At 43.1% G+C, this 65,231-nt stretch overlaps 3 protein-coding genes across 6 annotated transcripts in view; 2 read left to right on the forward strand and 1 right to left on the reverse strand.

Moving 5' to 3' along the window:
* Positions 1-18,061: 18,061 nt before the first annotated feature.
* LOC110492410 (transcription cofactor vestigial-like protein 4) lies at positions 18,062-31,336 on the reverse strand. Of its 4 annotated transcripts, none has more exons than XM_021566703.3 (6): positions 30,851-31,336; positions 30,355-30,507; positions 22,766-22,931; positions 21,063-21,288; positions 20,850-20,961; positions 18,062-20,720 (listed from the first exon to the last, which is right to left on the reverse strand). In XM_021566703.3, exons 2-6 carry the CDS (start codon positions 30,434-30,436, stop codon positions 20,515-20,517), a joined length of 792 nt encoding a protein of 263 aa, XP_021422378.1. In that variant the 5' UTR covers positions 30,437-30,507; positions 30,851-31,336; the 3' UTR covers positions 18,062-20,514. The 4 variants fall into 4 exon arrangements, with proteins under 4 accessions (XP_021422378.1, XP_021422376.1, XP_021422377.1 ...); XM_021566701.3 differs by having other exon boundaries at positions 22,766-22,949; positions 30,851-31,294; XM_021566702.3 differs by having other exon boundaries at positions 22,766-22,949; positions 30,847-31,294.
* A 2,242-nt stretch (positions 31,337-33,578) lies between these two features.
* On the forward strand, positions 33,579-52,392 carry LOC110492411 (synapsin-2). Its single transcript, XM_021566705.3, has 12 exons — positions 33,579-34,124; positions 34,227-34,581; positions 46,917-46,974; positions 47,175-47,266; positions 47,524-47,680; positions 47,783-47,872; positions 47,985-48,047; positions 48,129-48,271; positions 48,496-48,570; positions 48,900-49,002; positions 49,410-49,559; positions 49,881-52,392. The coding sequence occupies exons 2-12, from the start codon at positions 34,229-34,231 to the stop codon at positions 50,007-50,009; spliced, it is 1,413 nt and encodes a 470-aa protein (XP_021422380.2). The 5' UTR covers positions 33,579-34,124; positions 34,227-34,228; the 3' UTR covers positions 50,010-52,392.
* A 12,425-nt stretch (positions 52,393-64,817) lies between these two features.
* Positions 64,818-65,231, forward strand: part of LOC110492412 (peroxisome proliferator-activated receptor gamma) — a 17,321-nt gene continuing 16,907 nt past the window's right edge. The window contains exon 1 of the mRNA XM_021566706.3: positions 64,818-65,050. The gene's annotated coding sequence lies outside the window, so the exon portion shown is untranslated. The remainder of the gene's footprint in view (positions 65,051-65,231) is intronic.

Raw genomic sequence — 65,231 nt, forward strand, 5'->3', positions numbered from 1 at the left:
TTTATGTGTGCTGGCACTAAAACACACCCTCTGGTCACACTCGATCCGCGCTATAGCAGGGAATGTAAAGCCATAACACATGAGTTTTTCCAGCAGCAGATTAGCATTGATAATATCATCAGCTGTACTGAAGTCTAACAAAACAGCTCCAACTATCTTCTTATTATCAATTTATTTAAGACAATCATCAGGCATTTGTGTAACTGCCGGACATGTTGAGTGCCCTTCCCTATAAGCGTGCTGAAAGTCTGTTGATCATTTGTTTACTGTGAAGTAGCATTACATCTGGTCAAACACCATTTTTCCCAAAAGTTTACTCAGGGTTGGTAGCAGGCTGATTGGTCGGCTGTTTTAGACAGTAAAGAGGGCGTTGTGCCCTCAACCGGCCTTTGCCGGACGTCGGTGAAGACGCTTCTGCTACCCCCGGCCTGCTATCTTTATGTATGCCGTGTCTCCCGCTTGCTAGCGTAGTAACGACTACCTAACGGCTTCCCTGTTTCATGTTTTGTTGTTCAACGGACCCTATGATCACCTGGCTACATAGCTGATGCCTGCTGGACTGTTCATTAATCACAGTACTCCATTTTGTTTATTTTGTTTATCTGTCGGCCCCAGCCTCGAACTCAGGCACTGTGTGTAGTTAACTGACCCTCTCTGCACATTCATCGCTATTTTACCTGTTGATGTTGTCTTAGCTGATTAGCTGTTGTTGTCTTACCCCGTTGTTGTCTTAGCTAGCTCTCCCAATCCACATCTGTGATTGCGTTATGCCTCACTTTATGTCTCTCTCTAATGTCAATATGCCTTTTATACTGTTGTTTAGGGTAGTTATCATTGTTTTATTTTACTGCGGAGCCCCTAGTCCCACTCAACATGCCTCAGATACCTCTTTTGTCCCACCTCCCACACATGCTGTGACCTCACCTAGCATAACTAGTGCCTCCAGAGATGCAACCTCTCTCATCGTCACTCAATGCCTGGGCTTACCTCCACTGTACCCGCACCCTACCATACCCTTGTCTGTACATTATGCCCTGAATCTATTCTACCACGCCCAGAAATCTGCTCCTTTTATTCTCTGTCCCCAAGCACTAGACGACCAGTTTTGATAGCCTCTAGCCGTACCCTCATCCTACTCCTCCTCTGTTCCTCGGGTGATGTGGAGGTTAACCCAGGCCCTGTGTGTCCCCAGGCGCTCTCATTTGTTGACTTCTGTAACCGTAAAAGCCTTTGTTTCATGCATGTTAATATCAGAAGCCTCCTCCCTAAGTTTGTTTTACTCACTGCTTTAGCACACTCCGTCAACCCTGATGTCCTTGCTGTGTCTGAATCCTGGCTTAGGAAGGCCACCAAAAATTTGGGGATTTCCATCCCCAACTGCAACATTTTCCATCAAGATAGAACTGCCAAAGGAGGAGGAGTTGCAATCTACTGCAGAGATAGCCTGCAAAGTTCTGTCATAGTTTCCAGGTCTATGCCCAAACAGTTCGAGCTTCTAATTTGAAAAATTAATCTCTCCAGAAATAAGTCTCTCACTGTTGCCGCCTGTTATAGACCCCTCTCAGCTCCCAGCTGTGCCCTGAACACCATATGTGAATTGATTGCCCCCCATCTATCTTCAGAGTTCGTTCTGCTAAGTGACATAAACTGGGATATGCTTAACACCCCAGCCTTCCTACAATCTAAGCTAGATGCCTTTAATCTTACACAAATTATCAAGGAACCAACCAGGTACAACCCTAAATCCGTGAAATGGGCACCATCATAGATATTATCCTGACCAACTTGCCCTCCAAATACACCTCTGCTGTTTTCAATCAGGATCTCAGCCATCACTGCCTCATTGCCTGCATCCGTTATGGGTCAGCAGTCAAACAACCACCCCTCATCACTGTCAAACGTTCCCTAAAACACTTCTGCGAACAGGCCTTTCTAATCAACCTGGCCCGGGTATCCTGGAAGGATATTGACATCATCATGTCAGTAGAGGATGCCTGGTTGTTCTTTAAAAGTAATTTCCTCACCATCTTAAATAAGCATGCCCCTTTCATAAAATGTAGAACTAAGAACAGATATAGCCCTTGGTTCACTCCAGACCTGACTGCCCACCACCAGCACAAAAAAACATCCTGTGGCGTACTGCACTGGCATCGAATAGTCCCAGCAATATGCAACTTTTCAGGGAAATCAGGAACCAATACACCCAGTGAGTTAGGAAAGCTAAGGCTAGCTTTTTCAAACAGAAATTTGCATCCTGCAGCTCTGACTCTGGGACACTGTAAAGTCCATGGAGAATAAGAGCACCTCCTCCCAGCTGTCCACTGCACTGAGGCTAGGAAACACTGTCACCACCAATAAATGTGTCACGTATGTTCCTGCCACACCTCCTAGTGTACATCCGGTGTCTCCTTGACCTGAAGCTGTCTCTCTCTCTCTCTCTCTCTCTCTCTCTCTCTCTCTCTCTCTCTCTCTCTCTCTCTCTCTCTCTCTCTCTCTCTCTCTCTCTCTCTCTCTCTCTCTCTCTCTCTCTCTCTCTCTCTCTCTCTCTCTCTCTCTCTCTCTCTCTCTCTCTCTCTCTCTCTCTCTCTCTCTCTCTCTCTCTCTCTCTCTCTCTCTCTCTCTCTCTCTCTCTCTCTCTCTCTCTCTCTCTCTCTCTCTCTCTCTCTCTCTCTCTCTCTCTCTCTCTCTCTCTCTCTCTCTCTCTCTCTCTCTCTCTCTCTCTCTGATTGTGTGGTTGGATACAGGTGTACTGGAGTCAGAGCAGTTCCCCACCAGATGCAACCTGTTCCATAATCAAGACCTCTACAAATACTCAGTCCTGCCACTTCCACACTGCCAGATCGTAATCTCTGTTCAGTCAGTCATGCTTCTAGCTATTTATTATTATTTCAGATCCTGTATCCTGATGTGCCTATTTTCTTGCCTGACGCTGTTTCTCCTCTCACTGCAGTTTTGCCACTCTGAGTCTGGCTCCTGTCTCCTGTTCCACCTCTCACCACCCTGTTCTGGGTTCATCTCACCACCACTCCCTTGAATTCCCCCCCTGTTTACCCTGTCCCAACCCAGCTCACTCCAACCTCAGGCTACAACTCATCCGAGCTTCCCTGGATCTCTTCTTCATCTCTCCCTGTGTTACAATAAATATCTTCCTGTCCCCTGTTCTGCTCCGCCTAACAAAATCCACGATAATCGAGAATTTCAATAAGCATTTCTCTATGGCCAGCCATGCTTTCTTTGTGGCTACCCCGGCCAACAGCTCCGCACCCCACGCAGCTACTTGTCCAAGCCTCCCCAGCTTCTCCTTCACCCAAATCCAGATAGCAGATGTTCTGATAGAGCTGCAAAACTTGGACCCGTACAATTCAGCTGGGCTAGACAATCTGGACCCTCTCTTTCTAAAATGATCCCCCGTAATTGTTGCAACCCCTGTAACTAGTCTGTTTAACCTCTCTTTCATATCGTCCGAGATTCCTAAAGATTGGAAAGCTGCCGCGGTCATCCCCCTCTTCAAAGGGGGTGACACTCTAGACCCAAACTGTTACAGCCCTATATCCATCCTGCCCTGCTCTGCCTTTCCAAAGTCTTCGAAAGCCAACTTAACAGATCTGACCATTTTGAATCCCACTCCATCCCACAATCCTTACTCCATTTGCACACACTGTATATAGATGTTTCTATTGTTATTGACTGTAGTTTTGTTTATCCCATGTGTGACTCTGTGTTGTTGTTTTTTGTCGCACTGGTTTGCTTTATCTTGGCCAGGTCGCATTTGTAAATGAGAACTTGTTCTCAACTGGCCTACCTCGTTAAATAAAGCTGAAATAAAAATAATAATAAAGAAATATGTTTTTAAACACTCCAGCCAGCTGGTCTGCGCATGCTCTGAGGAAGTTTAAATGTTTTACTCACGTTGGCCACGGAGATGGAGAGCCCACAGGCTTTGGTAGCGGGCTGTTTCAGTGGCACTGTATTGTCCTCAAAGCGAGCAAAAAATATTTTACATTTATCTGTGAGCAAGACGTCGATGTCCGCGACGGGGTTGGTTTTCTTTTTGTAATCCGTAATTGACTGTAGGCCCTGCCACATACGTCTCATGTTTGAGCCATTGAATTGCGGCTCTACTTTCTCTCTATACTGATGCTTTGCTTGTTTGATTGCCTTGCGGAGGCAATAGCTGCACTGATTGTATTCGGTCATGTTTCCAGTCGCCTTGCCATGATTACAATCGGTGGTTCGTACTTTCAGTTTTGTGCGAATGCTGCCATCAATCCATAGTTTCTGGTTAGGAAAGGTTTTAATAGTCACAGTGGGTACGACATCTCCGACACACTTGCTAATAAACTTGCTTACCGAATCAGCGTACACATCAATGTTATTGTCTGAGGCGATCCAGAACATATCCCAGCAATCTTGAAGCGTGGAATCCAATTGGTCAGACCAGCGTTGTACAGACCTGAGCACAGGCGCTTCCTGTTTTAGTTTCTGTCTATATGCTGGGAGCAACAAAACGGAGTCATGGTCAGATTTGCCGAAGGCAGGGCTTTGTATGCATCGCAGAAGTTAGAGTATAACAATGGTCCAGAATGCTACCAACTATGTCGCACATTTGATTTGCTAATAGAGTTTAGGAACTCTTGTTCTCAGGTTGGCTTTGTTAAAATCCCCAGCTACAATAAATGTAGCCTCAGGATGTATGGTTTCCGGTTTACATAGAGTCCAGTGATGTTCTTTCAGGGCCGACGAGGTATCTGCTTGGGGGGGATATACATGGCTGTGACTATAGTGACTATAAATCGAGGAGAATTCTCTTCTCTAATGCGGTCGGCATTTGATTGTAAGGAATTCTAGGTCAGGTGAGCAAAGGACTTGAGTTCCTGTATGTTGTTGTGATTACACCAAAAGTCGTTAATCATAAGGCATACACCCCCGCCCTTCTTCTTACCAAAGAGATGTTTGTTTCTGTCGGCGCGATGCGTGGAGAAACCTGGTGGCTGTACTGACTCTGACAACATATTCCGAGTGAGCCATGTTTCCGTGAAACAGAATGTTACAATCTCTGATGTCTCTCTGGAAGTCAACTCGTGCCCTAATTTTGTTCACCTTGTTATCTAGAGATTGGACATTGGCGAGTAATATGGTCGGAAGCGGTGGATGGTGTGACCAGTAGGCCGCTCCGTCTGCCTCTCCTGCGGCGACCGCGTTGTTTTGGGTCGGCCTCTGGGATAAGATCACATGTCCAGGGTTGAGGTCCGAACAAAGGATCTGCTTTGGGAAAGTTGTATTCCTGGTCGTAATGTTGGTTAGTTGAGATCGCTTTTATATCCAAAAGTTCGTCCAAGCTGTATTTAATAACACTTGAGATTTTCTGGGTTATCAGTGTAAGAAACGAGTAACTGCATAGTTTTCTAAGGACCTGAAGCGAGGCAACCATCTCTGTCGGTGCCAAGTTTAAAAAAATATATATATAATCAATAAATAAAATATTTTTTGTTTTTAAGTCTCAGACACCGTTGCGGTCCGAGGGGGGAGCTAAGGAAGATCTGAACCCGAGGTAGGATCCCCCTTGGTTGGAAGGGTAGAGGACTACGGCATGGCAAAATTAGATTTTATAACACTCTTCCGTAATAGTGTAGTGCCCCAAAGTATACAAAAAGTATTGCAACATACAGACAGACGTTAATTGATTGTTTGTAACCAAGGATGGAGTTTCATAAAAATATATAAATATATATAAACTATAAAAAAAGTTACAAAAATATATAAAAGCCACTCCGACAGTATGTAGAGTCAGGTCCAAAAAAGACGGTATATTCTACTGAGCTGCAGTGCAATCAGAAAATATTCACACCCGTCACTTTCTCCACATTTTGTTGTGTTACAATCAGAATTTTAAATGGATTAAATAGAGGTGTTGTTGTCACTGGCCTACACACAGTACCCCATAATCTCAAAGTGGAATTGTGTTTGTATAAAAATAAAAATAAAAGCTGAAATCTCTTGAGTCAGTAAGTATTCAACCCCTTTGTTATGGCCGGCCTAAATAAGTTCAGAAGTAGCAATGTGCTTTTAAGAAATTGCATAATAAGTTGCATGGACTCATTCCATGTTCAATAAAAATGGTTAACATTATTTTTTTTATGACTACCCCAAGGTCCCTCAAGGTAAAGTCCCTCAATCGAGTAGTGAATTTCAAGTACAGATTCAACCACAAAGCAGTAATCGCCACCAAAGGTGCTTCTACAAAGTATTCACTCAGGGGTGAAATTACTTATGGAAATGACATATTTCTATATTTAATTTTCAATAAATATGAAATTTTTTCAAAAAACATGTTTTCACTTTGTCATTATGGGGTATTAATCCATTTTTAATTTAAGCTGTAACACAACAAAATGTGCAACAAGTCAAGGGGTATGAATACTTTCTGAATTGACTGTATATCATATACAAATAAAGGGGGAAATTATATTATTTTATACTAACACAATTGTTCAGACAAAGATTATATATTTTTTATTATTCTCAAAAAGATAGGGGAAAAATATTGGCACCCCTGTTTTCAATATCTCACCTTGCGAGGATAACTGAGCCTTTGACTAAACTGTTTTATGAAATTGGAGAAGACATTGGGAGGGTTCTTAGACCATTCCTTCCAGATCCTTGATATCCTTTGTCTGTGCTTATGGACAGGCCCAATTCAAACTACAGTCCAGAAACTAAAATGTCCATTGTAAAATATTGCTTTTGAGGTCAATTAACCATTTCTCTGTGCATTTTGATGTGTGCTTGGGGACAAGTTTCAGTCTCCTGGCAGAGACTACAAGGTTTTTGGCTAACATGTCCTGTTTTTGGGGGTAAAGTTCATGATGCCGTTAACCTTAACAAAGGCCTCAGTACAAGTGGAAGATAAATAGCCCCATAACCATATTTTACAGTAGGTATTGGGTTATTTTCTTCTTATGCATCCTTATATAGATACCAAACCCACCACTGATGTACGTGGCTAAAGAGCTCTATTTTCATGTCATTTGAACATAGCACGGTTCTAATCCAGGTGCCAATGTCGTTTAGCAAACTCAGGCATTTACATTTGAAGGATGACATGAAAATAGAGCTCTTTAGCCACGCACACCAGTGTTAGGTTAGGTCCAAACTAAGGATACATAAGCAGAAAATAACAGTGTTGGCAGGATATTAAGGATCTGGAAAGATTCTGTATGGGGAATGGTCTCCCAATGTCTTTTCCAATCTCATAAAACATTCCGTGCCATTATCCTCACAAGGTGAGGTATTGAAAGGTATTGAAAACAGAGGTGGCAATAATTTTGACCCCTATCTTTTTGAGAAAAAACATATTATTTGTTAAACAAAATAATACAATTTTCATTTTTTTTGGAGCATACAATAGCTAACTCAGTATTTGTATTATTTATTTTATACAGTCTTTTTTGCTCATCTGTACAAATAATTTTGGACCTAAGTGTACATCTCCCTGTGCGGTGGAAGCAGGGCCGTCAAGTTCCTGTGGGCTGTCAAACACATCCCCTCTGCGGGCGTAATGCGGAGTGTGACGCGTCAGACCCTATCACTCTGCCTTGCCACTGACCAGCCACTTATGTATGCTGTGTGCACCACTGGATGCCAAAACAGACACTGTGAGGTGGGATAACAGCTCCAGCTCTGAAACCCTGCCCTCCCCCATTTCCCCACAACCGGTTTGATGCTGCTGCACATCCCACGGACCACAATACACCACTTTGAGTGCCGGGTCCTGAAAAAACGTTTCCTGGTTCACCTGTAGGTACACTGAGGAACAGCTCCCCTTGCTGAGGCCCAAAGACAACCCTGCTTTACTCCATTCAACTGGACCATTACCGCGCCATTAGAGGAGAGACTCTACCTCCACATGGGGGTTTTAGGAGAGATTAGAACTGCTACGATACCACTGTTCTGTGGAGGGGATCAAATACCTTTCCTCTCCTTATCGCATATGCAAGGTTCACTGTGAGGATACTGGAGCACACCAATTTTAAGCTGAATGCATAATGTGCAGTATGTCATTAAAAAAACGACTACCCAAAGGTTAATGGTTGACTGTATATGCAGCTTATTTGTTATATTTTTTTATTTAACCTTTATTTAACTAGGCAAGTAAGTTAAAAACTTCTTAGGGTTGCAATCCCGTTAACGGGATTGATATGACAACAGCCAGTGAAAGTGCAGAGCGCCAAATTCAAACAACAGAAATCTCATACTTAAAATTCCTCACACATACATGTATCTTATTTCATTTTAAAGGTAATCTTGTTGTTAATCCCACCAAAGTGTCCGATTTCAAATAGGCTTTACAGCGAAATCACCACAAACAATTATGTTAGGTCAGTGCCAAGCCACAGAAAAACACAGCCATTTTTCCAGCCAAAGAGAGGAGTCACAAAAAGCACAAATAGAGATAAAATAAATCACTAACCTTTGATGATCTTCATCAGATGACACTCATAGGACTTCATGTTACACAATACATATATTTTTTGTTCGATAAAGTGCATATTTGTATAAAAGAAATCTCAGTATACCTTGGCACGTTATGTTCACTAGTTCCAAAAACATCCGGTGATATTGCAGAGAGCCACATCATTTTACAGAAATATTCATTATAAATGTCGATGAAAATACAATTGTTAGACATGGAAATATAGATACACTTCTCCTTAATGCAACCGCTGTGTCAGATTTCAAAAAAGCTTTACGGAAAAAGCTAACCATGCAATAATCTGAGTACAGCTTTCAGACAACAAAGCAGTCAAAAATATATTTGCCTATTGGGTAGTCAACATTAATCATAAATAGCATTATAAATATTTACTTACCTTTGAGGATCTTCATCAGAATGCACTCCCAGGAATCTCAGTTCCACATTTAATGTTTGATTTGTTTGATAATGTCCATCATTTTTGTCCAAAGAGCTACTTTTGTTAGCACGTTTGTTAAACAAATCCAAAGTCATGAAGCGCGTTCCCTAGTTGCAGATGAAATGTCAAAAAGTTCCGTTACTGTCCGTAGAAACATGTCAAACTATGTATGGAATCAATCTTTAGGATGTTTTTAACATAAAACTTCAATAATATTCCAACCGGAGAATTCCTTTATCTTCAGAAAAGCAAAGGAACGCAGCTACCCCTCATGTAAAATGCGCGTGACCAGCGTGACTGCTGGCAGACCTCTGACTCATTCCTCTCTCATTCGGTCCCACTTCAGAGTAGAATCCTCAAACAAGTTTCTAAAGATGGTTCACATCTAGTGGAAGCCTTAGGATGTGCAACATAACCAATATCCCACTGTGCATTCAATAGGGGCTGGGTCGACCAACCTCAGATTTCCCACTTCCTGTTTGGATTTCTTCTCTGGTTATTGCCTGCCATATGAGTTCTGTTATACTCACAGACATCATTCAAACAGTTTTAGAAACTTCAGAGTGTTTTCTATCCAATACTAATAATAATATGCATATATTACCTCTGGGTACCTTTCATCCAAGCTACTCAATACTGCCCCTGCAGCCATGAGAAGTTTTAAGGACAAATTCTTATTTGCTATGACGGCCTAACAAAAGGTAAAAGGCCTCCTGCGGGGATGGGCGCTGGGACATAAAAAAAAGAAAAGAGAGAGATACCACAACACTACATAAAGAGAGACCTAAGACAACAATATAGCAAGGCAGCAACACATGACAACACAGCATGGTAGCAACACAATAAAATAACAACATGGTAGCAACACAACATGGCAACAGCACAAAACAAAGTACAAACATTATTGGGCACAGACAACAGCACAAATGGCATGAAGGTAGAGACAACAATACATCACGCAAAGCAGCCACAACTGTTTGAGTCTTTCAATGAGGAGATAGAGATAAAGCTGTCCAGTTCGAGTGTTTTTTTGCAGCTCGTTCCAGTCGCTAGCTGCAGCGAACTGAGAAGAGGAGCAACCCAGGGATGTGTGTGCTTTGGGGACCTTTAACAGAATGAGATGGGTATACAGAGATTCCCAGTTTACAGAGAAGTATAGAGTGCAGTGATGTGTCCTATAAGGATCATTGGTGGCAAATCTGATGGCTGAATTGTAAAGAACATCTAGCAGCTCGAGAGCACCCTTACCTGCCGATCTATAAATTATGTCTCCGTAATCTAGCATGGGTAGGATGGTCATCTGATACAGGGTTAGTTTGGCAGCTGTGGTGAAAGAGGAGTGATTACGATAGAGGAAACCAAGTCTAGATTTAACCTTAGCCTGCAGCTTTGATATGTGCTGAGAGAAGCACAGTGTACCATCTAGCCAAGTACTTGTATGAGGTGACTACCTCAATCTCAAACCCTCAGAGGTAGTAATCACACCTGTGGGGAGAGGGGCATTAATTTTACCAAACCACATTACCTTTATTTTGGAGGTGTTTAGAACAAGGTTAATTGGTTTAACTGAATGTAACGGTCCTGTAGTGCACTGTATGTTTCCTGTATAAGTATTCCGCTCCATTCCAGAGGACCTGCTCCCTGGAGTGGAATTGTTATTTTTTGATTCTATGTCCTCTGGCGTCCTCCATGCCCCTTGGTCCCAAATATGTGCTGCCTACATTTGCCATTGGGGGTAATATTCACTTGCACATAATCATTATTTCAATCCTCATGAGCCTGCGGACAGGCACAGCCTCCCTGACAGCGTTTGATGCTGTTTCTCTCTCTCTTCTCTCTTCTATCTCTCCTCGCTGTCTTCTCTCTCTTCTCTCTTTCTCCTCGCTCTCTCTCTTCTCTCTCTTCTCTCTCTCTTCTCTCTCTTCTCTCTTCTCTCTTCTCTCTCTTCTCGCTTCTCTCTCTTCTCTCTTCTCTCTTCTCTCTCTTCTCTCTCTCTCTTCTATCTCTCTTCTCTCTCTCTTCTCGCTCTCTTTGATATCTCTTTTCTCTGTCTTCTATCTCTCCTCTATTTTTCTATTTCTCTCTTTCTCATCTCTTTTTCTTTCTCCCTCTCTTTTCTGTTTTTCCCCATCCTTTTCTCTCCTCTCGCTCTATTTTTCTTTATTTCTCTCTCCTTCATTCCCTCTCTTTTTCTCCCCTCCCCTCCCCTCTCTTCTGTTCTCTTGATGATAACAACCTGTAGAAATAGCCAGGGGGGGGAGGGGGGGGGGGGGGGGGGGGAAATAGAGCAGCAGCAAAAAAGGCTTTTGTTGTGCATCAAAACTAAACTGAATGTCTCTCTTGGCTCATACACAATGTCCCCTTTTGGAGAAAATGTCAGACCTGTTTATTTAGGTAGGTAAGAGTGTTTGCACGTTGAGTCACACAAGGTAACTCCTCTACAATCTCCAGAGACCATCCCTTCATTTGAACATGCAGTATAAGTACATGTAAATCAATGGGAGAAAAAGACCACATGAGGAGGTTTAAGATCTCAGCCTCCTAGGCCTCTTTATTACATCTCATCCTGTCCATCACGTCTCAACCTGGCTGGCTGTTTGCTATAGTCAACCTCTGATCGTTTCCCTTTTGTTCTGTTTGGTTTGCAACATGAAGGGGAATGATAGAGCATTTACTGGAGCAGCGTACTGTATTGTCTCAGGATTCTAGAGTCTGATAAAACAATGTAGCCCTGGAAGAGGAGAGGAAAGGAAGAAATGGGGAAGAGAGCGATGTTCTGTGGCAGATTGTTCTCTTTGATCTGGAGTGCAGTGAAAGGAGGTCATTATGTAACCGTCTTCAGCACACACATGGCTGAGTGTGTGACTGCCAAACAGAGAGAGAGAGAGAGTGAGAGAGAAAGAGAAATAGAGAGAGAAATAGTGAGAGAGATGGAAAGACCGAGAGACCGACAGTGAGGCAGAGGAAGATGGAAGACATGAGAGGAGCAACATTTCTGCTCATATTGGCGTTGGGTCACTTTCCTTATTAAGGTTGTTTAGTGGAGCAGCTGTAACATGGCCCCTAATGAGCCTGATAATGAGACATCAGAATGCCCCTTAGTGATGGTTCAACGTTAAGTTCCGCTGTCTCGATACAGCATCCCTTTCTGAGGCAGTCTTTACCAAATAATAAAAAATTGTAGAATTACAGGGGAGTGCTGATCTTGTAAGATATTAAAAAATATATGGTTTCTGGCTAATGACAAAAACATACTGACTGATCATGATGATTTGTTCATCTTAATTGGGGACAATTTATTATCTTGGAGAGAGGGGGGCAAACGGTAAAGGCCAAATCATGCTATTGTATAGCAGATGGGTTTCGTAATCAATTATTCAATAATAATGAATCATTCTAAATCAGAAAATTGTGTGTCACTTTTATCCTTTGGAAATGGCCTTTCCCAAACACCATATTGTCCATAAACCTCTATCAATATAGGCTGCTAATTGTCTTGTCTAATGTACACCACAAAGGAGGACAGAGATGTACAGTACACAAGTGCTGAACTGAACCAAGCTGACACAGTAAGACTTTACATTAAGCTTCTTCTCTCGGGTTGGAAATTACAAAGGTATTAATAGATCCTGACAAATCAATGTTACACTCTCACCATACAGAGAGGATAACAAAGGGAAGCTGTCTTCACCGATGGAGGAACGAAATGAGGGAGGGAAGGAACAATTGGCAGAGTGTGGTGGTGGTGTATGGTGGTGTATGGTGGTGCACGGTGGTGGTATATGGTTGGGGTGGTGTATGGTGGTGTACGGTGGTGGTATATGGTTGGGGTGGTGTATGGTGGTGTACAGTGGGGGTGGTGGTGTATGGAGGTGTACGGTGGTGGTGTATGCTGTATGGTGGTGTACGGTGGGGGTGGTGGTGTATGGTGGTGTACGGTGGTGGTGTATGCTGTATGGTGGTGTACGGTGGGGGTGGTGGTGTATGGAGGTGTACGGTGGTGGTGTATGCTGTATGGTGGTGTACGGTGGGGGTAGTGGTGTATGGTGGTGTACGGTGGTGGTGTATGCTGTATGGTGGTGTACGGTGGGGGTGGTGGTGTATGGTGGTGTACGGTGGTGGTGTACGTGGTGGTGTATGGTGGTGTCCGGTGGTGTATGGTGGTGTATGGTGAGGGTGGTGGTGTATGGTGGTGTATGGTGAGGGTGGTGGTGTATGGTGGTGTACGTTGGTGGTGTATGGTGGTGTACAGTGGTGTATGGTGGGGGTGTGGGTGTACGGTTGGGTATGGTGGTGGTGTATGGTGGTGGTGTATGGTGGTGGTGTACAGTGGTGGTGTATGGTGGTTTATGGTGGTGGTGTATGATGGGGGTGGTGTATGGTGGTGTATGGTGGGGTGGTGGTGTACGGTGGTGTACGGTGATGTACAGTGGTATACGGTGGTGGTGTATGGTGGTGTACGGTGGTGGTGTACGGTGGGGGTGGTGGTGTACGGTGGGGGTGGTGGTGTACGGTGGTGTATGGTAGTGTATGGTGAGGGTGGTGGTGTATAGTGGTGTACGGTTGGGGTGGTGGTGAATGGTGGTGTACAGTGGTGGTGTATGGTGGTTTATGGTGGTGGTGTATGATGGGGGTGGTGTATGGTGGTGTATGGTGGGGTGGTGGTGTACGGTGGTGTACGGTGGTATACGGTGGTGGTGTATGGTGGTGTACGGTGGTGATGTACGGTGGGGGTGGTGGTGTACGGTGGGGGTGGTGGTGTACGGTGGTGTATGGTAGTGTATGGTGAGGGTGGTGGTGTATAGTGGTGTACGGTTGGGGTGGTGGTGAATGGTGGTGTACAGTGGTGGTGTATGGTGGTGTATAGTGGTGGTGTATGGTGGTGTCCGGTGGTGGTGTATGTGGTGGTGTATGGTGGTGTCCGGTGGTGTATGGTGGTGTATGGTGAGGGTGGTGGTGTATGGTGGTGTACGGTGGTGGTGGTGAATGGTGGTGTACGGTTGGGGTGACGGTGGGGGTGTGGGTGTACGGTTGGGTATGGTGGTGTATGGTGAGGGTGGTGGTGTATGGTTGGGGTGACGGTGTACGGTGGTGTACGGTGGGGGTGTATGGTGGTGTACAGTGGTGTACGGTGGTGGTGTACGGTGGTGGTGTATGGTGGTGTACAGTGGTGTATGGTGGGGGTGTGGGTGTACGGTTGGGTATGGTGGTGGTGTATGGAGGGGGTGTACAGTGGTGGTGTATGGTGGTGGTGTAAGGAGGTGTACAGTGGTGTATGGTGGGGGTGTACGGTGGGGGTGTATGGTGGTGTACAGTGGTGTACGGTGGTGGTGTACGGTGGTGGTGTATGGTGGTGTACAGTGGTGTATGGTGGGGGTGTGGGTGTACGGTTGGGTATGGTGGTGGTGTATGGTGGTGGTGTATGGTGGTGGTGTACAGTGGTGGTGTATGGTGGTTTATGGTGGTGGTGTATGATGGGGGTGGTGTATGGTGGTGTATGGTGGGGTGGTGGTGTACGGTGGTGTACGGTGATGTACAGTGGTATACGGTGGTGGTGTATGGTGGTGTACGGTGGTGGTGTACGGTGGGGGTGGTGGTGTACGGTGGGGGTGGTGGTGTACGGTGGTGTATGGTAGTGTATGGTGAGGGTGGTGGTGTATAGTGGTGTACGGTTGGGGTGGTGGTGAATGGTGGTGTACAGTGGTGGTGTATGGTAATGGTGTAAGGTGGTGTACAGTGGTATACAGTGGTGGTGGTTGTTGGTGGTGTACGATTGTGGTGGTGTATGGTGGTGTACATTGGTGGTTTATGGTGATTTACAGTGGGGTGGTGGTGTACGGTGATGTACAGATGTGGTGGTGTGTGGTGGTGTACAGTGGTGTGCGGTGGTGTATGGTGTGTACAGTGGTGGTGTACAGTGGTGTTGTATGGTTGTGGTGTATGGTTGTGTACTGTGGTGTGAGGTGGTGTGCGGCCCACCGACACTGAGACAGCCTGACAGGTTCTGTTTCTGCTCATTGGAGGACTGTTATCCGGAGTGACCGTGTTGTCTTCCTTTCCCTCCACCGAGGTTATGCTATTGCCAGCAGTCCACATGACACAATGAATGAGTCTCCTACATGGTTGGCTGGGGACAGGCAGAGGCACAGAGAGACCCTCATCAGGTCAGCCTACTGAAGGTAATTCACAAGTCCTCTCAACCCCCCTGTACTGGACCTATACACACATCACTCATCACACATGTGGGGTTGGGATGGCGGTAAATCACAGGGTTAGATCTCCATATATTTCCCCATTCATTTGTGACCCATAGGGACCGCTTCTGTGGCCACTGCGTTTGGAAGATGACATGCCTTGTAATCGGGTGTGTTGGGCTGTCAGCTCAGGGTGCATGATCTTGCCAGCATGACTCAAGTCTGCCCGTGAGCCGCTTCCTGCGCTTGTGCATCTACTTCAGTTGCTTGTATGATCTATTTTAGATTCTCTAGCCCAAGGATGTGTGTGCATCCTAACAGCAGATAGCCAAGGAAAAAAGAGGGGTAGGGGGGTAGATCATGTTCAAATCATCTACAGGCAATCATGCAAATTCCCCGTCTGTGGTGCACTCAGGGATGTAGATAGCAGAGCAGCCCTACTTCCTCATCAGCCACAGCAAATGTTTAATTATGCAAACGAGCGAGATCTCTATCAGCCCTTTGCACACGCCAACATGTAGGCTACACATATGCCAACGAGTCATTTTAACCTTTAGAATTTCAACTGATGTATGTCTTGACCATGTCTGAGAGCGGGAGTCCATGGTGGTGCAACGATAGTAGGAGACAGGGTCAGAGGACCGGTCCTCTTTGTCTCTACTGCAGATGTCACACACTATGCAGCCTTCGAACACTGAAGCAGCCAGGCCTGGGTTTGGCTTGACCCTGAAGTGTCGTTCTGATTTAGACCCTATTCTCTGTGTCTGCTACCAATGTGGCCTGATGGCTGTGCCACCATGCAGGGGATTCGCCATACTCTGTGTGTCTGCCATTTGGGTTTTTACATACAGAGGAGAAATGTGGATCTTCCTCTTCTTCCTCTCCTCTTGTCGCAGTAATCCCTGGGGAGCGGGCTTCCTTGGAAGGCTTGGTGTAGTGGGAGCACTGCGGTGACATTGTGTTGTTTCTATGGTTGGGTCTAATCTCGTGGAGGCAGGGGTCTATTTTTTTATTTATTTTTTTATTGTTTGAGGGGCTTTAGAGCAGCTTTGAGCCTGAGGGGCGAGAGCACAGAAATCCCAGGGATCTTCTCCCTCTCCCAGTAAGAAGATGTGGGTTACAATGAGGGGTGTTGGGCGAATTCAAAATTGCCATAACTAGAGGGGCTTTGGTTTCTAGGCTACATAGAACTGTCTAAATCCATTGCCCCCCAAAAAACGAGGCCATCAGAAAGATGCCGCTTGAATGATAAAATCAAACAATAAATGTGTTAATCCTATACATTTTCCCACTGCACGCTTGCTCGTTGTTTGACAAAAACATCAGCTACGATAAAGAGCAAAATTAAACTATCTCTCCAGCAGCAGCAGTATCAAACACAACCCCAGAGCTGGGAGAATGACACCTTCAGTACTTTACCTATCTCTCATGCAATTATGCTTTGTCACCTGCATTTGTTTCAGTGGAAACCACATGTAAGAATAAATAATATGAGAGATGAGAGATGTTTCATTCAAATCAGCCTTCCCAGAGTGATGTACATTTTCTTCGTTTAGTCTCTGGGGAGTGGAAGGAGTTTCATGGTGACGTCTGTATCGTGGTTAATTACTGCCATCTGGTGGGTGAAGATAGAATGTGCGTTTGCTCAAGTCAACACCATTTATTTATATGATTGAGTCAGGAATAAAGATACCATCATTTAGAAGCAGTCATGGAAACCCTATAAAACAGTTTTACTACGATTGCCACCCGAGTCAGCGACCTCACAGGGAAAACTTATGAGCCAATTTGACCCTTTTTACTGGGAAAAATCCCCCAGAGTAGCTTCTCCAAACAATTGCAAAAGACAGAACCATTAAAAGGGAGGGTGTAACCCCACCAACAGCAAGAGGATAATACAAAACAGATGTTGTGGTTGTGTGACACGCTGTTTTGGTCTTTCAGCCAAAGCCTACAGTTATACATAACACTCCTGAGATGTAAAATGTAGCCTATGTCATGACGTATGTCTCTGTGATCCCTACTAGCATTTGAAAAGAGGTTAGTTACACACCACAAACTGTAATTACACAAATATAATATAGTTCATAACATTACGATATAAAGGCTCAAATAAATATTCAACAACAATTTGGTTCACCAGGCAGAGTAAATTAACTTCAATTCAAATCAGTTTGCCAAAAGAGGACACAATTCTGTTCTTGCAGTTTTGAATAATATATTCTCCTGAAAAAACCCATCCCTCTTAGAGGACAGTGTTTGTTGAGCTCCCTCATACTCTGGCTTCCTCTGTGGCCTTTCACTTTCCACTGACTGACCACAGCTCCCCCAACGCAGTTCTCCTCTGACATTTCTAAATAAGCAGCAGCATTATGAAGTTTGCCAACACCCTGATGGTCAAATGACAGGGTTGTGATTGGACCAGCATCAGCCTCCAGACTTCACCATGGGCTGATTCTACTCGGTAATACTGTTGTGGACCAAACAGGCCTAAAACACCCTAGAAACTCCTGCCTTCAACTGCCCCATCCCACTGGCCCAATTATTCATGTGAATTAGACACATTTTTCTTATTCTTGATGTTCAGACAAGGGACTTGCTTTGGAGATTTATGTTCAACTTCCTAACATTATTTCACTGAAGAGGCTTTTAAAATGATGGGGGTCTCTTGTTTAGACAGAGATAGTGTTTAAGACAGAATGATCATCCCTCCCTGACAGCACTGAGAAACAACAATCACACAGCACAGCTGTAACTAGTTACTGTATGTTACCACCACACCCATGAGGCCAAATACAACTTTATTTATAAAAAGTCAACCCAGAGCTGCCTCTGTGGCTGGTTTCATGGCAATGGGCTGGGTCCTGTGCAATATGTATAAATGGCCTCAAGTCTGAATCACATTGTTGGACAAGGTTTGGTGACCCAAAACAAAAAAACATTCACATACTGGACTGTGATAGAGCATTTAAAGTTTATTTAGGACAAATCAAGTAAAAAAAAAACAGTGGTATATTCTTCTGGAGAAATAAGACCAAAAATGAACAAAATACAGATTAACAAACGGTCTAAGGCAATGCAGTTTCCCATGTTAAGAGACAAGTGGAGGAGTTAGTTCCTGCACCTTGTTGTTTAGAGGCACAAGCAGTCAAATACCAATTAAATAACGTTGGAACATTAAACCCCAACATATCACTGAGATTCAACTTGTGATAAACCCTTACAGTTCCACTGTGGTACAGAAACAAGCAGAGAACCTGCAGCAGTAATGTCACCCTGACATCATGCCAAGAGAGCCTTATTCTTAGAACGACTGGTGTTCCTGCACTTATCAAACCTCAGAACTCTGGAAAAAGATCAACTTTTTTGATAGATACAAATGTATGGTTAGAGGATCATGAATATCCAATGGCTACATATCATGAGTACATTGTTCTGTTAAAAATTTTTCTCTAGGATCATTACGCACGGCGCAATGATAGTCTTTCGATATCAAAGTAAAAAATAAAACGGGAATATGAGTTTATATAGTCATTTTCAAAACAGTGTAGAATATAGGATGCAAGTAAATATAATATAATTTTTTCACAAAGAGCTGACTAAAACAATCTCAATGCACTATACAATTTTCTATCAGTGTTAACTCATATGTTTACTAAAGGAAATGGAAAACACTACAGAAAGGTCATTCATCCTCAAACTGCTTCTATAAAGTACTTTAGATGTTCTGCTACTCCCCTTGATTATGTTAAATGTTTTTTAAAGTCCCATACAGTTTACACTATAGAAACACCACAAATGTAGGAGAACCTATCCCTCTTTCCTCAAAGCTTACTCTTACCAGATCTTATTTTAGACAACAACAAAAATATTAAGCTGGGTAGTGATGGTGGAATGTTCATGCCAAGGCTTTCGTTCAAGGCCAGCCATGACACATGTGGGTGAAGTCATCAGCATTTTCATTTAGGGGAAATAAACATTACATTTCCAAAGTGAAGAATGTCAAGTAGACATGCTCATTGAGAGTCAATTTAACAAAAGAAAAGTTAGTCAAAATGTATTCAACAGTATTCAACTAAACATCAGATTGGAATAAATAAAACCACAACTAAACGGCATTATGGTGAAAATAGTCAACTCTAAGACAGGACTGGTCTACATGTTAAATGTTGACTATTCAGTCATGCGTCTATGCCAAAGCATCCCGTACCAACCACATAATAACAACGTAGACTATTATACTGCATTCAGACAGCCTTGCCAGAGGCTGCGATTTGTAGATGATGCTAGTGTATACATATTCTAATGAAAATCATATACAAAAAAATATATTGAGTACGACTGTACCAGCAGTAAGTATTTCTAAAATGGTTACTGACAAAAATAAATTCTGAGGGTAAATAGAATAGAATAACAAGGCTTATTATAATAGATACCAGCTATTTGAAACATGCATCTCGGTAAGCAGAATACTATAATTATTACTAACTGTATCTACGAAATAAACTAGTGAGTACTAGAAGAACAAAAAGATAAAAACAAAAAATGTAAAGTTCACAAAAGAGAAAGTTAGTCCAGTTCTGAATAGTTGGAGAAGAAAAGAGAGAGAAAACATTGTGACCAGAGGGAGACGAGAGCCTTGATAGCATTACAACTGTTAGTATTGTTAAAACAAACAAAAAAACGCACTCTTACAAATGTACTGTATGCTCCAAATGAAACAGGTATGCTGTTACCACCACCTCAATCTAACACATAATAGTGCAAATCAGAGCTGGCCTTCCTTTCCAACTAAAAACACAGGGTCACGTGGAGAGTTAACGGAGATGGCAGGAGGATGAAAACAGAAGAGAAGCAAAGCAGATAATGGCTTTTTGTTTGAAGCAGCAGGCAAGTTCTTTGGTTAATAAGAAAGGCATGAGGGAGTTAAGACCGAACGGTATGCCTTCTCAAAGGCCAAATGAATTGGTCATTTTGGGAATCTCTGTCAGGGTAAGTGTTAAAAATATATCAAATGATACACCTCAAATAAAAACAAGCTGACAATACGGGTCCTAGAGAGCTCCTCAAATTGATATTTCTGCTTTCAAAATGAAGAATTTGAACACTTGGACTCAAACCAAAACTACCCTATCTGAACAAATGTATCAAATCCTCCCAGATCGGAGTGTCAGTCAAACAATAAGAGCAGGGAGAACCCCCCAAGGTCTGTAAAAGGCCAGCTTTGGTGTATAATACAGTATTAAAACTGGAAATTCATTGTCTTGTCTAGCGTTGTTCTGAGCTCAGGGAAGTCAAGCTTGACAATGAATGGTATAGGGAGGTCAATCGGTGCACTTGTCTGATGCCACAGACAAAGAAATGGCTGTGGTTCACCATTCAACAGTGAGGGAGGTCCGGCCAGTGTTTCAGGAGTTGGCCTCTGGACTGTGGGGGTGTCCCCCCGGCCCCTTGGACTTGATCTGGAGCCAGGTCTTCCCCAGGGCCTTGGCAAAGTGGTCGTCCACCGAGCCTGTGATGGACACAGAGTTGGAGACGGGCTCGGGCTCCTTGTAGTTCTTCCCCAGGCTGCGGCGGAAGTGCTCCTCGATCACAGGGTCGACCGCAGTGTTATCTGGGATTACAGAGGAACGGAGAATAAATCAACATTTTAAAGTGTGGCATGGTAACAAAGATAAAAATTATATAAAATTTATGCACAGATTTATCACGTTAGTAAGGTAATGTGGTGATAAACATTTACCATCAGCCCTCCTCTGATCCATGGGTGGGCTGGGGCTGTGAGACTTGTGGCAGTGAGACAGGTTGCAATTGCGATTGCTTGCAGGAGCACAGGTGATCACAGAGGGACGATTCTATAAGATATAAACAAACACGTTAGCGACACACAATACGAGACTGTATGTAAGGCGCAACTGACCAATGCATGAATGTATTTCGGAATTGTCAGAATTACCTGTGGTCTGTCCACAGGGCCGGGCATGGTAGGCCTCTCTGTGCCACCCAATCCAGAGTCTATGCTGTTTTTAGTCAGAGCCAGAGGCTGGTCCATCGCATAGGAGGGGATGGAGTCATACAAGTGGTTGCCATGGAGGCCGTTGGAGGAGGAAGTGATGCACTCCACGGGGCTGTGGCCGAGGATCCAAGGGTCGTTGCGGTTGTCTCCGCCGGCAGGCTGTCCCCTTGTTAAAGAGAGGACAAGTGGCAGATTACCCCCGACAGCCAGACACAGACCACCAACTGCTCCAGTTATTCATAGGCCACTTTAAATCAACCACGCCTTAAAGTCAGGAGATTGGGCCTTACAGACTGTCACTTAATGAGGGTGCAAGGATTCAGTGCATGGAATTTTTAAAGAGCAGTAGACAGTGTTTACTTACGACACGCTTGTCTCTTCGACACATGTAACTACGCTGAACAAGAAATATAAAAGGCAACATGTAACGTGTTGGTCCCATGTTTCATGAACTGAAATAAAAGATCCCAGAAATTTTCCAGACGCACAAAAAGCTTATTCCTCTCAAATTGTACACACATTTGTTTACATCCCTGTTAATGAGCCTTTCTCCTTTGCCAAGATAATCCATCCACTTGACAGGTGTGGCATACCAAGCTGATTTAACAGCATGATCATTACAAAGGTGCACCTTGTACTGGAGACAATAAAAGGCCACTCTAAAATGTGCAATTTTGTCACACAACACAATGCCACAGATGTCTCAACTTTTGAGGGAGCATGCAATTGGCATGCTGACTGCAGGAATGCCCACCAGAGCTGTTGCCAGAGAAATGAATGTTCATTTCGCTACCATAAGAACGCCAAATTAGGGAACTTGGCTGTACGTCCACCCAGACTCACAATCACAGATCACGTGTATAGTGTTGTGTGTGCGAGCCGTTTGCTGATGTCAACGTTGTGAACAGAGTGCCGCATGGTGGCGGTGGGGTTATGGGCGGCAGGCATAAGCTACGGACAACGAACGCAATTGCATTTTATCGATGGCAATTTGAATGCACAGAGATACCGTGACGAGATCCTGAGGCCCATTGACATGCCATTCATCTGCAGCCATCATCTCATGTTTCAGCATGAGCTGAAAATGTCCCAGTTATTCCATGGCCTGCATACTCATCAGACATGTCACCCATTGAGCATGTTTGGGATGCTCTGGACTGACGTGTAAGACAGCATGTTCGAGTTCCCACCAATATCCAGCAACTTCGTACAGCCTATGAAGAGGAGTGGGACAACATTCCACAGGTCACAATCAACAGCCTGATCAACTCTATGTGAAGGAGATGTCGCGCTGCATGAGGCAAATGGTGGCCACACCAGATACTGACTGGTTTTCTGATCCACGCCCCTACAGATGCATATCTGTACTCCCAGTCATGTGGATTCCATAGATCAGGGCCTAATGAATTTCAATTGACTGATTTCCTTATATGAACTGTAACTCGGTAAAATCTTTGAAATTGCTGCATGTTGTATGCTGGACAAAAATAGAAACACATGCACACTCCTCGTGTGTACAATATTTATCTGATTTTCATGCCAGCAAATGTTTGGATGCATTTGACATTAAAATATTGTAATGTAAAAAAATATATATTTCAAAGTACGTAACGATAGATTAAGACAGACATGTTTATACTTACAGTTGAGCAGCAAACAGTCGACTCATTTTGGTCATGTGGTTGTTGTCACAGTCAACGCAGTCGTCTACTTGCTCCTCGCCATACTTCCTTTTGCTGGGGCAGATGGGGGGAGGACCGGTCCTCATGTTGGTCATTGGAGAGGGCAGCGACGGCATCCTGGACTCACCTGTGAGAGAAGATCCAGCTGTAGAGAACACTCTGTTTATACTTTGCATGCAAACCAAGGTGGTCATGTCTCAATAATGTAGAACTACCGAGTATTCAGAACATTTTAAAACACTAAATCAGTAATAATAGGAGTTTGCCATGCTCCCCCACGTGATCTAGTTACCTGCTGTGACCATTACCAGAGAAATGGGGACTAGAAAAGGTTTAGTCGATTAAACTCAAATCCACGATTTACGATGGAGTTGAGCGGCAACTAGTGTGGGGGGACTGGAGCTCCGACGTAGTTTTTAAATCAGAAACGGCTGATTTACGCACCCAAAGAATAGCCCACAATTACACACATTGTTCTGTGTAATCACGGGATATTCTTTGGGTGCTGAAATCAGTAGCTAGTTTTTGATAAAAATCTTCAATAAATGTGACATTGGAGCTCCAGTCCACCCACAGTAGTCGCCACTCAAATCCATTGTAAATCCTGGAATTGAGTTTAGTCGGCTAGACAAGGTTTAGCTTTACCTTGTCTGTCAAGCCTTGCAGTCACACTAGCTAGGTTTCCATCCAATTGGTGACAGATTCATGCAAATATTCTAAAAAATGCATTAATAAAATGTGCAAATTCTCCTACCAGAGATGTGTTTCCATCAAAATGACTTCTTGCGGATGACGTGATGACATAGTGCACGTAAAAATGTTCTGAGCTTAAATTGCTATGTACCGAATACAAGTTAAATGGGTTTCCATCTCATTTAAAAATATATATATATATATTTTACCCCTAATTTCGTGGTATCCAATTGTTAGTAGTTACTATCTTGTCTCATCGCTACAACTCCCATAACGGGCTCGGGAGATACGAAGGTTGAAAGTCATGCATCTTCCAAAACACAACCAAGCCGCACTGCTTCTTAACACAGAGCACATCCAACCCGGAAGCCAGCCTCACCAATGTGTCGGAGGAAACACCGTGCACCTTGCGACCTTGGTTAGCGTGCACTGCGCCCGGCCCACTACAGGAGTCGCTGGTGCGCGATGAGACAAGGATATCCCTACCGGCCAAACCCTCCCTAACCCGGACGCCGCTAGGCCAATTGTGCGTCGCCCCACAGACGTCCCGGTTGCGGCCGGCTGCTAACCCAGAGTCTCTGGTGGCACAGCTAGCGCTGCGATGCAGTGCACTAGACCACTGCACCACCCGGGAGGCCCTGGGTTTCCATCTCATTTTAACCTTACTGATGGTTTTGTCACAAAATTAAAATGTGGTTATACACTGAGTATACCAAATATTAGGAACATCTTCCTAATATTGAGTTGCACCCCTACCTTTTGCCCTCAAAATCTCCATTCGCTGGGGTATGGACTCAACAACGTGTCGAAAGTGTTCCACAGGGATGGCCCATGTTGACTCCAATGCTTACTACAGTTGGATCAAGTTTGTTGGATGTCCTTTGGGTTTTGGACAATTCTTGATACACACAGGAAACTGTTGAGCATGAAAAACCCAGCAGCGTCGCAGTTCTTGACAAACCGGTGACGCCTGGCACCTACTACCATACCCCGCACTTAAATCTATTGCCTTGCCCACTCTGAAATGACACACATACACAATCCTTCTTTAACCTGTCTCCTCCCCTTCATCTACACTGATTAAAGAGGATTTAACAAGTGACATCAATAAGGGATCATGGCTATGTCATGGAAACCAGCAAGTGTTCTTAATGTTTTGTATACTCAGTGTATATCAAATGTGCCCACTCTAGTATTGGCTCTAGCCAACAGCTTGCAGATATGGAACGCTATTTGACGCGTTAAATAAGCTTTTAATTTGACACGTGAAATAACACACTTCTATTAGAGAATGTTGTGTGTGCTGAATTTGCACGTGCAAGCCAAGCGCCACCACTACTATCAGTAGCACTGTCAAAGCTGTACATAAGAAGTCTGTAAACAAACACACACCATACACGAACGATGTGTTTACAATACCACGTTGGTAATAAGGCATTTGTTCGACCGCTTTAGCTTGGTACCCATATAGCACCAACACAACTAACCTGAAAACAACGAGCAGTAGAAACTGCAGTCATTTTCATCAATCTTAGAAATGATTTAGGCATCCTTGTGAGTAAGTAATAGCTAGGTAGCTACTTGTTGTTCACCTACTGAAACTGAACTTCAGTTCATGGAAATACATAAAAGGTCCCCTTTTCAGGACCCTGTCTTTCAAAGATAATTCATTAAAATCCAAATAACTTCACAGATCTTCATTGTAAAGCATTTAAACACTGTTTCCCATGCTTGTTCAATGGACCATAAACAATTACTGAACATGCACCTGTGGAACGGTCGTTAAGACACTAACAGCTTACAGACGGTAGGCAATTAAGGTCACAGTTATGAAAACTTAGGACACTAGAGGCCTTTCTGCTGACTTTGAAAAAGAAAGATGCCCCGGGTCCCAGCTTATCGGCGTGAACGTTCCTTAGGCATGCTGCAAGGAGGCATGAGGACTGCAGATGTGGCCAGGGCAATAAATTGCAATGTCCGTACTGTGAGATGCCTAAGACAGCCATACAGGGAGACATGAAGGACAGCTGATCGTCCTCACAGTGGCAGACCACGTGTTAACACCTGCACAGGATCGGTAGATCCAAACATCACACCTGCAGGACAGGTACAGGATGGCAACAACAACTGTGTTACACCAGGAATGCACAATCCCTCCATCAGTGCTCAGACTGTCTGCAATTGGCTGAGAGTGGCTGGACTGAGGGCTTGGCTTGTAGGCCTGTTGTAAGGCAGGTCCTCACCAGACATCATCGGCAACAACGTCGCCTATGGGCACAAACCCACCGTCGCTGGACCAGACAGGACTGGCAAAATGTGCTCTTCACTGACGAGTCGCGGTTTTGTCTCACCAGGGGTGATGGTCGGATTTGCGTTTATCGTCAAAGGAATGAGCGTTACACCGAGGCCTGTACTCTGGATCGATTTGGAGGGTCCGTCATGGTCTGGGGCGGTGTGTCACAGCATCATCGAACTGAGCTTGTGTCATTACAGGCCATCTCAACGCTGTGTGTTACAGGGAAGACATCCTCCTCCCTCTTGTGGTAGCCTTCCTGCAGGCTCTTTCCGACATGTCCCTCCAGCATGACAATGCCACCAGCCATACTGCTCGTTCTGTGCATGATTTCCTGCAAGACAGGAATGTCAGTGTTCTGCCAGGGCCAGTGAAGAGCCCGGATCTCAATCCCATTGAGCACGTCTGGGACCTGATGGAAAGGAAAGGGAGAGGGCTAGGGCCATTCCCCCCCAGAAATGTCTGGGAACTTGCAGGTGCCTTGGTGGAAGAGTGGGGTAACATCTCACAGCAAGAACTGGCAAATCTGGTGCAGTCCATGAGGAGGAGATGCACTGCAGAACTTAACCTCTAGTGACACCCCATCTTGTGAACGGGACCGTTGTCATCATCTGACACCAATTAGAATAACGCAACGGACATAAATATTACTAGAAAATATTCCTATTCGTGAAAATCACAAGTGAAATATACTGAGACACAGCTTAGCCTTTTGTTAATCACCCTGTCATCTCAGATTTTCAAAATATGCTTTACAGCCAAAGCTAGACAAGCATTTGTGTAAGTTTATCGATAGCCTAGCATAGCATTTTGTCCAGCTAGCAGCAGGTAACTTGGTCACGGAAATCACAAAAGCAATCAAATGAAATCGTTTACCTTTGATGAGCTTCGGATGTTTTCACTCACAAGACTCCCAGTCAGATGTTCCTTTTTTCCAAAAATATTATTTTTGTAGGCGAAATAGCTCTGTTTGTTCTTCACGTTTGGCCGAGAAATCGCCCAGAAATTGCAGTCACGAAAACGGCGAAAAATATTCCAAATTAGCTCCATAATATCGACAGAAACATGGCAAACGTTGTTCATAATCAATCCTCAAGGTGTTTTTCAAATATCTATTCGATAATATATCCATCAGGACAATTTGGTTTTCCAGTAGGACAGATTGGAGTAATGGCTACCTCTGTATTTTACGCGAGAATCTCTCTGGGAGCATCAGGTGACCACTTGCGCAATGTAGCCACCTACGGGGTATTCTTCAACATAAATGCGTAAAACTACGTCACAATGCTGTAGACACCTTCGGGAATACATAATCTGGTTGATAGCCCATTCACTGCTCAATAGGGACACATTGGAACGCAGCGCTTTCATAACACGAGGCACATCCGGATTGGATTTTTTCTCAGGCTTTCGCCTGCAACATCAGTTCTGTTATACTCACAGACAATATTTTTACAGTTTTGGAAACTTTAGAGTGTTTTCTATCCTAAGCTGTCAATTATATGCATATTCTAGCATCTTGTCCTGACAAAATATCCTGTTTACTACGGGAACGTTTTATTTCCAAAAATGAAAATACTGACCCCCTAGTCACAAAAGGTTATTAATGCAACTGGTTGCCACACCAGATGCTGACTGTTACTTTTGAACGCCCTTTTGTTCAGGGACACATTACTCAATTTCTGTTAGTCACATGTCTGTGGAACTTGTTCAGCTTATCTCTCAGTTGTTGAATCTTGTTATGTTCAAACAAGTACTCACACATTAAGTTTGCTGAAAATAAACACAGTTGACAGTGAGGACGTTTCTTTTTTTGCTGAGTTTAGCTAGCCAGCTACTTAACCCTGTTGCCCAAGCTAACGTTATAAGCAGCCAGCTAGCTTCATCTGGCTAGTGAGGCTCGACCGGACCGGGTTGTGGTGTGAAGCTAGCCACAATAAGGATTAGGCACAAAAGTATAATTTGAGGTTTACCTTCAAAATAAAAGTAGCTCTTTGAAAGTGACGCAGAAGGTTACAATTGGTGGAATCGTGACATATTTAGACTAGATAATATTAAACAAGGTTGGAATGTGAAGCAATGAAATGGGGTATCAGTCTACTCGGTGACACCCACAGAACACAACTGTGAAGAGTTTATGCAAATATTAACTTTGTAGCGCTAATCGTGGGACTGTGACTGTGTGAAATCACCTCCACAGTCAGCCTATTGTGTGTATTGACATTCATTTTGCAATGTACATCTTTACACAAGATATTTTTTCCCAAGGTCCTCCTCAGAGTTATCAGACTCCAAAACTCAGTATTATTTTTCCTCATGAATAGTGTTCAATGCACATAGTAGGTTGACAATAAATGTGGTTCAAATCACAGATCTTCAGATTCCCGCAATAAGAGCCAAGACGCTAATGCTATCTGGATGTCAGAGTAGACTGATACCCCATGTCATTGATCCACAATCCATAGGTAAGGCTGTACAGTGAAATAAGTATGCCCCCCAATGCAATGCTAAAGTCTAATACATCCAGTGTGATTTCAGCAGATTTGTCAAATTTAACAAATTGTCTTTTACTGATTTTATATAACAACATTCCAACCTCGTTTAGCATGATCTATTCAATTATGGCATAATTCTACTATTTTGAATTCATTTGCATCACTGTCAATGACATACTTTTATTTTGAAGGCTAACCGCAAAGTCCACTACTGTGGCTATTCCTTATTATGGCTAGCTTCACATAGATGGGTCTGACCACCATTAATCAAATAAAAACTGTCTTGTAAATTATGGTTATTTTAAATGACGACAACTAGCTATATAGTTAGCAAGCTAACTATTGCTACTGAAACAGATGTCGTGTTGCTATGTGTTTGGGGAAGAACATTGTTTTCACCCATCAGCTAGCTAGCTTTTTTATGACCAGCACTGTAGGTGCGCGCGAGACAACTTTACCAGCGTCATAGCATATGTATTGATGAATCCTTGTGACATATGAAATACGAGTCAGTGTAATCAATGTGTAATAACTACGTAAAAAATGTATGAAATTATTATGTGACGTGCAGTCATATTCAGATCCTGATTGGTCAATAAGCTTACCTGGCACGTCAAATAGTGTTGTTTGAAACGTCAAACACAATTTGACGTGTATCTTTTTTTGACACGCAAAGACCCAAACGGCGTTCCATACGCTGATACAGTGGGGTATAGCCTACGTGAGATTATTATGGACAAAATAACGACATTATTTTAATTTGTCAAATGGCTGCCAAGCATCGATCATGTTCACCACAATAAGACCCGCTCCTTTATTGGAAAGGAGAATAAAGATGATCACCTTACACTTTCACCATCCATTGAAGTTGAGAATTTGTTGTTAACTGACTTGCCTAGTTAAATAAAAAGGTTAAATAAATGTTTTTACATAAAAGTTCATCAGAATTTATTTTATCTGTATCCTAATAAACTGCATGTGTTCCCGTGTTGTAGGACCACACAACATGCCATCGCGTGACTCCAAGTTTACTTCGATATGATGGTTATTATATCAACATTTTCACCGCCATTTCTCACATAATTAATTTTACAGACAATAAGATCCCACATTGTCATGCGTATTTTGTTTTACCGACAAATTTGCTGTTTCAATCATCAGGCCTGTCTTTACATGTTTTATCCGACATGTACTTTACTCGAATAAGAAGGTTGGATGGAGACCTGGTTAGAATTTTTTAGTGGTTACCAAACTAATCCAACACATTCAATTGTGCTTTTAATGCTAGTTAACTAAACACACGGTATGGTTTGTTATGGTGATAATGGATTGATCAACAAATAATGGGGGAAGCCATAGCATAGATAGCTGGCTAACGTTAGCTAGCAGTGGTGTAAAGTAGCCTACTTAAATAATAAATACTTTAAAGTACTAAGTTACTTAAGTCGTTTTTTGGGGATATCTGTACTATTATTACATTATTTTCACAAATTTTACTTCACTACATTCCTAAAGAAAATAATGTACTTTTTAAGTAACTTTGTAATGTACTTTTTAACATTTTCCTGATATCCAAAAGCACTCGTTACATTTTGAATGCTTAGCAGGACAGGAGAACACCCCTACTGCCTCTGATCTGGCGGACTCACTAAACACAAATGCTTCCTTTGTAAATAATGTCTGGGTGTTCGAGTGTGCCCCGGCTATCCGTAAATTAAAAAATAAATTAAAAGAGTGCCGTCTGGTATGCTTAATATACGGATCGTTGGCTACTGTAGTTAGTTTGCCACTATTGGCCTATTTATTGCCTTACCTCCTTACTTCATTTGCACACACTGTATATATTTTCCTATTGTGTTATTGACTACGATTGTTCATCCCATGTGTAACTGTTGTTTTTTTCGCATTGCTTTGCTTTGACCAGGTCGCAGTTGTATATGAGAACTTGTTCTCAACTGGCCTACCTGGTTAAATAAAGGTGAAATAATAAAATTAACGTTAGTGACTAACCATCAGCTAGGATTAGGCCGATAACAGATTTAGCTAGCTATTGAAAATTAGTATCTTACCTTCGTAGTGTAGTCTCCCGATATTGTTGTTCATTTTGTCCAGGAACTGATAGTTCAACAGGTCCATTCTCGTGAAAACCATTTACTCGTACTGGCTACTTGCTAACATCAAAGTTAGCAGCCAGCTAGCCAGCTAGCCAGTAAGTGTCCGTCCTAGAATATAATATAAAATATTAGCTAGTAGCTAGCTAAGGTTAACCAACTAGCTAGCTAGGTAAAGATAACGTTCGATTACACGCGTTGTTGTACCAAATACACAACATTGGCTAGCTAACGTTATAGCTAATAGTTTAGCAACCTCTATGAACTAGCTAGCCAATGCATCCATGTCAAATGGCCCTCTTCGCCTGTAAACATTGGATAACTGGCTAGGCTAGCTAGCTAACTACCGTGGTAGTAAGCTACTAAGAAACTAAACTAGTACAAGCAGATAAAGTTAGCTAAGAAGCTAACTCACTTTTTCAAAGTTGGTAAAAAACAAAAAATACAAACTTACAATGTGTTCGAGGTCCAGATCAGATGACCGATAGTCAAAACGAACTGTAGATAGATGTTCTGAAAATCAGTTGGCTGGCTCCATCGGTATTATATATTTTTCCGCAAACAGTTTTCAGACAAAAGGGACGTTGCGCCACATCTCAGACTCAGCCTAGCTACACAGTGAAGCTGCTAACCAAGCTAGTTAGCTAGCCAACTACCCCTGGTGACTGACTATCTTCTCTCCCACGACCCCGTTCAATTTACTGCAAGGTTCTGTGCGTCAGGCCCGACTGAACCAAGGGGCCACACAAAGGGAGGACTTTGACAAGCAAGAGAGATGTACAATCTTCCGTAACGCTTCACTTAAAGCAAATAGAATATTTTTCACTTGAAGCAAATATTTTTTTCCCCTGAGAGATGATTGTTTTTTGTATTTAGATTAGTGATAAACCTAGTGATTGTTGAGTTTCGACATCTGGGGGGGAAGCTGTTTTAAAACATTGTGTCATTTTCTATGTTGAGTGTTTACAGTGAATATTGAGCACACATTTTACTCTTAAAAATGTAATTTCTGATATAGGGAGTTCCCATAATTTTTTGGTGTTTCAAACATTTCGCAATGGAAATTGTTAAAAACCTCTGCTTGAACCTTTATTTTTTTGTTTAAAATCATCTTTATTAAAGCAATTTTTAACATTTTACAAACATAATAGGTTCAACCATATAATTACAAATCTGTTTTCACATCAATACATGGGTTCATTATTAGGCTACTTAACATGATTTACATATTTAATAGTGTCCATGTACATTTTTGTAGGTCAACTTGTTTTTTTTGGACAGTAACCCGGCCTAGACTCCCCAAGCACATAGGAAGGATCATATTCTCTGGAAGGATAGCACCTTGAGAGGAACCAGACTCAGAGGGGTCTGCACTATGGATGGTATGCAACTCATTATCTAAACCCATTATAATCCTATGGGAATGGGATCCTTGCTACAAAATAAACGGCAGGTGAAATATGATACCACAGGCCTATGGGTCATTAGGCCTAATGATATTGTATGTTTAACTAGAGATGTTGCATAAAGATGACTGGATTATGTCTTAATGAGCGGGTTTATAATGAAGACATTAATTTAGAGACAAAACCTAGCGACCTTGTCAAGAGGTTCGGACCTCTTGGCGTAATTGTTGACAGTCGCTGGACCTGGTTTTGAGTCCCGTTTAGGGCTACCCCACAAATTCGCTGTTGGTGTCTGTGAGGCCATCGGAGAGGCGTGTTCATGTGAGGGAATTGGTATAGAGACGCTTTGGGACATGCAGTTCTGAAGGAAAGGGGTAATGTAGCGACTTTGTCAAGAGGTTCGTAACCTCTTTGCATAACTGTTAAGGTTTTGGCTTGACAGTCACTGGACGCGGGTTCAAGTCCCGGTCGGGGCTACCCCCTGAATTTGCTACAATATATTGTATAATGTGTTTGTAGGCTATGTGTTTATTGGGCTGGGATGATCATAATCATTTACTAGTGTTGTTTGTAGAAGTCTCTACCCTCACATCAACCACTGTGTTCCTCCTACTCAGTAAGACTTGTGTCCTTCCTTTCTGGATAAATTAGGTCTGACCACAATCTCTACAATTATCACCCTACCCGAGAGAATAGCAGATTTCTAATGCCAGTTTCCATGGAGATACATTTTCTGCCACTTGTTACAATGCGTTCTACACTTGGTGCAGCGTATAGCTTAGAGCTGTGGAGGAGCAGCATGACATTTAATGACATTGCCTGAGGGAAAGAGCACCTCTGAGGCCAATGTGTTAGGTGTGAGAACAAGATTCATGCCCTACTATAATAGTGACGTAAAATACAGTACAGCGTCATCATTAGTCTAGTGTTTTCCTTCGTATTTCACAGTACATCATTTGTCTGACAATGGCTTTTAAGGACGTTATCAAACACTCAAGACAGAGCAGGGAATTCATTATGATATCTCAAGTGAACAAGAAGCCTACATACAAATTGGCAGTAGGCACAGTGACATACAGCATTTAACCCATGTTAAGGTTTTGCATTTCATGTCTTAAGTCTATATTTTCTAGTGAATTCGTTGATCAATTCCAAGAGTAATGCATTTTATAAATATTGACACCACAATATGTACAATTGACAAAATGGGTTACCAGCTAATACAGCAATACCATACACATTTTTTATTGGAATCTAAGTCTTTTTAATTTGTGTATGCGAACCATTTGTATTTTTTATTAACTTTTGTCAAATACTATTACAAATACTCCCCCAAATATTAAACAGTGCTGCAGTATATTGTATACTATTTGACTATACTAATTCATATTATTTTACACCATCAAAGCCATAGAAAAGACTGATGATCAGTAGCCTATCTGAAAAAAATAATTAGAGAGCATGGTATTATGCGAATTAATCTAATGGCAGCAAGAGCAAATCTCCGGCAATCATACATTGTGCAGACCTCTACACACCCACATTAAAAACCATGCTCGTCATGTGCAATAGTAAAGATAGGTAAATATTTCCAAAAATACTGTGTTTAAAACACCTCTAGTGGGAAATCTACATGGATGAATCAGAATGGCTGCATGGGATCTTTCCTCAGCTAAATTAGCTGCTTAACAGGCATGGGGAGGAATCCATCACATGGCAACATGAAGGAGGGGGTTAACACTACAGCATGCGCTGGTGTCCCAGAGGACTGCTGCTGCCACTTGCCTGCCTCTCCTTCTGCAAGCCACACTGAGAGCAGACCAAACAGCCATTTTCTCTCTCCATTCTCATAGCTTGTATTAGGCATAGGCAACTGCGGACACAGAGATAACATAAGAAGAGAGAGGGTCAGGCTGTGTTGGAGGTTTCCTCTATATTACTACCTCGTGCATTTCCTTTAGAAACCTCTCTTCCCCTTTTTTTTGCAGTGGTATGAAAAGACGTGATGCCTGTGAGGCAGTACATAATGGGGGAGGGGTAGAGGAGGCAGACACGACACAATACGAATGAGTGGGAGTAGGGAGGAGAGAAGAGGGAGGGAGAGAGTGAGCATTTCTTGCAGTCGTTCAGGCTAGCAGAGAGGCATGCGATTGGCTGAGGGGGAGAATAGCGTCACGGCCACAGTGAGGGGAGCTCTGAGGATGCACGGCTGAGCTGGGAGGAAACATTACATTCACTGGGAGTTTGCATGGAGAAGAGCTGAGCCTTCAACCAGCTGCACCCTGGGAAGTGGCGCCTTCTGCAAATTAATCAGTCCCTCAGGTGACATCATTTGGCCTCTACCGTTCCCCTAAGGACTCTTCACATCCAGCCCTCGTTGATTCGTCTGTTCTGTCTGCTCTAACAGCCCTCCATCTTCTCCAGCCATGAACTACCTGCGCCGACGCCTCTCTGACAGCACCTTCATCTCCAACCTGCCCAATGGCTACATGACAGACCTCCAGAGGCCTGACCCTGCTCAGCCTCCACCCCCAGCTACAGCAGGCCCAGCCAAGTCTCCCACGGCTGGGACCACGCCGCCCGCCACCTCCCCTACCCCCTCCCCTGCCCCAGAGAGGAAACCCCAGCAGTCCCAGTCCAGTGGGGCAGGTTTCTTCAGCTCCATCACCAACGTAGTCAAGCAGACTGCGGCCTCGGCAGGACTGGTGGAGCAGACCACGGTCACGACACCCAAGAAGTTTAAGATCCTCCTGGTCATCGACGAACCACAACAGGAATGGTGAGGCAACATGCTGTGTCTTGCTGCAAAATGATGTAATGTAATTATGTGAATTATTGTGTTGTTGTATGTGTTGTTTGTGTTCTGTAACATTGGAGCGGCTCTTGGCCAGGTCACTGGTGTGAAACTGATCATCTGCTCAGGTTCCTTCTTGAAAAGAGGAGCTCTCAGATGGTCCTGGCTTGTGGTAAAGAAAAGGTTAAAACAACCTGTCAGCCAACAAGTATGGCGTCCAACTCCGCTTATAAGATTTGAACAGGTTACTGCTGTGGATGGTCTGATGCCAGTGCAGGTCGCTCTAATAACAAAACACAGATGCAGCTACTCAGGAGGAGACGAGGAAACAAAGTCCACTGACTCACCATGTTAATGACATTACAGCATCAGGGAGTCTTTTTATGGCTTGCCTCATCTAAATACGGTGGTTTCCTGCAGTAATTGACAGGCATTCAGGGGTTTATGCCCTTTTTGACATGATTGAAATGTCAAAAAGACAGATTGGCATTGCAGCAGGAGGAAAATTCTATATGTTTTGAGGATGTTTGACTTGGTATTCCAAGAAACCCATGTGAATTCTGCTGCTATTTTTAATATTAGGTCAGTTTCTTGCAACCACCTGTGAGCATGCGCCAGACTTAAACCCATTTAATTGATGAGTCTGATCAACCCAATGTACTCTAACACGGCTTTGCATCATTGTTGAGAAAGGCAATTTCATGATATTCAACAGCCAGTGAGAGCATGGGAAAATGCATGTGTGTTTTCGCTACTGAGTAAAGACTGCAGTGCTTTCCAGTCATCAGTGAGGTTTCCTTTCCCTTCCCGCTCAATGATAGGATCCCTGGTCACATGACCACCTGTCCACAATTACAGAGAGTCAATCCACAGAATTTATCTTTGGCCAATCATGCAAAGACAACACATGGCATCATTGTAGGAATAGGTGATACACATAGGCTAGTAGTAGCAATAGAAATGGAGCTAAAAGGGATGGTATGTGTGTGCTCTGCGTTACAATGCTAGTTCAGACGGACACCTCTCTTTAATGCTGTGTGTTGAGGAGGCAGGCAGGAGAGAAGGCAGATCATGACATGAATCCAAAGAGCAAATAGCATATATTAAAGGCCTAATGCAGCTGTTTTTTGTGTCAATATCAAATAATTTCTGGACAACAATTAAGTACCTTGCTGTAATAGTTTTGCATTAAAATGGTCAAAAAGAAACAGAAATAGCTTCTAAGCAAAATAACTGTTTCTCAAGTAAGAATTTAGCTAGGATGGTCTGGGAGTGGTCTGAGTAAGGAAGGGGAGTGATATGTAATCAGAAAACTAGCTGTTATTGGCAGAGAGGTTTGGAGCTCTCTTTGTTATTGGTTTATATAAACTTATACTGCCTGGTGATGTCACCAGGCAGCCCTGCAGATTTAGAATGCAAACCCTGCAGATTTAGAAGTATATTTCATCAGCTGTTGTACAATATGATACAAAACACAGGAAAACTGAATTCTGCACTGGGCCTTTAAAGGGATGGCACAGCAGCACTGACAGGTAGCTATTGCCTCACCTATAAGAGCTACTTTACATCAAGCCTCTTTTTCCAATGTTCCGTAAAATGTATAGCAACTGCAGTGTTGTGAGTGAGAGGATTTACTTATTATATACTATATGGTGGCAAGGCGGATTTATGCAGTAAGGAATTCTACAGAACCTTTCAGTGACAGACAAAAACTTATATAACTGTCTGCACAGCATCCCACGCCAGACATCCTTCTTCATGTCGCATATCCTGCTTTGAAGAGGTAATTGCGAGATATATTGTAGATAGTGGGCCTACATGATCACATAGCAGAGTCCTGAAGAAGGTAGGATGAAGATGTTTTTAGATTTTGTGATTCTTGCTATGTGTTTTGTCTTGTGAATTCAAATTAACTAGATATATTTGCATCAGCTGATTTTCCTCAGACATGTGCAGCTATATACAGTGGTCTATATACAGTGGTCTGTATACAGTGGTCAATGTGCAGTAGGCTATATACAGTGGTCTATATACAGTGGTCTATATACAGTGTTCTATATACAGTGGTCTATATGCAGATGGAAACTGTAGCCTGAGGGACACATCTGCATTTAGATGACATGTTGCTTTCTGGAGAGTGGCTATTCTAGGAGTCCTGTGTGTATGTATGATTCATCTCACCATGCAAAATGGCTGCTATCACAATAACAAAGGCAGAGTGGACAGATTCTGTTTATTGGCATATGGCATACTTCAGATGCATTTATGATATTGATGTGTATGTTGAATCATTGCAAGCTCCTTTTAACAATAATGATCGCTATGCTTGCACTGCGGATATAGCCTGAGTAATGCTAGATATTTGAATACACGTCACATTGTATCACGTCTGAGGGTGCCCATTAAGGTAATAGAAACCCAGATAAATCCTAGTAAGATCATACTCATGTCATTTTAAATGATGCCATGTCTTTTGGCTCCACATAACAGCAGACAGTCAACAACCTGAGAAGAAACGTAATCATTGTTTTCTTATGGGATATGGGAATGCATCTATAATCATTAAATGTACCTGGATTGTTTTCGGTCTAATACCACATACAGTAATGCGAATCATGACCGGACTATCTGCACTGACTCCATTTTGCACTGACTCTATGCACACTCACAGGACTATCCACACACTCAGACATACTTACACTAACATACACACATACACTTATATACACACACACACACACACATAACCCACACACATATATATACACACGCATACAGATGCCCCACACACACACACACTTTCACACATGTACACATTCACTCATCATATACACTGCTGCTAATTTGTTTTTTAAATATTATTATAATAACTATTATTATTATCTATCCTGATGCCTAGCCACTTTACCCCTGCATTCATATACAGTACCTACCTCAAATACCTCATACCCTGACACATTGGTATGGTATTGGTACTCCCTGTATATAGCACCATTCTTGCATGTTTTTTATTTCTCTTGTGTCTTTACTCAATTATTTTGAACACTGCATCGTTGGGAAAGAGCTTGTAAGTAAGCATTTCCCTGTAAGTTGTATTCACCGCATGTGACAAATAGCATTTGATTTGACATCAAAAGACTGGAATTTATCAAAAGGTCAACAGTTATGGAAACATTGAAGACATCTGAGTAAATTATGTTACCTTTCACAAATCATCTGTAGAGCCATCAGCTGAAAGATCTCTCCAGCTAAGCATTTCATTGTTAGTCTACACTTGTTATTCATTAAGCGTGTGACGAATAATACAATTTGATTTGATTGTTTTTGATTTTATTTGAAGCCTCTCCTGGCATCGTTGGCTGTCTCCCTGTTTCATGTTTCCGCCACTAGAGAGACCTGCCACTAGCTCCCAATGCCTGCCTCAGGCTCAGCATCATGGCTACATTACATGTGTCTACAATAACAGTGAGTCAGTTCTGAGGCCCTCTCAACTTTTATACTCTTTGGGATTGGTGACAACAGCAATGTGTTAAACAATAGGAGAGCTAGCTAGGGAACGTTTGCCTCTGTCTGATTGCTCCATTGATTGTGTAATTTCTCGTTACACTTTGGCCTTTTAGCTTGCGGTTGTATTTCATAAGGATGAGCAGTTTCTGACTGTAGGGTTTTACTTTTGTGTCGACATTAGCTTGTCTTTCAGCGCCCAATAAAATATATGTATTAGCATGTCTGGTGGTGATTCATTGTTCATTTAGTTTACGGATGTCACCATGAAGAGCATAGGCCCAATTACAGATATGGATGTGATGAATATATAATCACGTAATTGTCTTTGAGTCTAGAATCCTGGAATACAGGATATTCTGTTTGAACAAGAATAGTATTCAACCCATAAAATGATCAGATATCTACGTCAGACAATATATTACAACTTTAGTGTTTCCAGCATCTCCTCTGTTTTCAGATCTGATTGTTTTTAGTCTGTAGGCCAACCTCATGTGGTATCAGCTCTGAACTCTTGGCTAAAGGGGGTTTGAGGGTTGTGTTTCAGAGTGAGATGGGCTGTTTCTGGGTCAGAAATGTTGTGCCCTGTGCAAGAGATAAAGACAGAGGCTGACAAGCCGCAGTATAGTAGCCTTAGGACAGAGACTGAAATGGAATCTGACAGGAATACTTCAGACTCACACAACAGAAGGCTAAGCTAGGCTATGACCACTGGTTTCAGGCCTCAACACAAACCTGCTGCTGATTATTATGGTAGCAATGCGCTAAAACATCTTTCACAGTTTATGTCCTTATTATTATAGTTATGAATGTTGTTGCTAACAGTCCTTGTTTCTTGGCATTATCACTTCAGGGATTTAAGAAACCTTTTCTCCTACTCAACTATCTTAATAAGACTGTTGATTAGTTGTTGCTATGGACAAATTAACTTGCTAGAAACCAAACAGAGATGAAAACAGAATGTTCTGAAAATGTGATAAACTGGAGAATAGCACACTAGTATAATGACCAAAGCTAGCCTCAGTGACAGTGATTGTGCCAAATCATCCCTCCATTAGTGTGATTATATATTTAGCTAATCTAATGAAAATTGATTTCGAAGTAATTGCTCTAAGAATGGGTAAAATAATTCACAGTGTCAGGTTCTCTGTGGGAATGCCATTTGTCTTTCTGGGGCATAGCAACTGTGATATTCTAGCTTTTTTGTGAATACATCCTGGCTCCTGTAGTCATATGAAAGGGCATTTTTTTCAGCATGATGACACTCTCCCACTGTGTACCACATATATTATGCTGTCCTTGTAGGAGAGATCATGGCTCTAGGACTGACCCCAGGCCTGTATATCAGATCGACCGTCTGACACTGCTGCCTTCAAATGCCTCTTATGCTAGCTTTACATTTACATGAACTCCTCTTTCCATGTACGCCATGAAGTGTACAATTCCCTTGTCCAAATAGGTACAGTGCCTTGCGAAATTATTCGGCCCCCTTGAACTTTGCGACCTTTTGCCACATTTCAGGCTTCAAACATAAAGATATAAAACTGTATTTTTTTTGTGAAGTGTCACGTTCTGACCTCTATTTCCGTTGTTTTTGTATTTATTTAGTATGGTCAGGGCGTGAGTTGGGTGGGTAGTCTATGTTTGTTTTTCTATGTTTTGGGGCAGTTCTATGTTTTCGGCCTAGTATGGTTCTCAATCAGAGGCAGGTGTCATTAGTTGTCTCTGATTGAGAATCATACTTAGGTAGCCTGGGTTTCACTGTGTGTTTGTGGGTGATTGTTCCTGTCACTGTGTTTGTTGTCACAGGATAGGACTGTTTTGCGTTTTCACATCCTCCTCCCCGTACCAGGCTGTCTCTCCGGCCCATCCGTCCAGAGCCTTCCTCCTCTCCAGCGCTGCCGGAGTCTCCCGCCTCTCCGGCGCTACCAGAGCCTTCCTCCTCTCCAGCGCTGCCGGAGCCTCCCGCCTGTCCGGCGCCTCTGCCGGAGCCTCCCGCCTGTCCGGCGCCTCTGCCGGAGCCTCCCGCCTGCCCGGCGCCGCTGCCGGAGCCTCCCGCCTGTCCGGCGCCTCTGCCGGAGCCTCCCGCCTGTCCGGCGCCTCTGCCGGAGCCTCCCGCCTGTCCGGCGCCGCTGCCGGAGCCTCCCGCCTGCCCGGCGCCGCTGCCGGAGCCTCCCGCCTGTCCGGCGCCTCTGCCGGAGCCTCCCGCCTGTCCGGCGCCTCTGCCGGAGCCTCCCGCCTGTCCGGCGCCTCTGCCGGAGCCTCCCGCCTGTCCGGCGCCTCTGCCGGAGCCTCCCGCCTGTCCGGCGCCTCTGCCGGAGCCTCCCGCCTGTCCGGCGCCTCTGCCGGAGCCTCCCGCCTGTCCGGCGCCGCTGCCGGAGCCTCCCGCCTGTCCGGCGCCGCTGCCGGAGCCTCCCGCCTGTCCGGCGCCTCTGCCGGAGCCTCCCGCCTGTCCGGCGCCGCTGCCGGAGCCTCCCGCCTGCCCGGCGCCTCTGCCGGAGCCCCTCTGCCCCGAGCAGCTGCCCCTCTGTCCCGAGCAGCTGCCCCTCTGTCCCGAGCAGCTGCCCCTCTGTCCCGAGCAGCTGCCCCTCTGTCCCGAGCAGCTGTCCCTCTGTCCCGAGCAGCTGCCCCTCTGTCCCAAGCAGCCCCTCTGTCCAGTGGGGTCATTGAGAGGGGTGGGCAGGGTGAGTAAGCCACGGAGGCGGACAATAAGGCGGACTAGGACAATGGCGAAGTGGGGTCCGCGTCCCGCGCCAGAGCCGCCACCGCGGACAGACGCCCACCCAGACCCTCCCCTATAGGTCAAGGTTTTGCGGCCGGAGTCCGCACCTTTGGGGGGGGGGGTACTGTCACGTTCTGACCTCTATTTCCGTTGTTTTTGTATTTATTTAGTATGGTCAGGGCGTGAGTTGGGTGGGTAGTCTATGTTTGTTTTTCTATGTTTTGGGGCAGTTCTATGTTTTCGGCCTAGTATGGTTCTCAATCAGAGGCAGGTGTCATTAGTTGTCTCTGATTGAGAATCATACTTAGGTAGCCTGGGTTTCACTGTGTGTTTGTGGGTGATTGTTCCTGTCACTGTGTTTGTTGTCACAGGATAGGACTGTTTTGCGTTTTCACATTTCTTGTTTTTGTTAGTTTGTTCATGTGTAGTGATTTATTAAACCATGAATAACCACCACGCTGCGCTTTGGTCCGCTTCTCTTCCTCCTACAGACGAACGCCCTTACATGAAGAATCAACAACAAGTGGGACACAATCATGAAGTGGAACGACATTTATTGGATATTTCAAACTTTTTTAACAAATCAAAAACTGAAAAATTGGGCGTGCAAAATTATTCAGCCCCCTTAAGTTAATACTTTGTAGTGCCACCTTTTGCTGCGATTACAGCTGTAAGTCGCTTGGGGTATGTCTCTATCAGTTTTGCACATCGACAGACTGAAATTTTTTCCCATTCCTCCTTGCAAAACAGCTCGAGCTCAGTGAGGTTGGATGGAGAGCATTTGTGAACAGCAGTTTTCAGTTCTTTCCACAGATTCTCGATTGGATTCAGGTCTGGACTTTGACTTGGCCATTCAAACACCTGGATATGTTTATTTTTGAACCATTCCATTGCAGATTTTGCTTTATGTTTTGGATCATTGTCTTGTTGGAAGACAAATCTCCGTCCCAGTCTCAGGTCTTTTGCAGACTCCATCAGGTTTTCTTCTCCCACCTCAGCTGTAGATCTCTGCAGTTCATCCAGAATGATCATGGGCCTCTTGGCTGCATCTCTGATCAGTCTTCTCCTTGTATGAGCTGAAAGTTTAGAGGGACGGCCAGGTCTTGGTAGATTTGCAGTGGTCTGATACTCCTTCCATTTCAATATTATCGCTTGCACAGTGCTCCTTGGGATGTTTAAAGCTTGGGAAATCTTTTTGTATCCAAATCCGGCTTTAAACTTCTTCACAACAGTATCTCGGACCTGCCTGGTGTGTTCCTTGTTCTTCATGATGCTCTCTGCGCTTTTAACGGACCTCTGAGACTATCACAGTGCAGGTGCATTTATACGGAGACTTGATTACACACGGGTGGATTGTATTTATCATCATTAGTCATTTAGGTCAACATTGGATCATTCAGAGATCCTCACTGAACATCTGGAGAGAGTTTGCTGCACTGAAAGTAAAGGGGCTGAATAATTTTTCACGCCCAATTTTTCAGTTTTTGATTTGTTAAAAAAGTTTGAAATATCCAATAAATGTCGTTCCACTTCATGATTGTGTCCCACTTGTTGTTGATTCTTCACAAAAAAATACAGTTTTATATCTTTATGTTTGAAGACTGAAATGTGGCAAAAGGTCGCAAGGTTCAAGGGGGCTGAATACTTTCGCAAGGCACTGTATATCTGCATCTGCCTTCTACACATTTAGCATGACTCCGTGAACGACTGTGTATGAAGGCAGTACCGTGGTGTCAGAGGTTGTCGAGCTGGAGTTGATCTGTCTATGATGCACTACAGCCAAGGGCCCAGGACAACACATTATCTGTTATTAAAGTGTTATCTAGGGAACAGTCTTCCTTTGTGAAACCCTGACAGAAATGGGACAGCACTCACTCACAGAATGGCTGCTCAGTGCAATATCATCCTGCCTCAGAAGGAAACATCAAATAAAGCAGCACTTCTATTCCCTAGCTGCTCTTTGCCTGCTACCTGTTGGAAGTGGCATGGCAATTTCCCCTCGACTGACAGACTTTCAAATAGCTTTAAGATTGCGTACTCACTAGTGGTTCTATATTGAGTTTGTGCGTTGTAGGAATGAAGCATGTAGGCGAGATCACCATTACCATTATGCTGGAAGTATCACAAATATGGCATGCTGAAGATGCCTCTTCAGATCTTATTGATATACTAGCATGGTGAGATGAGTTGGACTACTGCTTGAGCTTCTCTGTTTCAGAGGTTTGGAGATAACGTAGAATAAAAGTAATTTCCTGAAGTCAGAAATAAACACCAATATATAGGAGATTATAAACTGGGTTGTTCGAGCCCTGAATGATGATTGGCTGAAAGCCGGGATATATCAGACCGTTTACCATGGGTATGATAAAACACGTATTTTTACTGGTCTAATTACGTTGGTAACCAGTTTATAATAGCAATATGGCAACTCAGGGGTTTAAAGTATATGGTCAATATACCACGGCTAAGTGCTGTATCTAGGCACTCCGCGTTGGGTCGTACATAAGATCAGCCCTTAGCCGTGGTATATTTGCCATATACCACACTCACTCAGACCTTATTGCTCAATTAGAGTGGCAATCAGGAATAGAAGCTTCCCCTAACCTTTGATAAAGGATCAGATGGTTACAGTTAGGATTGGGTCTGTCTTGTGACAGGAATGCTGTGCTATACAGGGACAGATGGAACTGTCTCACTTATCAGACAAGTGTCAGAGGTTTGCTCTTGCCTCTTACAGTAGAGAGACAGCGATAGCCATTACTCATTCACTCGGTGTCGTAAAGTGGAGGTCACATACTGACTAGGAAAATTAAGACAAAATAGGCCTGTTAGTCAGTTTGCCTTTGTTTGACATATTAATCTAAAACAGCTAATCAACAAAGGCAGTTAGTCCCAGCCGCTCTGTCGTCCTGCCCAGCCCTCTCTCGCTTTCTCTCTCACACTCATAATCGTTAAAAGTCTATCTAATTAACATAACACAAAAATCCCCATAAAAATCTGTCAATTTAAGACAGAGATATGTTTTTTTGCATGAGCTGCGTCTCAATCCACAGTATGCGCCTGTGTCGGCCTTCCGCATTTGGGGTGGAACGTGACAGAGCTACAGCGCTGTTTGTAAGACCAGGAGACATCCCGAAAATGGGTCTTTTCACGAAAACATATGTAGCGTCTGAACTCCTATGACCACTCAATGAAAAGATGATACTTTCACGAACGCGATGGTGCTTCTCTGTTTTGCTCTACGACCCCCACAAGCTCAACAGGACCCGTCTGAAGCCGGTACCACAGATCTGTGTATGGAGGTAGTTTTGTACCAACAAAAAAAGGGGTTAAATATGTGTCCAAAAAAAGATAACATATCCTGTGTTTTCCTATACTGTAGATATAGGAAAGAGACTTCAAAACCTTATTCCTTATGATTAATTTTTTGACTGTCTATTTTGCCATTTCTGAATGTGTTATTCAATGTGTTTCTATGGGCCTTAGTAGTAAAGCCCACATTCAATATTTAATCAAATCAATATTTATTTTTTATATAACTACAGGGGTCCTAAAATTCTACATCAAATAGCTAAATGATCCATGGTATGACCATCTTAAAATTATTCCATATGTTAGCTTAGTAGCTGCTACCCCCCCACTCACTCACTCAGTCTTTTCTGTCCCGTCTTGGACTTGGGCATAGATCATTTGAGTATTAGAGCTATTACAGGACATTGGTATGCACCATTTGTTTTTTTCTCCTTACGAATGCTTCTTCACATAATATGTTCCTTAATATTTAAAGGGTAGATTGTAATTATACATTCATAGGACTATAATGGATGGCTGGATAAAAGCTCTCACAGACAGGAGGCATTACTTGAGCTGTACTCCTCTAACTGGAGTGAACTAATACTCGTCAGTAGCTGCATCAGACTGTCCTCTTCTAGAGGACAAACCTCAACCTTCATCACAATATCAGCCTCCTTCCTCTATCTAGATCTCTAACTACTCATCACTATGGGAACCACACTGATTTATAAATAATGTAAAAATGTCTCTACCTACAGAGCACCTGTTGTTCTGAGCACAGGTCGTTTTCCAGACATTTTACATGGATCACTTTGAAATATCTAGCCACTGTATTGCTGTTATTGATAGACATATTATGGCCCTACACAAGTGGCATGTACTTCATTCAATGCAGGAAGGTGTTATTCGCATGTGCAGTGGTCCGGGTGGTCAGGGTTTAATCATCTCTGTCAATGCATAGGCCTATGTAAAGTAACCAGCTGCTGTTTGAACCTGGGCCTCCTGGTCGCAATAAAACTGTGTTAACTTGCTGCGCTAAATCCAAAGCATTAGCTAGGGAAACTAATGCAGGTATTCAGGAGTCAGCGACGGTTACTCATCATGTGAGTGTGATTCTGAACCCCCTCCGCTATACACATACATTCATCCTCCACAAGTAGGAACTGAATCAGGGAGACAGTCGTGACACCCATTCCTTACACCAACACGGACCTATCTAAAATGTCAGACATTGTCATTGAGGTTCTGTCTCTGAGTCGTGTCTTAGGCTGCACCACATATATCCATGTATCATAACACGGATCATCTACAGGATTTTCATTCCCTGTGTCTCTGCTGCTGTGACTCGTATTCAGATGATTGTTTTCCTCCACAGCCACAGATAAATCCCCGACTCAAATTAGATCAGCAATAAATTATTCAGCCAGTCCTCACTAGGGTGTGTTTGACATACGGTACTGACGTGAAACAAACAAGTAGCAGATATATCAAATCATTTTTCCCATTGTATTTTTCTTCTGCTAGTAGACTTTGCTGCACACTGCTATGTGTCATTTCAATAGAAAGTGGAAAATATGCTGGTCATTGAAACCTTGTATGGCTCTACTGTAGGCCTAATTGCATCACATTTAGATTACTTTGGCCATTGAACTATACAGCAACATTTTAGAGAAGGTTTGTCATAGGACTATTTGGGTTTTTAGACCTCCATAGAGAACAGCCATTTTGTAATCTTTAGTGGAGGAATATCCCATTGATATTGTACACTACTCTACAGCACGGTTCCAGTTGAGGTTTTGTCCGTTGAAAAGCTTGACATAGTTCATTGGCTAGGAGCAACACCGTGGCAACATTGAGGAGAGGCAATGCTTTCAACAGTCCCCTGACACCTAGTTTGTTTCAGGTCACCAAGTTTGTCTCCATTGATTAACCTCCCTTCCTATCGCTCATCACTTTAAGAGCATGACGAAGGTCTCCTCTCTTTGTCCGTTAGGCGCCAGGGTAATGGTTGTGGTTAGAGCGTTGGACTAGTAACCGGAAGGTTGCAAGTTCAAACCCCCGAGCTGACAAGGTATAAATCTGTCGTTCTGCCCCTGAACAGGCAGTAAACCCACTGTTCCTAGGACGTCATTGAAAATAAGAATTTGTTCTTAACTGACTTAAATAAATCAATAAATAAAAAATCAATAAATGTGTGTGTTCAATAATGGCCAGCCTGCCTGTCTGCAGGGAATGAGTGCCAGTACCTCTGTAGCTTGATGCTAAGCGGATATTAACACTGGATGCATTCAGTAGACTAAGATCCACCAAACAAACACTTTTTTCTTGGACAAAGACCAAGATCATTTTATGGAATTATAAAATGTATCTCGTTCCGAGGGCTTTTGACTACAATGCACCATTCAGTAACGATCCACTAGATGGAAGCAAACGCTGCAACACTTACATTTCATAAAGGACAAAAACAAATCAAAACATAAAGTGATTAGTAGTGAATATGTCACTACCTTGACTTTATCACGTTAACAATTCTCCATGACATGTTTATCTGAGGGGAATGTGTCACAAGACAGAATGTTTGGGTAATGGTGTGGTGTGTATTTAAAGTCTTTGCTCCATAAAATCCATATTGATACATTTTAAAGTCAATGAAGTGTCTTATTCAATATTTGTGATTGTAAATTGATGGAAGGTGTTCACAGAGAAACGTGATCACAAGGACTCAATAGCAGAAGGATCTATCAGTGTTATCTCATCATGTCCTCTAAAGGTTCATCAATTTATCTTCCCTGTTGCCTAGGGCCAAACTCTTCAGAGGGAAGAAAGTACACAGAGATTATGACATCAAAGTCGAACAGGTAAGCCTCATTTGGCAAACTGCATCGATTTACTTTTGGCACCTGTCTCAGATAGAGTTGTCTACATAGAAACTTTTATTCCATTCCAGCCAATACATATATAGCTCCACCCACCAGCCTCCTCTGATCTGTGCCGTATTCATAACTATTGATATACGTTCAGTTAATCAGATGGATCTGTATGTTTTTCTACCATGCAGGCTGAGTTCAGTGAGATCAACGTCATAGCGCACTCCAACGGGTCCTGTAATGTGGACATGCAGGTTCTGAGGAACGGTACCAGGGTGGCCAGGTGAGACACGTGCAGATGTGCGCATGCACGCACACACACACACACACACACACACACACACACACACACACACACACACACACACACACACACACACACACACACCACAAGACACACACCACATAGACACTTTTTCATAAGCAACACACTCAATACTCCAACATGGAATCTGAAAATGTGACATGGTTCACTTTACATGTGAAGGTCAACCCAGTTTTAATTTCTCTCTGAAGCATCTGTGTATTTATGTTTTACAGGTCATTCAAGCCTGACTTTGTCCTCATCCGCCAACACGCCTTCAGTATGACCCAGAATGAGGACTTCCGTAACATGATCATTGGTCTGCAGTATGGGGGCATCCCCAGTATCAACTCCCTGGAGTCCATCTACAACCTGTGCGACAAGCCCTGGGCGGTAGGAAGACAGAAGGCTGGCTGCGTGCAATGCGTGAGACTTGTTTATTTGTGTCTTAAGTCAGTGGCATAACTTCACTAATGGATGTCTGTTTGTCTCTAGTTTGCACAGCTAATAAGCACCTACAGGAAGCTTGGTGCAGAGAAGTTCCCTCTGATCGAACAGACCTTCTATCCCAACTACAAGGAGATGGTGAGAACGTAATCATGTCTTCTATAATGTAGCCGTTAATGTGGACTTGTTTTTCTTCATTGTATCATGAAACCAGGCATAAAACAATCATGTCTGACGGTTTATCACTCAGGTTACCATGCCAACGTTTCCTGTAGTTGTGAAAATTGGACACGCTCACTCGGGAGTAGGAAAGGTAATGATGTTATTAAGGCTTGATGTTGTTATTCTGTAGACTGTGGGGCTGCTAGTGGAAGGTGGTGTGTGTTGTGTCCAGGTGAAGGTGGATAACCACAGTAAGTTCCAGGACATAGTCAGTGTGGTGGCTCTCACCCAGACCTACACCACCACAGAGCCCCTCATCGACTCCAAGTACGACATCAGAATTCAGAAGATTGGCAGTGACTACAAGGCTTACATGTACGTACTATTCCTCATTTTGTATTCATGATTATTCCTCTGTTGTAAGCAAATGTAAACATCTGGGAACCTTTAAATGTTCCACATTTAGCATAAGGATCTGACTTTTTTTCCAATAATCTAGAAGTGTAATCGAATTAATCCAAGACTATTGAATTTGTGAATCCTTGAATTAACAATCAACAGGGATGTTTACCATTTGTATAATGTCTCATACGTTATAGGAGGACCTCAATCTCTGGCAACTGGAAGAGCAACACAGGCTCAGCCATGTTGGAACAAGTGGCCATGACTGACAGGTATGAGTCCTTAACAGCAGTACAGCATCACTGACAATGCTTCCTTTCTAAAAGGACAAGACAAGGGAATCTCAGACAATGGCCTGTCTCATTACCAAAGTCAATTATCATTCATGTAGCTCATTATGCTACAATGTAAATGGCTGTATTGATTCAAGTTAGCACTCTGTACTGTGTTCTCTCTGAATGATACAAAATTGATAAGCCATTTGAGTAATTACACTCCTACATGCAAATTATCTCTATTAAATAGCATCACACTTCTCCTTGTATGTGACACTATGTAAGACCACTTAGTGTCAGATCTGTACTCCTTGGCCTGTGTTCAGGTACAAGCTGTGGGTTGACACCTGCTCAGAGATCTTCGGAGGGTTGGATATCTGTGCTGTCAAAGCCATTCATGGAAAGGATGCGAAAGATTACATCACTGAGGTAGGTGTTCCCTAGTAAGTGTAAAATTCACAGCGCCTGAAATATTGCAGGAATTTTTATGATTAATTATTTAATTATTTAATTATTCAGCTGCTCTCAACACACTGAGGCAGTTCTCTTATTAAATATTTTGAAATATTCAACATCTTTGTTAACCAATGTATTGATGTATTCCATATCCTTGTTAGGTCGCTATCTGGTTGTTATGGGAACAGCAGCCTAGACATGTTTCACAGATGGCACAACTGTTGAGAACATGGGATGGTATCCAAACATAGTTCCGAACCATTCAGTTAAACCTTCACTTTAACCAAATGTGATTCACAATCTACTGTCCTTCCTCCATAACCTACTCCACGTCCATCTTCTTTTCCTCTGGTAGTATTACCATCTTCCGTGTGTGTCAGGTGGTGGGGTCGTCCATGTCGCTAGTAGGAGAGCATCAGGCAGAGGACAGGCAGCTCATCACTGACATGGTGATAGCCAAGATGAACCAGGCAGTAGGACGGACACCCGCGGGGTCCTCTAACAGACCAACCACCATGCAGCCATCACAGGTATGGTGCAGTAGGCTACATACACCACTGTATGGGAATATGATCAGTCATAGTCTCACAGGCTTTTAGGAAATCCTGTTTGAGAGCCTTTACCTGTATTACAGTTCAGTGTATAACATCCATATTACTGTGTCTTAGTAACTAGTGTATACATTTTGTTTATAGCCTTTGTGTATTACCAGATTTGTATAAAACCAACATTGGATCCATATTCTTGTTTGAAAAGTACATTGTTTAAAGCAGTATGAAAACAGAACTGTGTCATAAGGACATTTAACTGTAGTGTCTCTGGGAGTATCACTTAGTTTTATGTGTTTGCAGAGTGGTGGCCAGAAGGACCTGGTGGTTGATCCCAAGACTGGCGCTACACGCCCTCCTCAAGGTTGTCTGCAGTACATTCTCGACTGTAATGGCGTTGCAGTGGGGCCAAAACCCGTCCAGGCCAACTAATTAGCCCGCCAGAGAGGAAGTCTATGTAATATTGAAATGATGATGACGTACATTAGCTGAACACAAAGCAGAGAGGAGGGGAGGGGGTTGGGGAGTGGAGAGACGGTAGACGGACTGAGATCTGGCTGGTGTTAGTTTGGTCCAGAATGTACTGCTGGCATGGACAGTGTTTTTCCTCTATGCAGTGTCAAGATGTACTGTCCACTTGTTTCCCTGTTGATTTAGTGTGCTTGTAACGGTCGCCTCTGTTTCTCTGTAGCCGTGGTTTTCTTTGGGGCTGTTGTTGACGGTGTAATAAGCAGATTGTGCCTACACTGAGTCCAGTGCTGCTGTGTGTGCCCAATGTTTGATTCAGTCCTTATTCATAATCTGACCTCCCTCTAAACCCCCCTGTTTATTTCTCCATTTTGGTGTGTACTTTTAGATATTGTCAAACTGGTTTATCGTGCAGTTTGACGTTTGTGTATATGTCAATATGTAAATGTGTGTGCGTATGACTGTATTGGTGATTATTTTCATACATTTACTAATATAATAGGTATTTCTTTTTGGTTTTGCATGAATGATACGAAGGAAGGTAACAGTATGTTTTTAAATGTCAGATGATCAATCAGGATGTTTCTTTAGTGACATCACTGGTATAGTTCCAAACTACTGTCCCTGTGATTTATGCATTGTGAATGTGTCATAATATGGAATACATATTGTATAGGTTCTACATAAACAACCAAGTGTTAGTGCCAAGAAAGCTGATGAGCACACCAATACATACAGCCAGATCACATCTAAGTAGACCTTCGTTGATTAGGAGGTTGGAGACATGAAACGTAGTTGCTGTTCCTTTATCCATTATTAGCAGATAGACTACCCATACTACGCTCAGTGAAGGTTGCTATTCAACCGACTCCTAGCAAGACAGTTCTTTGACAGTTCTATAAACTGTCTCTATGCACAGAACACAGCCATAGATGTCTTCATGTGTATGAGGACAAACATATTAGATAACTTACAAAATTACAATAGACTACTCTAGCTTTTGAGAGAAAATAAATATTTGACTTTTGTTATCACTCAGCACTTATAATCACAGTCCCCCACTGTAAATATATGGGACTGGTTTGTGGCAGCTGCAGTTGGATCAGGAAAGAGGAGAGCTTGTGGTAGAGTTAGAGAGTAACTGTGATAGTAGAATGCTCTCATTAAGATTTGTTAACAGAATGACTCTAGAGTTGTGTCCATTATCTAATAAGATTACAGTAATAACCATTTCCTCTTAGGCCTATGATGCATGTGTTTGTGATATTTCAGGAAGTAAAGTAATCCAATTAGTCCTGTCACTTTCAATTATGTTGTCAAGTAGAAAAACTAAATTGTGCTTCAGTAAAATAGTCAAGGTTTTACATAATATATTTAAATGACTAGGTATAAGGTTTCTGATATCTCCATACACATATCGTCCAGGCTTAATATCAATGACCGTAGTGGCGTGGCCATGATGATGGTGATGCTGCTGTGTATTGCAGTGATGATATGCGTGGAGTTATGCTTATGTTACTGCCATTTAAAGATTCTTTGACATATTTGCCTTATCATACTCATACTGAGTTAATGGAGAGTGCAATATATATATGTTTTTAACTATATATTCTTTATATTTTTAGTACCAGATCTTCTACCATAATCTATTCATAGAGCTATATTCACAAGTGGGATGCAAACATTTTCCCATAGCTAACACGGTTGTAAATGAAAAACACTTGCATTAAGTAGTAGTTATTAGAAGCCATGCATGTGTCCTATTTGGTGAAACTAAGAATACATCTACATCAAGATAATTGTAAATGTGTGTCCCATTCTAAAACACTTTGTTACTAACAGAATTATACAAACAAACTATGTTTGTCAAGCTCAGTGTGCAAGTTATTTTCCTAGGTGTATGAAATAACATTGTGTCTGTGCAGATAGCCTAACCCAGTGAGTAACCCTGTAAAAGCCTTGCCTGTGGCTTTATGGTTTTGTGTTTTCATTTGTGGAGTAAAATGCCATGACGCTCTATCCATCTACAAAAGTGAGGATAGAGCGGCGCCACCAAGGTCCTTAATAGTTGCATAGTGACATAGTTGTTGTGTAATTGATTGATTTAAAGGAGTAATTGTCGGGGGAAATTCAAAATCAGCCATCCTGCCCAGGTGAAAATCCTTTGCTAGTTGAGATTTTGCAGCTATTTGGGACCAGGGTTGCTACTACCTGTTAAGTGTGCACTCTTGGAACTAGTGTTGAACTGTTTGAAAAAGTCCAGTACAGATAACAATATATTATAGAAACAGACCCCACATTGATATTTTCCCCCTGTCACTGGCAATAAAGCTTCCTTTGCAATATATGTTCAGTCTGTGTTGCCGTATTTGTTATGGTTGTATAAAAAATACTAGGCCTATATCAACGAGCAAATCAGCCTATATTGTGTCACTATGTACAGTATATATATTGGAAAGGGAGACTCCTTTAAAATGTCAGTTTATAGAAAGATATGAGGAGCAAGAAGACCAACAAACACAGGTGAAGAAAGGCCTACTAATGGTAGTCAAAGTATGTATTTATCATATCATATTATTAAAGTTTGGAAAACCAAATAAATGAGCAAACATATTGGTTTGTCAAAACCCCTCCATCTATACCCTCATGAAGCATGTGCACCCCACATTGCATTGCTTCTCATGCATGACAGATATCTGCATTATTGTAACATCCTATCCTCCCTGCTTTGTGTTTCTTTATCTTGTAACTTTTACCTCCTCCATTGACCAGTGTTGATTCTAGACTGTCTACTGTTATTGTCACATGGTTTTAGGGACAAAATGACCAATACAAATGTGAAAAGGGTACAGACTAAAATTCAAAGCCTTTGGTACATGATTCAATATACTCTCTCCCCTGCAAAAGTGTGATCATATCATTAAGTATTTCTTGTACTAAAATTAGAGGGCTGTCTGGAACCCCAAGGATCCCTATTACAAAGTCCCAGGCCTGCTCCAAAGTCATCGCCTAAAGCTTCTGCTAAAGACTCAAGCCAGAGGCCTACCTCAACCACATAGCAGCCCCATCCCCAGTCAGCGAGTCAGGCCAAGCCCAGACCAGGAGGACTGGATGCTCAACAACCACTACCACCTCCAGCACAGCCTGACAAGCCTGCACAACCAAGACAGCTCAACTCAGCACCTCAGGTCCAACCCGAGTCCCAGGCTCCTCCACAGGCCTCAGTCCAACCCCAGCCTGAGCCACAGGCCCAACCCCAAAATGAATCACCGACTCAGGCACAAGTAAAGGCCACCAGTCCTGAGAAGAACCAGCCTCCAGTGGTAGAACAGCCAACAGTAGAGGAAAAGGCACAGACACATCCACCGCTGAAGTAAGAGTACATTGGCAGCAACACTTTGAATATACAGTGCCTTGCGAAAGTATTCGGCCCCCTTGAACTTTGCGACCTTTTGCCACATTTCAGGCTTCAAACATAAAGATATAAAACTGTATTTTTTTGTGAAGAATCAACAACAAGTGGGACACAATCATGAAGTGGAACGACATTTATTGGATATTTCAAACTTTTTTAACAAATCAAAAACTGAAAAATTGGGCGTGCAAAATTATTCAGCCCCTTTACTTTCAGTGCAGCAAACTCTCTCTAGAAGTTCAGTGAGGATCTCTGAATGATCCAATGTTGACCTAAATGACTAATGATGATAAATACAATCCACCTGTGTGTAATCCAGTCTCCGTATAAATGCACCTGCACTGTGATAGTCTCAGAGGTCCGTTAAAAGCGCAGAGAGCATCATGAAGAACAAGGAACACACCAGGCAGGTCCGAGATACTGTTGTGAAAACGTTTAAAGGCGGATTTGGATACAAAAAGATTTCCCAAGCTTTAAACATCCCAAGGAGCACTGTGCAAGCGATAATATTGAAATGGAAGGAGTATCAGACCAATGCAAATCTACCAAGACCTGGCCGTCCCTCTAAACTTTCAGCTCATACAAGGAGAAGACTGATCAGAGATGCAGCCAAGAGGCCCATGATCACTCTGGATGAACTGCAAAGATCTACAGCTGAGGTGGGAGACTCTGTCCATAGGACAACAATCAGTCGTATATTGCACAAATCTGGCCTTTATGGAAGAGTGGCAAGAAGAAAGCCATTTCTTAAAGATATCCATAAAAAGTGTTGTTTAAAGTTTGCCACAAGCCACCTGGGAGACACACCAAACATGTGGAAGAAGGTGCTCTGGTCAGATGAAAACAAAATTGAACTTTTTGGCAACAATGCAAAACGTTATGTTTGGCGTAAAAGCAACACAGCTCATCACCCTGAACAGACCATCCCCACTGTCAAACATGGTGGTGGCAGCATCATGGTTTGGGCCTGCTTTTCTTCAGCAGGGACAGGGAAGATGGTTAAAATTGATGGGAAGATGGATGGAGCCAAATACAGGACCATTCTGGAAGAAAACCTGATGGAGTCTGCAAAAGACCTGAGACTGGGACAGAGATTTGTCTTCCAACAAGACAATGATCCAAAACATAAAGCAAAATCTACAATGGAATGGTTCAAAAATAAACATGTCCAGGTGTTAGAATGGCCAAGTCAAAGTCCAGACCTGAATCCAATCGAGAATCTGTGGAAAGAACTGAAAACTGCTGTTCACAAATGCTCTCCATCCAACCTCACTGAGCTCGAGCTGTTTTGCAAGGAGGAATGGGAAAAAATGTCAGTCTCTCGATGTGCAAAACTGATAGAGACATACCCCAAGCGACTTACAGCTGTAATCGCAGCAAAAGGTGGCGCTACAAAGTATTAACTTAAGGGGGCTGAATAATTTTGCACGCCCAATTTTTCAGTTTTTGATTTGTTAAAAAAGTTTGAAATATCCAATAAATGTCATTCCACTTCATGATTGTGTCCCACTTGTTGTTGATTCTTCACAAAAAAAATACAGTTTTATATCTTTATGTTTGAAGCCTGAAATGTGGCAAAAGGTCGCAAAGTTCAAGGGGGCCGAATACTTTCGCAAGGCACTGTACCTAGTTTTGACGTAATTACAAGGTTAAACCAAACATAATAGCCTGTATCTAATAACTATAATAACTATAATACTCTACAGTCAATTGGTGATGTTATTTGGTATTTGGCTTACTACTTCTTCTGATTATAATCACTACAAAAACATTTTCAGTAAATCTCAGTCCCTGACCAATGCCTTTGGCCTGAAGGAAACATCCTTCTTTCGCACAGCCAGTGAAGACGTGGCCAAGGCCGAGACCATACGCAACTTGAGGAAGTCTTTTGCAGGTCTGGCTCTCTGACTAGACACAGTGCAGGTTGACTAACCCTGAAACAGAGGGAATGAAAAGTGGTGTAACGAAACCAGTCTCTGTTTCATTGACCTCTGTATCACAAAGTGTTACAATAACCTTCTTCCTGTTTATCTAGATACATATATGCTATTTCATTATAGGAATATTGAGTGTGCTCAGAGGTAAGGTTAAACAACATAGTGATGCAGGCTAAGGCTACAATCAATGACATGATTTAAGGGGTGCTTATATTTGTCCTGAGATGTACACTACCGTTCAAAAGTTTGGGGTCACTTAGAAATGTCCTTGTTTTTGAAAGAAAAGCACATTTCTTGTCCATTAAAATAACATCAAATTGATCAGAAATACAGCGTAGACATTGTTAATGTTGTAAATTACTATTGTAGCTGGAAACAGATGATTTGTTATGGTCTACAGAGGCCCATTATCAGCAACCATCACTACTGTGTTCCAATGGCACCTTGTGTTAGCTAATCCAAGTTTATCATTTTAAAAGGCTAATTGATCATTAGAAAACCCTTTTGCAATTATGTTAGCACAGGTGAAAACTGTTGTCTCGATTTAAAGAAGCAATAAAACTTGCCTTCTTTAGACTATTTGAGTATCTGGAGCATCAGAATTTGTGGGTTTAATTACAGGCTCAAAATGGCCAGAAACAAATAACTTTCTTCTAAAACTTGTCAGTCTACTCTTGTTCTGAGAAATGAAGGCTATTCCATGCGAGAAATTGCCAAGAAACTGAAGATCTGGTACAACGCTGTGTACTACTTCCTTCACAGAACAGCGCAAACTGGCTCTAACCAGAATAGAGAGAGAAGTGGAAGGCCCCGGTGCACAACTGAGCAAGAGGACAAGTACATTAGAGTGTCTAGTTTGAGATGCCTCACAAGTCTTCAACTAGCAGCTTCATTAAATAATACCCGCAAAACACCAGTCTCAATGTCAACAGTGAAGAGGCAACTCCGGGATGCTGACCTTCGAGGCAGAGTTCCTCTGTCCAGTGTCTGTGTTCTTTTGCCCATCTTAATCTTTTCTTTTTATTGGCCAGTCTGAGATATGGCTTTTTCTTTGCAACTCTGCCTAGCATCCCGGAGTCGCCTGTTCACTGTTGAGACTGGTGTTTTGCAAGTACTATTTATTTAATAAAGCTGCCAGTTGTCCCCCCCCCCCCCCCCACATTCTGAAATTGCATTTTTGATACAAAACAAGGCAACAGTGTGCTTTAGGACCATGCAGATGCATCCAAGCGGTCAGGTAGACTGTTTGGAATGTTTATCTGACTGAAAAATAAAATGTATGAATAAATAAATGATGCCCCCCCCCCCCCCACTTCTAAAACCAAAGTTGTGCCCCTGATATTTATATACTATAGTATTCACTGTAGTGTTTTAGCGGACTTTACTGTAGTATTTAGTGTAGTGTTTTTGCGGACATGAATGTAGTATTTCCTGTAGTGTTTTTGCAGACATTACTGTAGTATACTGTAGTATTTACAATAGTGTTTTTGTTTTATTATCTTTGACATAGAAGTGGCTGCTTTCTCCTTGAGGAAACCTACTGGACAAACACTAAAATAACAAATGTTCTATGACCTGTAGGTAGATAGGACTGGAGTCTAGTTCAGTGCTGCTGCTCTTTTCTATAACCTGTAGGTAGATAGGACTGGAGTCTAGTTCAGTGCTTCTGCTCTTTTCTATAACCTGTAGGTAGATAGGACTGGAGTCTAGTTCAGTGCTGCTGCTCTTTTCTATAACCTGTAGGTAGATAGGACTGGAGTCTAGTTCAGTGCTGCTGCTCTTTTCTATAACCTGTAGGTAGATAGGACTGGAGTCTAGTTCAGTGCTGCTGCTCTTTTCTATAACCTGTAGGTAGATAGGACTGGAGTCTAGTTCAGTGCTTCTGCTCTTTTCTATAACCTGTAGGTAGATAGGACTGGAGTCTAGTTCAGTGCTGCTGCTCTTTTCTATAACCTGTAGGTAGATAGGACTGGAGTCTAGTTCAGTGCTGCTGCTCTTTTCTATAACCTGTAGGTAGATAGGACTGGAGTCTAGTTCAGTGCTGCTGCTCTTTTCTATAACCTGTAGGTAGATAGGACTGGAGTCTAGTTCAGTGCTGCTGCTCTTTTCTATGACCTGTAGGTAGATAGGACTGGAGTCTAGTTCAGTGCTTCTGCTCTTTTCTATAACCTGTAGGTAGATAGGACTGGAGTCTAGTTCAGTGCTGCTGCTCTTTTCTATGACCTGTAGGTAGATAGGACTGGAGTCTAGTTCAGTGCTGCTGCTCTTTTCTATGACCTGTAGGTAGATAGGACTGGAGTCTAGTTCAGTGCTGCTGCTCTTTTCTATAACCTGTAGGTAGATAGGACTGGAGTCTAGTTCAGTGCTGCTGCTCTTTTCTATGACCTGTAGGTAGATAGGACTGGAGTCTAGTTCAGTGCTGCTGCTCTTTTCTATAACCTGTAGGTAGATAGGACTGGAGTCTAGTTCAGTGCTGCTGCTCTTTTCTATGACCTGTAGGTAGATAGGACTGGAGTCTAGTTCAGTGCTTCTGCTCTTTTCTATGACCTGTAGGGAACACAATATATGGTCTATACTTCGCATGTAGGTTTATCACTCATGGGTGGCACCCAAGTGACCGGACGCCTAAGGCAATTGTTTCATGAACGGCTCGCAATGGATATTAACCCCTTCGTACCCGCTCCCATAGTCTATAATTCTATATAACCTTGTAACACGTGTACAGGTAGACCACAAAGGCCATCCCTGATTGACAAAGGATCAATTACCCTGATTAGAAGCGCCTGGACTGTGCTCACCTGAATCTTACCAATGTTGTTCTGATTGTAAGATTTGAATCTGTACACTGAAGAAGGCAAAAGCAGAAACGTCTGTGTATGTTACACTCCTGATACAATAAAATGATAAAAATGAAGAAGTAAGCGTTACGCAACATATTTTTTTCACACAAACAATTGGGATATGGGGGAAGGGAATGGGTGGAGGTATATGCAAATGAAATACTGTAGTATTACTATAGTTAAAAACTGTAGTGTTTTTGTGAACACTAATATTTTTTGTAGATAAAATTGTAGTATTCTACAGTATACTACAAAATTCTACAGTAAGTACTACACATGATCGAGGGATACTACAGTGTGTAGTTTATTCTACAGTGCACTACCAAATTATAAAGTAATTAATACATGATTGAGTGATACTACAGTGTGGAGTATAGTATTCTACAGCATACTACAAAATTCTATATTAAAAGGATACTTCGAGATTTTGGCAATGAGGCCCTTTATTATGCTAGCAGATACTGTACCAACATTGCGCTAATGCTAGTTAACATTGGCTCCCTTCATACTGAGGGACACAGAGACATAAAAATGGTATCCACAAGTTCATCTGGCTCTGGAAAAGTAGATTAAATCCCGAAGTATCCCTTTAAGCACTACATGATGTGGAGCATATTATTCTCGAATATAATACAAAATTCTGTAGTAAGCACTACACAATAGTAGTAAGCACTACACAATAGATATTACAGGGTGTAGCATAGTATTCTACAGTATATTATATAGTAAGTACACATGATTAAGGGATACTATTAATCATACAGAATATTAAATATAGGCTATTTTAGTGGAATAGTAATAAACATTTGTCTTTCAGGCTCCCGAGTGGCACAGTGGTCTAAGGCACTGCATCTCAGTGCCAGAAGCGTCACTACAAACCCTGGCTCGATTCCAGACTGTTTCACAACCGGCCGTGATTGGGAGTCCCATTGGGTGGCGCCAGATTTGCCCAGCGTTGTCCGGGTTTGCCTGGGGTAGGCCGTCATTGTAAATAAGAATTTGTTCTTAACTGACTTGCCTAGTTAAATAAAGGTTACATAAATTGTAAACCGTATTGTTTGCATGATTAATTACACTGATTTGTTTCTCTAAAGGCCTATGGTCTCTGCATTAGAAATGCAGAAGCAACCTATAGAATTCCATGTAAAGTGCTGTTTCTTGTGAGTTTAAAATGAATAGATTATACATGTAGCTACATTCGGACAGTTTATTAGGTACACCCATCAAGTACAAGGTCGGACCCCCCTTTTCCTCCAGAACAGCAATCTACAAGTTGTTCGGAAACGTTCAACAGGGATGTTGGTCGATGCTGACGCGATGGCATCACTTCCATCTCATCCCAAAGATGCTCTATTGGGTTGAGGTCTGGCCACTGTGCAGGCCACTCAAATAAACTGAACTCGCTGTCATGTTCCAGGCAATGTTTTTCCACTCCTCAATTGTCCAGTGTTGGTGATCACGTGCCCACTGTGGCCGCTTTTTCTTGCTTTTAGCTGATAGGAGTGGAACCCGGAGTGGTCGCCTTCTGCACACCACGTTTGTGGCCCGCCTTTTAGCTGACAGGAGTGGAACCCGGAGTGGTCGCCTTCTGCACACCACATTTGTGGCCCGCCTTTTAGCTTGTATGATTCTTGTCATTCTCCTTCAACCTCTCTCATCCGCTGACTGGATGTTTTTTGTTTGTCACACCATTTCGGGTAAGCCCTAGACACTGTCATGCCTGGCACCAACTATCAAATCAAATCCAATTTTATTTGTCACATACACATGGTTAGCAGATGTTAGTGTGAGTGTAGTGAAATGCTTGTGCTTCTAGTTCCGACAATGCAGTAATAACCAACAAGTAATCTAGCTAACAATTCCAAAACTACTACCTTATAGACACAAGTGTAAGGGGATAAAGAATATGTACATGAAGATATATGAATGAGTGATGGTACAGAGCGGCATAGGCAAGATACAGTAGATGGTATTGAGTGCAGTATATACATATGAGATGAGTATGTAAACAAAGTGGCATAGTTAAAGTGGCTAGTGATACATGTATTGCATAAAGATGCAGTAGATGATATAGAGTACAGTATATACATATACATATGAGATGAGTAATGTAGGGAACATTATATTAGGTAGCATTGTTTAAAGTGGCTAGTGATATATTTTACATAATTTCCCATCAATTCCCATTATTAAAGTGGCTGGAGTTGAGTCAGTGTGTTGGCAGCAGCCATTCAATGTTAGTGGTGGCTGTTTAACAGTCTGATGGCTTTGAGATAGAAGCTGTTTTTCAGTCTCTCGGTCCCAGCTTTGATGCACCTGTACTGACCTCGCCTTCTGGATGATAGCGGGGTGAACAGGCAGTGGCTCGGGTGGTTGCTGTACTTGATGATCTTTATGGCCTTCCTGTGACATCGGGTAGTGTAGGTGTCCTGGAGGGCAGGTAGTTTGCCCCCGGTGATGCGTTGTGCAGACCTCACTACCCTCTGGAGAGCCTTACGGTTGAGGGCGGAGCAGTTGCCGTACCAGGCGGTGATACAGCCCGACAGGATGCTCTCGATTGTGCATCTGTAGAAGTTTGTGAGTGCTTTTGGTGATAAGCCAAATTTCTTCAGCCTCCTGAGGTTGAAGAGGCGCTGCTGTGCCTTCTTCACGATGCTGTCTGTGTGGGTGGACCAATTCAGTTTGTCTGTGATGTGTACGCAGAGGAACTTAAAACTTACTACCCTCTCCACTACTGTTCCATCGATGTGGATAGGGGGGTGTTCCCTCTGCTGTTTCCTGAAGTTCACAATCATCTCCTTAGTTTTGTTGACGTTGAGTGTGAGGTTATTTTCCTGACACCACACTCCGAGGGCCCTCACCTCCTCCCTGTAGGCCGTCTCGTCGTTGTTGGTAATCAAGCCTACCACTGTTGTGTCGTCCGCAAACTTGATGATTGAGTTGGAGGCGTGCGTGGCCACGCAGCTGTGGGTGAACAGGGAGTACAGGAGAGGGCTCAGAACGTACCCTTGTGGGGCCCCAGTGTTGAGGATCAGCGGGGTGGAGATGTTGTTGCCTACCCTCACCACCTGGGGGCGGCCCGTCAGGAAGTCCAGTACCCAGTTGCACAGGGCGGGGTCGAGACCCAGGGTCTCGAGCTTGATGACGAGCTTGGAGGGCACTATGGTGTTAAATGCCGAGCTGTCGATGAACAGCATTCTCACATAGGTATTCCTCTTGTCCAGATGGGTTAGGGCAGTGTGCAGTGTGGTTGAGATTGCATCGTCTGTGGACCTATTTGGGCGGTAAGCAAATTGGAGTGGGTCTATGGTGTCAGGTAGGGTGGAGGTGATATGGTCCTTGACTAGTCTCTCAAAGCACTTCATGATGACGGTAGTCATTTAGCTCAGTTACCTTAGCTTTCTTGGGAACAGGAACAATGGTGGCCCTCTTGAAGCATGTGGGAACAATAGACTGGGATAGGGATTGATTGAATATGTCCGTAAACACACCAGCCAGCTGGTCTGCGCATGCTCTGAGGGCGTGGCTGGGGATGCCGTCTGGGCCTGCAGCCTTGCGAGGGTTGACACGTTTAAATATTTTCCTCAGGTCGGCTGCAGTGAAGGAGAGTCCGCATGTTTTAGTTGCGGGCAGTGTCAGTGGCACTGTATTGTCCTCAAAGCGGGCAAAAAAGTTATTTAGTCTGCCTGGGAGCAAGACATCCTGGTCCGTGACGGTGCTGGTTCTCTTTTTGTAATCCGTGATTGACTGTAGACCCTGCCACATACCTCTTGTGTCTGAGCCGTTGAATTGAGATTCTACTTTGTCTCTATACTGACGCTTAGCTTGTTTGATTGCCTTGCGGAGGGAATAGTTACACTGTTTGTATTCGGTCATGTTTCCAGTCACCTTGCCCTGATTAAAAGCAGTGGTTCGCGCTTTCAGTTTCACGCGAATGCTGCCATCAATCCACGGTTTCTGGTTTGGGAATGTTTTAATCGTTGCTATGGGAACGACATCTTCAACGCACGTTCTAATGAACTCGCACACCGAATCAGCGTATTCGTCAATGTTGTCGTCTGACGCAATACGGAACATATCCCAGTCCACGTGATGGAAGCAGCCTTGGAGTGTGGAATCAGATTGGTCGGACCAGCGTTGAACAGACCTCAGCGCGGGAGCTTCTTGTTTTAGTTTCTATCTGTAGGCAGGGATCAACAAAATGGAGTCGTGGTCAGCTTTTCCGAAAGGAGGGCAGGGCAGGGCCTTATATGCGTCGCGGAAGTTGGAATAGCAATGATCCAAGGTTTTTCCCGCCCTGGTTGCGCAATCGATATGCTGATAAAATTTAGGGAGTCTTGTTTTCAGATTAGCCTTGTTAAAATCCCCAGCTACAATGAATGCAGCTTCCGGGTATATGGATTCCAGTTTGCAAAGAGTCAAATAAAGTTTGTTCAGAGCCATCGATGTGTCTGCTTGGGGGGGAATATACACGGCTGTGATTATAATCGAAGAGAATTCCCTTGGTAGATAATGCGGTCTACATTTGATTGTGAGGAATTCTAAATCAGGTGAACAGAAGGACTTGAGTTCCTGCATGTTGTTTTGGCCACACCACGTCACGTTAACCATAAAGCATACGCCCCCGCCCCTCTTCTTACCAGAAAGATGTTTGTTTCTGTCGGCGCGATGCGTGGAGAAACCCGCTGGCTGCACCGCCTCCGATAGCGTCTCTCCAGTGAGCCATGTTTCCGTGAAGCAAAGAACGTTACAGTCTCTGATGTCCCTCTGGAATGCTACCCTTGCTCGGATTTCATCAACCTTGTTGTCAAGAGACTGGACATTGGCGAGGAGAATGCTAGGGAGTGGTGCACGATGTGCCCGTCTCCGGAGTCTGACCAGAAGACCGCTTCGTTTTCCCCTTTTTCAAAGTCGTTTTTTGGGGTCGCTGGCTGGGATCCATTCCGTTGTCCTGGGTGAAAGGCAGAACACAGGGTCCGCTTCGCGAAAGTCATATTATTGGTCGTACTGATGGTGAGTTGACGCTGCTCTTCTGTTCAGTAGTTCTTCTCGACTGTATGTAATGAAACGTAAGATGACCTGGGGTACCAATGTAAGAAATAACACGGAAAAAAACAAAAAACTGCATAGTTTCCTAGGAACGCGAAGCGAGGCGGCCATCTCTGTCGGCGCCGGAAGTAGATATCACGTTCAAAGTTGCTTAGGTCACTAGTTTTTCCCATTCTAACATTCAATCAAACATAATCATATCAAATCAAATGTTATTTGTCACATGCGGCGAATACAACAGGTGTCGACCTTACAGTGAAATGCTTCATTACAAGCCCTTATTAACCAACAATGCAGTTTTAAGAAAAAATAGCGAGGCTATATACAGGGGGTATCGTTACAGAGTCAATGTGCGGGGCACCGGTTAGTCAAGGTGATTGAGGTAATATGTACATGTAGGTAGAGTTATTGAAGTGACTATGCATAGATAATAACAGAGAGTAGCAGCAGCGTAAAAGGGGGGAGGGGGGTGGTGTGCAATGCAAATAGTCTGTGTAGCCATTTGATTAGGTGTTCAGGAGTCTTGTGGCTTGGGGGTAAAAGCTGTTTAGAAGCCTCTTGGACCAAGACTTGGCGCTCCGGTACCGCTTGCCGTGCAGTAGCCCCAGTGATGTACTGGGCCGTACGCACTACCCTCTTTAGAGCCTTGTGGTCGGATACCAAGCAGTTGCCATACCATGCAGTGGTGCAACCCGTCAGGATGCTCTCGATGGTGCAGCTGTAGAACCTTTTGAGGATCTGAGGACCCATGCCAAATCTTTTCAGTCTCCTGAGGGGAATAGGTTTTATCGTGTCCTCTTGGTGTGCTGGGACCATGTTTGTTTGTTGGTGAGGTGGACACAAAGGGTCTTGAAGCTCTCAACCTGCTCCACTACAGCCCTGTCAATGAGAATGGAGGCATGCTCTGTCCTCCTTTTCCTGAATGCCTGATGCCTGCTTTATATAGCAAGCCACGACCATGTGACTCACTGTCTGGAGGATCCATTTTTGTGAACCGGGTGTTGTACCTAAAAAAACTGGCCTGTGAGTTTATGTCTACTGTAAACCTATGGATTTATATGTACTGCTGCTCTGAATAGTTATTTACTTCAATATTCATATGAGAATTATACAATCTCATAAACTAGTCTACAGTAGCCTACATCATTCTACTATTCCAGTCTACCTATGAAATCAGATAATCCCTCAGTGCAACAGGTTTGTGCCCAGTGTTCAGTGAAGAATTACTCCAAAGTCCAACTCCAACTGAATAGTGAAGAACGAGTTGATATATCAAGACAGGCCGGCTGAACTACATCTGTCTTGAATAATTCTGATTGCGTGAGAATGTAAGATGTGCTCCGACAATCTAATTTCGAAAGGTGAACAAGTACAACTGTCTGTCAAGGCTATTCATGAACACAGTCTACAGTCTACATCTCATAAACTAGTCAACAGTAGCCTACATCATTCTACTATTCCATTCTACTATCTATGAAATCAGATAATCCCTCAGTGCAACAGGTTTGTGCCCAGTGTTCAGTGAAGAATTACTCCAAAGTCCAACCCGTAAATGGAGGCGGGACGGAAGATGGGAAGCCATGCAGTTCACGAAGGGAATTATTCAAACACTGGTTGCGTGACCCACATGTAATCTGTCCTATTATTAAGCAACCCCGTGATCAAGAAAAAGGAAGACATATTGCTGAATATGTGAATTAAGCTTCATAAGTGAATAGTGAACGAGAAGAACGAGTTGATATTTTGTGTTGCAGATCAAGACAGGTAGGCTAAACTACATCTTCCTTTAATAATTCTGATTGCGTGAGACTGTAGACTGCTATCTAGTTTCAAAAGGTGAACAAGTGCAACTGTCTGTCAAGGCTATTCATGAACACTACTGATAGCGGTTTTAAATCCATCAAAGGCTTTATTTTGTTTCATTTGACAATTTATCTTGACCTAT

The sequence above is a fragment of the Oncorhynchus mykiss genome, chromosome 16, assembly GCF_057628025.1.
Source record: "Oncorhynchus mykiss isolate SJ-2025 chromosome 16, ASM5762802v1, whole genome shotgun sequence".
Taxonomy (NCBI): Eukaryota; Metazoa; Chordata; class Actinopteri; order Salmoniformes; family Salmonidae; genus Oncorhynchus; species Oncorhynchus mykiss.

What these genes read in the sequence shown, in the direction of transcription:
- LOC110492410 (XM_021566701.3), bottom strand. Translation starts at nt 30,436, where the DNA reads ATGGTTTTCACGAGAATGGACCTGTTGAACTATCAGTTCCTGGACAAA. An exon ending in CGGGAGACTACACTACGAAG is followed by an intron (nt 22,950 to 30,354) that starts GTAAGATACTAA and finishes TGTTCTCTACAG; the next exon opens with CTGGATCTTCTCTCACAGGT. An exon ending in GCCCTGTGGACAGACCACAG is followed by an intron (nt 20,962 to 21,062) that starts GTAATTCTGACA and finishes TATATCTTATAG; the next exon opens with AATCGTCCCTCTGTGATCAC.
- LOC110492411 (XM_021566705.3), top strand. Translation starts at nt 34,229, where the DNA reads ATGAACTACCTGCGCCGACGCCTCTCTGACAGCACCTTCATCTCCAAC. An exon ending in TGTGCGACAAGCCCTGGGCG is followed by an intron (nt 47,681 to 47,782) that starts GTAGGAAGACAG and finishes GTTTGTCTCTAG; the next exon opens with TTTGCACAGCTAATAAGCAC. An exon ending in CGAAAGATTACATCACTGAG is followed by an intron (nt 49,003 to 49,409) that starts GTAGGTGTTCCC and finishes CGTGTGTGTCAG; the next exon opens with GTGGTGGGGTCGTCCATGTC.